This window comes from Apus apus, chromosome 4 (assembly GCF_020740795.1).
Source record: "Apus apus isolate bApuApu2 chromosome 4, bApuApu2.pri.cur, whole genome shotgun sequence".
Classification (NCBI taxonomy): domain Eukaryota; kingdom Metazoa; phylum Chordata; class Aves; order Apodiformes; family Apodidae; genus Apus; species Apus apus.
This window is the reverse complement of record NC_067285.1, coordinates 84200672-84261038: the sequence shown is the minus strand read 5'-3', so window position 1 is coordinate 84261038 and position 60367 is coordinate 84200672. Positions and strand designations below refer to the sequence as shown.

The 60367-nt window shown below is 37.5% G+C and overlaps 2 protein-coding genes across 23 annotated transcripts; one reads left to right on the top strand and one right to left on the bottom strand.

The window, feature by feature from the left end:
- Window positions 1-4730: 4730 nt before the first annotated feature.
- Window positions 4731-49702, top strand: PCM1 (pericentriolar material 1). 22 transcript variants are annotated; one of them, XM_051619615.1, is made up of 40 exons: window positions 4731-4940; window positions 9041-9159; window positions 9730-9975; window positions 11065-11337; window positions 11889-12059; window positions 12234-12350; window positions 15656-15833; window positions 17941-18050; window positions 18466-18682; window positions 19729-19927; window positions 20215-20391; window positions 21311-21468; window positions 21689-21903; window positions 23155-23309; window positions 23390-23519; window positions 24226-24360; window positions 26009-26199; window positions 26739-26936; window positions 27819-28041; window positions 28157-28302; window positions 31759-31952; window positions 32494-32674; window positions 33296-33651; window positions 34101-34259; window positions 35050-35106; window positions 36283-36455; window positions 36542-36670; window positions 37260-37380; window positions 37703-37840; window positions 38077-38210; window positions 39300-39434; window positions 39983-40180; window positions 42478-42537; window positions 44316-44454; window positions 45192-45340; window positions 46303-46378; window positions 47347-47600; window positions 47812-47904; window positions 48023-48146; window positions 49369-49702. In XM_051619615.1, exons 2-40 carry the CDS (start codon window positions 9064-9066, stop codon window positions 49392-49394), a joined length of 6231 nt encoding a protein of 2076 aa, XP_051475575.1. In that variant the 5' UTR covers window positions 4731-4940; window positions 9041-9063; the 3' UTR covers window positions 49395-49702. The 22 variants fall into 22 exon arrangements, with proteins under 22 accessions (XP_051475575.1, XP_051475573.1, XP_051475574.1 ...); XM_051619613.1 differs by having other exon boundaries at window positions 32473-32674; window positions 33293-33651; XM_051619614.1 differs by having other exon boundaries at window positions 25988-26199.
- A 1731-nt stretch (window positions 49703-51433) lies between these two features.
- On the bottom strand, window positions 51434-55694 carry LOC127384758 (general transcription factor IIE subunit 1-like). Its single transcript, XM_051619634.1, has 4 exons — window positions 55247-55694; window positions 53787-53988; window positions 53048-53274; window positions 51434-52641 (listed from the first exon to the last, which is right to left on the bottom strand). The coding sequence occupies exons 1-4, from the start codon at window positions 55692-55694 to the stop codon at window positions 52259-52261; spliced, it is 1260 nt and encodes a 419-aa protein (XP_051475594.1). The 3' UTR covers window positions 51434-52258.
- Window positions 55695-60367: the final 4673 nt, after the last annotated feature.

Sequence of the window (60367 nt, the reverse complement as noted above, 5' to 3'; positions counted from 1 at the left end):
GCAATCTTTTTAGAAAATATTTATATTGCAAAGTTATTTAAACCACTTCAAATTTACTCAGTATTTCCATATTTGCAAAACCTGCATCAGAAAAGCAAGTATCTATTTCAAAAACATTACTGCCAGAGGATGAAATGCAGTATAGCATAAAATTAGTCAATCCCGTGTAGCTACCGTGTTGTGGTTTCTTTTGTTTTGTTTTTGTTTTTTTTAATTAAAAAAAAAAAACACATTATGAACGTACAGCCATGAAGTTATTAGGAAATTCTTATTTTCCTGCACCAATGTTCACTAACAAACTGCAGAGTGGCTACAACATGACCTACAACGATGGCAATTTTTTTCTATTTAAAAAAATATGAATACAAATTAAAATATAAATTAGGAGGCTTTGAAGAATTCACTGTAGCTTTTATATGCTAACTGTTGTAATGCTGATATGTTTTCAACATAACTGAAGCCACATAGTGTAGAGAAAGCACTTAGTTATGAACATCAGATACATTTTAGTTTCCAATTACAAAACAAAAAAGTAGAAAGTATCTACAATTTTGTTCTCTCAGCATGAACTCTCAAATACTTGTACAGTATCTTTCATTCTGTACACTCAGAACCAAGGAAAAAAATATTTAATTGCAAAATATATTAAAAAAAAAGTCAAAAGCAAAGACACATGAGAAGTCTTGCTTCTGAGTAATACTTTATAATGTGTGGTGGAGTTTCTTATTTTACTTTATTCATATTGTTGGCCTTTGATTCAATTCAGAGGAAGACATTTCTAAACTGTGTAATAATTTTATCTTTATCCTGCTCACTTTTATTTTGTATTTTTTTTTTTAATCAATATAACACATATCTAGGTTGTGACCCCAGAAATCTAAATAACATGCGAGTGGCTAGATAATATCATGATATATATATTATTAATTGAAGATTGTTTCTACTCACTTTTCTGAGCAATCTGAAGATATGCCTGTTTAACTCAAATCTGCCATTTCAGAACAATCTTTTTGGATTGCTTTTGTTAGCCTAGGAATAAACTGGAGATATTATTACTGGGGTGGAAATAGAAAAAAAAAAAAGAATAGATAAGACTACACAACTAAGATTATAGTGTATAAAATATGACCCTGAACTAAACAATAAACAAAGAGGGACATCCATATTAAGCACCATACTTGTAGGTTGGGTGTGAAAATAGTTCTTCATTTCTTAAGAATGAAAGAGTATGACTTTGCTAGCTTCTGTGCTACAGAGACCTATTTTAAAGGGTCTTCTAAATAGGCTTTAATGGAGCCTGACTTCAAAGGGGACTGTGAGAAAAATATGGCGGTAGGACTTCTAGGCAGGGTAACAGTGGTGCTCCTGGTGTGCTTTGGTTGTTTGAAATCAGCATGCTTAATGAAACAAAAATAGTTATGCCTTGTGGCTCCATCCCATCACTTTTTAGCTCTTGGTTTTATACCAGTCATTAATACTTTAACAGAGTGTAACACAACAAGTGTGCATAACAGCAAGTATTACAGACTTATGAGATAACAGCAGTTTCAAGAGGATTACTTTCCTCACACCTACACTTGTGGGGAAGGTTTACAACAGGGATCCTGTTCGTTCTTCTGCTGACATTCAGGCACTTTTCCAGGGTCTGACAAGGTCAGCTAGTACCTGTTTCACAATTACTATTCCTTCCTTTATTGCTTCTGATGGCTATTATGCTCAAGTGGATCATCAAAAATTGCTTTCTTCTTCACTGGCAGTGAATTGCCTAGGCCTTGACCAGCCTAATGCTTTGGGGTCTTAAATGCTGGTGCCTCTGCCCTACACCTGCTTAATTTATCATCAGACCCCCTAGGGATAAGTGGACACTTCATTTCCCTCTATAAATCAACACAAACTCTTTGTTATTGCCTTAAAAGATCTTTCCAATCCAATGTTAAGCAAAAAAAGAAAATCTACCTCCAGCATTGTAGCTTGATAGTCACTTTATAGCCATATTACAGTGACTAATAATTTTTGCCAGTTTCATTTTTGCTGAAAAAAAACAACACAACTTTGTCACAAAAAATCTGCAAAAAGGTGGAAAACTACTATTTGAACCAAATGTCCTATTAATTACTGCCTTTGTTTCAGGGCCTTAGAAAAATCTCTCTCCCCAACTAGTCCTCACATCTTCTTTGTCTCAGTAAAACTTGAAACCTTCACTTCTTCTTGTCTCTAGTCCTTACATGCCTGTAGTGTGTTCGCTTTCTTTCCTTTCACTGAGGAATAATTAAGCAAAAGTAATAATATACATTCAGCAGATGTGCAAGGAAAAAATCATCACATGTCTCTGACATAGCTTTCAATCCTAATTAAATTTGGCTATCTCAAAGATAATCCATTCAGTTTCTGTGAGGGTGCATTCATTAGCATGTCTGCTGATGGAAGCACTTACAACAGAGATCTTTGTAGGAGGAATTAGTTACTGTCGATCTACAGACTCATTAGCATTGATATAGGATTTTCTCCAAAACACATATCTCTACTTTTTTAATTAACAAAATATTATTTAAGCTACATTAGTTTTGGCTTACAGTTGTTCCCAAATCCTGAAATGTTATTTTTATAACAGAAGCAGAGAACCACCTACTGGAAATAACACTTCTTGCAGTGCATTCCATGATTCCTTAGTGCTTATTGTATCTTTTTTCAGTCCCCATCCTCAGTGAAAAATGGTTCTGAGAAGCTGGAACTATTTTTTATTTATTTATTTATTTTATTTTTAAAGAACAAGTTTGCAGCCAAGTCCTGAAGAGGGACAGAAAATAAAAAGAAAAGAAAAACCAACCTGCAAATCTCAAGCAGGAATCAGAGTAACTATGTTGTGAATTCCTATGAGAGACATAGTACTAACATGTGATATCCTGTGGTAAGGAAGATACACCATTATGACATACAGAGTAGTAGAGTAAAGACATTTTTACTAAAACATACTAAAATCTGTTTAATTTTTTGTTTTTCCTTAACATTGTATTCTATTTTTATATAAGACTTTTTTTCCTTGTAGTAAACGATAGGAATGAAGTAGCTTCATTTTAAGAATAAAACACAGCAACAAAAATAACTCTAGTCATTATAATAAGGCACAATTTTATCTTAAATTCTGCCTCCACCTGCTGGGCAGTGGGAGGTATGTCACTGGACAACATAAAGCGCCTTGCCAACACCACCACTCCTGAGACTGTGCTGAACATCCAGCCATGGTACTTGAGGCCAAGATAAAAGGACACTAGATAAAAGTATAATTAAAAACAAAGAGCTGATAAATTAACTTCTTTATTAGCTGCAGAATTGCAATACAGATGAATAATATATATTCATCCCATAGAGACCTTCCAGCAAGTTGTTGCAGATGCTTTATAAAGTTATTTCAGTTATGACTATGAAGTCATGTAGCCTATGGTACAAATGGGAGAAAAATACTGCAATAACAGGCAGTCTTACACTAACCTCTGTCACTCACTCCGCATTGTCCATAGCTATTCCTTTTATGCTGGGGCATCTGCTGGAGAAAACATTGGTATTTTACTGAAACATTTTTCTTTCACAGGTTTTCCAGTAATTTAGTTCATTTTCTAAATTATAGATAGATTAAGGTGTCATTGAAAAGGACTTGTAATTTATTTTTTGGTGGAGCAAAATACATTAGTGTAAGTACCAGTGTAGAGGAGATGGGGGTTAACTACATGGCTATGTAGTACCTGTAAATGTTTCTTGCTCAGAAAATGCTTCTGCTTCAGAAACTCAGTGTGACGGAAATGCTGAAAATCATAACTTGTTTTTCCCATTCTGACAACAAAGGACAACGCCCTCTAATGAAAGAAATACCAGCTTTACTGAAGCAGAAATAAAGAATCCTCAGCATATTATACAAGCCCAGTCCGCTGAAGGCAGAAACTTCTGCTGAATACAAGTTTATCTGCCTGGACTAGGGTGATTGGAGCATAAACCTGAAGCACAGCACGACTATTAACGCACAACAATCTATTTTTTTTTTTAAATGAAAAGTAGGATCCTTCTACTTTTTTCCTGTAATTTTCTTTTTTCAAAGGGAAGTTGGAAGAACCCAGATCTGTAAACAACTCCAAGCCTCAAAGCAAACAGCACAACACAGACCCTGGCACTGCATGCAACGAAGGAGGAAGGACAGACTACGACGACTTCCACTTTTCCAGCACCACCGCATTTTCAGCGGCGAGTTCTTGCAGGAGTCCAAACGCAGCCGGGAACAGCCTCTGCCAGCTGACACTGCGCCAGGTGAGGGCAGGGCCTGATGCTCCCGCACGCTCTGGGGTTTGACCTCTTTTTTTTTTTTTCTTTTTTTTTTTTTTTTTTGACGTGATAGTCTTCCAGTCAGGTCAATTTCCTTCAGAATTCACAACAGTTTTCGGGTTTTCTGTCAGGAGCAAAACGAGCCCGGCGCCCCGCCTCCCGCCGCAGGGCAGCGCCAATCCAGCGGCGGGGCAGGGCGCTCTCCTGACGGGAAAACTACCGTTCCCAGGAGGCTCTGCGGCCCGGCGGGGCAGGCGCCAGCCCGCTCCCCGCGCGGGGCACGCTGGGACTTGGAGTTTCGGGCGCCCTCCCCCCCTCCCAGCGATCACGTGTCCCTCCGCGCGGAAGGGCATGGTGGGGCGGCGTTACCAGGTAACGCTGTGTATCCGTCCGCCGGGGCCGCCCCCCTGCAGCGCTCGCGGAGCGGCGGGCAAGATGGCGGCGGCAGCCGTTGCGGCGGCGCTTTGAGTCCCGCTCCCCGCGCTGTTCCGCGGCGTTCGGCGCCGCGAGGCCGCTGCTCTTCTCCGCTGCCGGGAGGCGGAACGCTCGGCCGGGCAACTCGGGCCCTCCGGGTAGTGAACGACGGCGGAGCAGAAACCAGGCCTGGGTGACCTCCCCTCCGCCGCGGGGTGAGCCGCCCTCTCCTCCCCTTCGCGCGGCGGCCTGCCCGCTCTTCCCCCGCTGGCGGCGGGGAGGGGAGGCGGGGGCCGCCGCTGGTGGGGCAGGGCGCCCGGCTCGGCCTTGGCGCCCCTGCGGGCCCGCGTGGGTGGGCAGCCGGCCGGCGAGGAGACGGGGTTACGCCCGCTGCCCGGCGCTGCGGGGGACTCGGGTCCGGCAGGCCCAGCGAAGCCTTACGGAGCCGGCAGGTCGGGCTCGTCGCGCCCCTCCGCCTCGGGGAAGGGTGCGTTACCCGCTCTCCAGGGAGACGCCGGCTGGGCAGTGGCAACGGCCGCGCTTTTTCCCGAGTCGCTTTGAGTAGAGCCCGCCCAACGCGCCCGCCATCCCCTCCTGCCATCCCCGCCTCTCCTCGCCTCCCCCCTGCCCGCCCGCGGCTCCGGGTTTTGGCGCCGCGGAGGAACGGACTTCCCGTCCTCCTGGTCGCCCCCCCTGACCCGCGCAGCGCTTCGCCTGTCCCACGCAGCAGCTCGGCGGGCAGAACCGCCGGGGTTCACCGGACCCGCCGGCCTCGTTGGCCGCAACGAGACCCTCTGGGCCTGGGCTGGTTGCCCTGCCGTGTAAGTGGAGCAGGTCGGGACGGCAGCCGGCGGGGCGCCGGGAAGGGCTGGGCTGCGGGGCTCGGCCCCACTCTGCAGTCTGGTAGTGCTGGGCATCCCCTGCCTTGGTTCCGGTGTTTCGAGTTTGCGGTTCTTAGAGCGCTTTGCTGCTCTGAGGGCTGTCCGGTGCAACAGGAGAGGACTTGCTCCGTTCTCTGCTCCTGTTTGATGATGCTGTGCGGTTGGCAGTGCTCTGTAGGCAAAGCTTAGTGAGGAGCGCTTTTCTTAAGCAGCTAAACTTAAAGTTTGATCCCGTTTCCAGTGTTTATGGCTGTATGTTGGCTTTTCACAACTTTTTGTTTTCCATTTAATATTTAGTTTTCAAAAGTTTTTATTTGCAGAATTAAGTGGTCTTCAGAGTTCTTGCAGTTCACTTGAATGCTATAGGAAAAAAAAAGTAAAAAAAACAAGTCCCCTGATTAAAATACTTACCTGATTTGTTGGTATGTTTTGGAGTGATACTTTTATGTAATATTCATATTTCTGTTACATGTACAAAATATGACTACAATCTCACATGTTTTGACTGCGATCTTACATGTTATTTTTTTTGGTAGAAAATATAGTTCAAAGTTATTTTGTTTCCAACTCCCTAGTAAATGGTGTAAAGCAGCACGCACATGTTGAAATAGAGCTTTTATACAGATTCTCTAATGTGCAAGAAGCTGAGATTGCTAATGGGTTGCTGGATGCAAAAATAGCATAATAGGAGGATATCAAAGCTTTTATAAGAGGATTTCTACTGGAAATAGCTGGTAAAATCAAACGTAAGGAAAAAACCCTAAATTATTCAAGTGTGCGTGGGGAGGTGAAAAACACAGCTTCATAGGGAGTGTTTAGTCTCTAAGAAAAAAGCTGGCTGAACCTCTTTTTAGTAGAGCTGAAGGGATAAAATAGGTCAGCATAGGTCTGTGATCTTAAACTCACTTGAATATAACTAACTTGGAAATATCAGACTATATGAATGTTTAGAAACTTGCTGTCTGGGAAGGACACAGTTCTGTTAGAACACATTAAAATCCACTTGCTGGAAGTCATCAGGATATTGTTATTTTCGACCTGTATTAGGGTGCATTGGTGTTTGCCTGGTGTCCTTGTTTGAGAATATTGTTTGGAGTATTCCATCAGTGGAAATGAATTTACTTCAGAGGGAATCAGAGACTCCTACATCAAAGATAGTTGAAGGTAGCTTTTATGGAAGCTTTAAATGAAATAAATGCAAATAGTATTACATAAAAAAGCCCAAAACTGCTGCTTCTTGTTTTTTAAGTGGAAGGTAGGAAAAAAATCTTTTGCTACAGTTTCAGTAGAATTATATAACGTGATGATGAGAAAACAGCTTACTGAATTGGACCGTAAACCCAGATGGCCTCTAATCTTGTCAAGATTATGCTTAGTGACACAGGTCAGGATAGAGTCCTATCTGAAGTGGTGGGTCTTGCTCATCTACAAAGCTGAACAGTTTATTTGTGACTGAAGAAAGTTCATACAAAGTGTAACTGTGGTCTGAAATAAGCTAAACTGATAATTGCATTTGTTATGAAAGCTTGTCAAATTTACCTTGAGTTGGCAGGAGAACTTCTGGTAGAATAGTTGTGATTCTACATAAAGAAAATATGAAAGGGCATTGTGTTCTAACTTTCTAAATAAACCTGACAGTTCACCTGGGTAAAAGTTGCACAAAAGGTGTGGTTTTACAGTTGACCGGGCTGGGTTTCACTCTTCCTGATGACGTGACTTTTATTTGCCTTTGTTGAACCTATAGATAGTTCTTCAATAGTCATAAGGTTAGTCAGATCAGGGAACTTCTCCAGTTGAGAAGTCAAGATTTTTTGTAGTTCTGCCTTTGTTTGTTGGGTAGCTAGTGTACAGATGCTGTGCTTCAGTTGTGTGGCCTAGTGCACATTTCTGTTGGGATGAAGAAGGGGTATGAAGGAATATGCGAGACAGTAGGACACAGATCTGCGAGACAGTAGGACACAGATCTGCCAGTTGCCAAAGCAGCAGGTGCTTAACTTTACCTGTGTTACAACTCTGATTGTGAGTTACCCAGGATGAGTTGCTCCTGACTGTGTCTGTGACTTGGCTCACTGCTGAGTGGAGATGTGGCTATGGTGTAATGAGTGTACCTGGCAGATCCCTGTTTCCTTAATGGGACAGTAATAGGCTAAAATAGGTGTTTCCATAAAAATACTGCTTTGTGCACCTACTGAGAGGGCTTGTACTGTGTGATTTTGATTGAATAATATACTTATGGAATATAGGTGTACTAGTACAGCTTTTAAACTTAGTTCAGGATTCATGTATTTTTTTTTTCTGGAACGGATTATAAAAAAAACACCGAACCACCTTTGATGCTTCCTAATCTCAAGCTTGAGGTGATTTCTTCACTCACACTGTGTGAAATCTTGGTGTGAAAATCAATAGTAGATAGGTTGCAATAAAGTGTTTAGAAAGAAATTGTCCTTTTAATTTATTTTTTTTTTCCTGTTAAAAATAAAGCCAGGATCATGTCTTTACATAGCAGTTAAACTTGCTGGTAAAAGTGATTCTCTGCAAGGCCCTGCAAGTGGAACTGCGCCAGCAGCACTTAAACTACACACATTTTATTGCAGCCTCCAAGTATATACGGTTATGTGTCATTCACTTTTATGAACAGGCTAATCTAATTTTATTGCTATAAAGGAATACTTTGTTTCTGATCTTTCAGCTTTAACAGCTTTTTTACTACTAATGTCAAAACTAGAAAAGAAAGTGAAAACTTTTAACACATGCCACACTGTTAGCAGCAAAGCTCTAGGAAGCCCAAATTATTTTGTTTGATTTTGCTAGAAACTGTAATACTGTAAGTAGCACAACATTCAATGCTGAGAAAACATAGCATGTGGTAAAGAAAGTAGAAATAGTTTTATCAATATCTATTTTCTGTGTATTGTATGGAGTATCCCCTTCAGTGCTCTGTTTCTCTGTTGTCAGCATCTTAGTATTGAAGTAAAGGTGAAAGTTTGACATACTAGGTCTTCAAACTCACTTACTGGATATAGTCACGTATAGTCAGTCACCTACTGAATAAGCATTACCCTGGACTGGGAAGTGCAGGCTTTGTGACCACAGAAGTGTCTTTCCAAGTAGTGTGTTTTAAATTAAGGAATATCAATAGTCTCAAAATAAAAACAGTATACTTTCTAAGAGCAGGGATTTAAAAAAAGTTTAAAAGTTAAAAATAACCAACAGCCTACAACTACTCCCTGTTTAATTTTTAGTGACAGTGTCTGTGGTGTTATCACTGTTACATTTTTAATTATAGTTTAGTAAACAGGAGTTGTTTTCCTAAAACAGCCTTGTGTTTTCATTTGGTGATGGATGTGTAGTTGTCATCTCAGATTATGAATTTTTAAAATATTCTGCATAAACTGGTTTTAATACAGCTTGTTCCTTTCAACTATTTATTTTAGATTATTTTTATTGGTTGCTTGTCATGGCAACAGGAGGTGGTCCCTTTGAAGAAGGCATGAATGATCAGGACTTGCCTAGCTGGAGCAATGAGAGCCTTGATGACCGGTTGAACAACACGGTACAGTTAATCTTACCTTTCAGTTACCATTTTTTGCTGTACATGAAAATTACCTGGTATATTCTGTTAGTGACAGGTAGCAATACAAAATCCTAAGCCTTGTCAGTACAGATTTACAGTTAAGTGTGTGCAACACCAATAAAAGTAATTGAGGTAAATGTAAGCAAGAAATGAGTGTAAATTTGAGATAGTGAAGTCTGTAGATGTATTTATGGGAAGTTTTTTAGTAAATAAAGTAGCTAGACCCAAAAGCATGTGGGTGTTACGGAAGTGAAACCTAATTTTCAAAATTCTAAGCTGCTGAAGAGTCTTCGGCAAAGAAGAATAGAATTTGAACTTCATCTGGAACTATTTTAATGCATTGTAGGATTAAATGGGTTTAAAATTTCGTGACAAGCTATTTTTAATTTCTGCAGTGGAGAAAATTTGGTCTAGACAATTCAGTACTTCTTTTGATTGCTTTTTATTTTTACTTCTGAAATGCAAGTAAAGTCTCAATAAAAGCATTTACTTTTTATCTATGTGGATAACAAATACAACATTTTTTTCCTCCCTCTCCTTCCTCTTAAGGACTGGGGAAGTCAACAGAAGAAAGCAAACAGATCTTCAGAAAAAAACAAGAAAAAGCTTGGTGGGGAAGCTGAAACGAGGCTTACTAATGATATATCTCCAGAATCCTCACCTGGAATGGGACGACGGAAGACCAGAACTCCTCATAGTTTTCCTCATGCCCGATACATGACCCAGATGTCTGTTCCAGAGCAGGCTGAGCTAGAAAGGCTTAAACAAATAATAAACTTCAGTGATCTTGATCAGGTGTGTATGAATACTGGTTACCACTATAAATGTGACTGCAAAAATTTATTTGGCTATTCCTTAATAATTTGCCAGGTTAATAAGATTTCAGAAGTGGTTAAGATTAAAAAAAAAACAACTTATAGGCACCATGGGAGCCAAATAAAAATTCTGGTTTTTTAACTTGAGAAAATTTTGGAAAGTTCAGGACCATGGCTTTGAGAGTATGTTAGTTGTTATGCTTGAGAGTATGTTAGTTGTCTTCACTTCCTCTCATTGGCAAATTTCTCTGTCCTTAAATCAGTATTTCTTACTTATGCTTGTCTGCTACTCAAAAATACCTGTTGCTGTAGTTTGAAAGTCTGTTCTTGAAGTGCCTGTGTGTGATTCTGAACATTATCTTTGTGGATTAAGCAGAAGAGTAGCATTAAAAACTGCTCTTCAGTAGAGTGTAGAGAAATGTGTGGCATGAACCCTTGAACCGTAACTGCTTCTTTGGGAATATGGCACATTCATCCTTCCCTTGTCCAAAACAAATAAAAGTATGAGGGATTATTTTTTTGGCAATAAAGCATAAATTTGCGCTAGCAGTTTCAGAAGAGAGGTTTGTTAAACTTTGGCAAAGTTTGTTGTTAACTTGTCTAGCCTGTGAAATTTTTCTTCAAACATGACTGGGTGTAACTTCCTGGTGAAAAGTATGTTACAGCAACAAGTTGCTATTTTGATGCATTTAAAGAAAAACTGAAGTATGAATTATCATATTCTGCAAATGATTATGTTGCTTTTTCATGTTGTTGCTGTCAAGTGTACGCAGAGAGATAGGATGCCTTGCACTATAGTAAAGGTGGAGGCCACAGCAAGTAAGAGGAACTAAGCTGTGAGGAACTGTAGAAGCCATTTTCTTTTCAGCTATTCTGGTGGGGTGGTCTTGCTTTCTGAAAAGTATATGGCAAAAATCACTAGCACTGTCTTTAGCTAGCTTTTGGCTAGTCAGTGACTAATAAGATTACTTTAAAATGCAGCTAAAACTAAGCAGTGTTGAGAATATATTGGAGGAAAAACATAAAGCAATTTTTCTTTCTTTCTTTTTTTTTTTATTTTTTTTTTTAGAGAAGCATTGGAAGTGATTCTCAAGGCAGGGCAACGGCTGCTAACAACAAACGTCAACTTAATGAAAACAAAAAACCATTCAACTTCCTGTCACTGCAGATAAACACTAATAAAAGCAAAGATGCTGCCTCAGGTTCCCAAAAAAAGGAAAGTGGCGTATCACTGCAAAGCAAAGACTTATTTGGAGCTGCTCGAAGCAAGGATTCCTTGCAAAATTGTCAAGTCTCAGCTCAAGAAGGTGGAAGGGGAGAATCAGCTATGGATAGTAGCCAGGTATTTACATAGCCTTTAAAGTCTAGAGAATATTGACTGTTAGAAAGTTCTAATTACCTTGATACTTTTCAGTGCATCTTTCTAAATTTCTGAAAAGTGCAACTGTTAAATCTTTACTGGAAGTACTTTCTTTCCACTGTTGTAAAAGGCAGCTTGAGGAAAATGTGATACTGAAACTAATCATGTTGTTCTTTAGAAATTTGTTTATTGGTAACAGAAACATAGTTAATTTTCGTCTGAGAGGTTATTTCTCTTATACAGATCCAGAAAATACTCTCACAGTTTAATATTTCATGTTAATGAGCTCAATTTTGTTTTAGCTTGTGTCAACAAGAAACCCTGTGTTTCAGCCTTGCAACCTCATGCATACATAAATCTATCCTTATAAAAGCTGTTGACTTTTAACCACTTGCAGAAGTGTGCTTATAGGATTGAAGTCCTAGCATGTCATCCCTTTAAATACTACTTCACTGTTGCTATCACCATGTCTTGTGCATTAATTACGTTAAAGCTGTAGTTGAATGCATTCAGTAACTTGAGTATCTTTACAGATTGTGAGCAGACTAGTTCAAATTCGCGACTATATTGCTAAGGCCAGCTCCATGCGGGATGATCTTGTAGAGAAAAATGAAAGATCGGCCAATGTTGAGCGTTTATCACACCTTATAGATCACCTTAAAGAGCAGGAGAAATCCTATCTGAGATTTTTGCAAAAGATGCTTGTAAGTTTGAGAACATAATGTATTTGTTTCTGCACTGTAAGCTTTTTCAGGAGTTGACCTTTGATGTTTTGATGGTGCTACTGGGGGTGTTGGTTTTGATATGTAGTACCTTCCATAATTCATTTTTACTGCCCCCTTATATAGCTTTTGATTTATACCAATGAAATATTTCAGGCTAGAGAAAATGAGGAGGATGATGTTCGGACTATAGATTCAGCTGTGGGATCTGGTTCTGTAGGTGAGAGCACATCGCTAAATCTTGATGTGCAGTCTGAGGCTTCAGATACCACGGTAAGCTGCCTTTTAGTAAATAAGGTCCTAGACATGAAGGCTTTGTTTTGGTTTTGTCATGATTGTTATGGTAGTGTCATAATCTGCAGTTCAATTAAAAAATAGTAAATCCCCAGACACTCTTTTCAGGAGGTGTTTATGCATGTGTGGATATGTTTTTATTTTTGTGTGTGTGTGAAGAAAAAATTCATGATTCTTTCATAACAACAGTGTATCTTGATTAGTTTTTTAAAAAAATCTTATCTTCAAAGTAGAATGAAAGGTTAAATGTGTCTTTTGGCAGAGCATGCAGTGGATTGATGTAGGAAGGAATAGTTGTCTATACAGTAGTTCATCTGTAAGTGTTTCTTTGTTAAGGGGGAAAACTTGCTGGTGTCGGGTGAGGAAAGGGTCATTTGTGGGCCACTGCCAAAGTATCTTCCAGTGATATCATAAGTGTTGACCTAGCACAGAAGTTTCTCCTTTTTTGAACACATGAGCACCTTTCAGAAAATGTGTTCTGAATTTGGTTCCAAGAAAGGCAGACAATCTTCTTTTCTATTTATAAAAGCTTTTACAATAATGACGTAAACAATTCTTGTAGTAGATACAAAAGCATTTTAATAACAACTTATGTTTTACATCTTCCAATAGTACTATACTGAGGAAAAGTACTAGAGAGCTGGTATTGTTCTGGCCAGTTAATACACTGAATGTTCTACAGATTAGGAGAATTTATGTACTTGAAAGTACAACAGCAGTTAAATCATTAACAACTTTTTGTAATTATTTTAAGCCTTGTAAGAGCTCTTTCTATCCTTGTATAGACATGGAAAATGTATTTTTAACTTTAAAAAAAAGAAAATAAAAAATAGACTAGTACAATTTTAAGAAGCATGCATGTAAAGTTGTGTTTTTCTTCACCTTTGCAAAATGGGTTATAGTTTTATGTTTTGCTCTTCATTTTGAATTAATTTCTCTTTACATGCAGTTTGTATTATATGCAGAATGAATAGTTCTACAAAGTTGATTGCTGTATGGAGCCTTATTGTTATCAAGTCTTAAGAATGACTAAAATGTTTTTCCACTTTAGTAGATTGATACTACTTTTTATTATTTGACTAGATACAAGTGGGTAGATTTGTAACTTCAAAATGCATGCTAAGTTGGAGCACATATTAAAAATCTAACATACTAAACTATTTAATAAAGGAGGTATCTTTTAGTTTGAGCATTCGGCCCCGCATTGAAGACAAACTAGGGAATTCAGCATCACAACAGGTCACAGACACTGATGTTACAGCAAGCCCTAATGAGAAAAGTGACAGAGCTGCCCTAAATGACAGGGTAATCTGGCCTTGTAGGATTAATAGCCAAGAACATGGATTGCCTACAAAGGTACAATTCAGAAATACTACTTAAGCCTCAAATAGGGTTTATACGTGCTGGGTTTTTAATATTTTTTTTCTTATTAACTGCTTCAAATGTGTTAGTTACTTACAGTGAATGTTCCTATTTGGTCTGCTCATCTGTATACAGCTGTCTCTTCATTGAATGAATCTTCTTTGCCTAGAGTTTTTCTTTGTAGATGCTTGACAACTTTCTTTTCTGAAATGTCAACATGGACAGAGAAAGTACTGCATGTAATTCTGTACAGCAGGTGTTCTGATTTTATGTAGATAATCCAATTTTGCTGTTCTCTTTCTGGGAAAACATAATGTAAACAGGACTTCAAACACTTGTCATGTTTACACCAATAGTTTGCCAATGCAAATTTAAGCTAATGCCATATAGAGAAAATAAACTGGAGAAAAGCCTTAACTTGTTCCACCTTTTTTAATATAGCTGTGTACTTAAATATTTGATTGGAAGGGGAAAGACTAAGGTACTTGGAGTTAAAAACTTCTTTTGTTATCCATTACCAGCTTTTCTATTGTGTCTTATTCCAAGCGCAAAAACCAAACATCAAAAAAACAGGAAAAACTCTTAAGTTAGGATTTTTTTTCAATAAAAGTCTTGCATGTTTTGTCAAACTTATTAGTCCAAATGTAGAAGCAAATGTGAAAAATTGTTATGCGATTTTCATTAACTCAAGCAGCTTTGCTACATTCAGATAAAGCTTGGATTATTTAGTATTTAGTAGGTGAGCAAGACTGAGACACACCCCCCTTTTCCCTCTTCTTCTCTTCATTCTTTCCTGTGTTGATTTTGTTGTGTACTCTTTTCCTCTGCTCTGCTTTTTATGTATAAGATTAAAATTTAACAGAAATGTTCAGTGCCATTTGTAGTGACACTTTTGAGATTTTTAGATTTCTGGATATGTTCTCCTTTCTCTCCTGAAAATTTGAGCATTTCCTGGTACCCAGAACTAGTTAATAGGATGCCTGTTTCTATTCTGATATTTAGTGCTGAAATTTTGGACAGAGATAATTTTGTACTTCAGGAACTCAGCACTATTGGGAGAGAAGATTATTTAATTTAGTATTCTTTTAAAATACTTGTCAACTCCTAACAAGAAGGTGGCAGATTTTTCTGCATGGGTTGATAACACGACTTCAAACAGCATCAGGAGCTCAACCATGGATGTCTCATTAAAACACGTTACCTGCTGACAATCATTGAATAAAAGTTTTGAGGCAAATCTCCAGATCTTAATTAGGGTAGGATGAGGAAAAGAACTTAGTTTTAATATATTTTAACTGCTCAGCATGCTTTCATTCCTTTAGATCTATTTACGTGTATTTGAAAATATGGTATACAGGGAGTTCTGTGTATGTTTCAGTATTGAAATTGTTTTATGTAAATTTGGTCTATTTTAGTGTCTATGACATAAAAATGGCAAAAACTAAACACGTTGTAGCTTAGAGAGGAATAATTGCCCAAAAAGTTCTGCTGAAAATGTAGAGGTTTTAGGCCAGTAAATCAGTCTAGGTCTTGTATTATATATATGTCTATGATACTACACTTTATCTTACTTAGCTTTACCAGTCATACAGCTCTTTTATGATTCAAAAGACAGAGTGATGCTTGGGTTAGTCTTTTGGACATGTTAGGGTGGGTAACTGGATTTCTAAAGAAAACTCCCAGGAGTGATAAGCCTGTCTTGGTGGTATGGGCTTCTCCCTATTGGATGTTTAAAATTTTCAGATTGAAAAGTACTGCCAGAAAGGTGAAGCCATTTCATTTCACCTTTTTATATTAATGTGGCTGTTTGATTCTGTTCAAGTCCTGCTTGTTTTGACACTTCTGTCACTAGTACTCAAAAAAATAAATTCACATTACTATAGAGTAATGTGAGTTATATAGAGTACTTTCATATCTTGCAGGCCAGAGATCCCCAACAGGAAGCTAAAGAGGAGTTGGAGAACTTGCAGAAGCAGCATGATTTATTGAAAAGGATGCTACAACAGCAGGAGCAATTGAAGGCTCTTCAAGGAAGACAGGCAGCTCTTATTGCTTTGCAGCATAAAGCAGAGCAAGCAATTGCAGTCATGGATGATTCTGGTATGTGGAATGACGGTGTCTTTGATAGCATGTTAGCATACTGATTGAATTAAAAAGTCTTTTTTATATATATAATACACTTTTAAAAAATCTAGTGTAAGACTTTTATTTCTGAAAATAGTTGACAGTGTAACATTGTAAAATAGCATGTCAGTTAAAAACCACGTAGCTAATTTCTGTGGTTTACTTCTAAAATCCTAAAAGCCAGGGTTTTTCTTCTGAGAATTGGTCTGCCGTGTCAGATTAAGAGTCTGCCTCTCATCTCCATCACTGTACAAGGCCTTTGAGGAAAAAATTGGAATGGGATGTTCAGATTGTTCGCTCCCTTTTTGCATCCTTCTCGCTGTAGGGATTGGGATTTGGTAATGTCAGTTTTTGCTTGCTTTTCATGGTGTTATGGGTTTTTCTTTTTTTTTTTTTTGGTGGCTGGTTGCTTGGCAGTTTAATAGCCATTGGCAGACCTAATGATCTATCCAATTAAAGAAAGGAGGAAGTTCCCAAAGCAGTTATATAAGGAAATACGAAACTAGAACTTAGAAATTCTGTGACATGTACATAGAGGACATGGTCCTGATGGTAGAACAGCACCGTTATGTTATAACCTTCAACTTAAAATCATTCTTCAAATTCACTTTCATGTATTCTCAACTTTTCAAAAGTTACCTTTGGGACAGAAGCTACTTTTGTCAGTAGAGTTGTTTTCTCAACAATTCAGTCTAAAAGGGAGACACTTGTTCTTGATTTGCATGCTGTTGACTTCTGAATTATCTTTTGCTTGTTGGAGACTCATGCTACTCCCCACCCTTCCCTAAATTCTGTTCAATTTTCTTTGGAAACAGAGTACAGTTATGTGTAGGGAATGAAATTTTTGCACCGAGCAAGTTCTCATGCAGTCTATTACTCTTCCGTGACTCTTCCCCAACAGAATTGTCATTAGGCTTGATTGAAGGATATATGGGTAGCAGTTCTTTATTACAATTTTGTATTTAAGATAGCTTCATTTGTAAAAAGGTAAGCATTGCCTTCTACATTTTACCAAAAGTCTCTCTTTAAGAGTCCTTGTGCTGACAAGCTTCTCTTTCTACTTTTTCTCCTGTCTTTTGTTTGATATACTGTAGGAAAGAAGGTCGAACTACTTAAGAAAGCTCTAGATTTTAGTATAGGACGAGAAGCAGAGAAGATGGTAGGTAGAGAGCTTTTAGAGCTACGACAGGAGGAAGAGAAGCGAGCGCCTTCAAAAGGTGTTTACTTGTTTGTTAAGTGGCTTTCAGTAATTGCTTTTTCCTCTCTGCTCTGCAGCAGTAGATCTGTGATGGAATCTATTTTCTTTCTTCAAATCTATAAAACTCCGTCTTGATGAGGAGTGGGTAGAAAATAATGAATACCTATGGTAATTTTTTTTATTTGGTGGTGTTTTTATTTTTTTCACATTTCCACTTCTGTCACTGTTAGTTGCAGTTTCTTAATGCTCTTTGTGTTGACTTACTTAAAGATGTGGTATGCGCCAGAATTGTAGGGTAGGAAACATAAAGATTCAAATTCAACATAAGACAAAATAAATGTTTTTAAATTTGAAAATAGTAAAACTTTCTTGTGCAAGTAACAAAGTCATGATCTACAGGAAACAACAGAATATTTGTCTTTGATTTTTCTGTGTTGAAGTGTTGGTTCATATTTGGGGGAGAAGAAACTTATTTGGATCTCTCAACTGCCAGTTCTATGTCTCGTTACAGTTTAAACCTGAGGGGCAAAATAGCAATCTTTTTAGTGTATTCTTCCCATAAAGCCTTTTGAAGGACAAACCCCCAAGACTGTTTGCAGCTGTAAAGATTACAACTTATACCAAAAGGAAGGCTTGGTGTATGTTAATTTATTATTTTAAGAAAGTAAGATTGCTTGCACTGTTTTAATTTGTCTATACTAAGTAAAAGTAATTTTGCTTTTAACAATCTTTCAAGTGTGAAGTTGGTGGAAGGGCACAACAAAAGTAATTTCTGTATTTAAGAGTTGAAGCATATTGATGTTCTTGTTAAATATTTTCATTAAAAAGCCTTTATTTCATTGCTATGGAAAATTATTTACATTTTTTCCTCCTCTGCGTGCCCAGTTGTAACAGAGACTACAGGTAGTGTTTCAGGAGTAAGCCTTACATCAGAACTAAATGAAGAATTGAATGACTTAATTCAGCGCTTTCACAACCAACTTCATGATTCTCAGGTCAGTCCCTGGATGGCACCGTGTAAGTTTTGCCATTATCTGTTTTCTCTTCTTCTTTTGAACAGTGCAGTTAAATTTTTGTCTTCCTTATTGGTGTGTATTTGCTAGTGGAGTAATTATGCTTCCCCCAGACTTGAAAGCTCAGCACCTTTATATTCTTAAAGGTTATTAGCTGAATAAGTTATGCTTTCTGTCTCAAAATTTTCCATGAAAATCTAGAGAATAGTTTGGTATATTGCAGTATAATTACATATTAACACAATATATAATTGGGATATGATGAAAGTGTTTTCCTTTTATAATGTTCTTTGTTATGGTGGTGTGCCTAGCAAGCCTGTTAGAGGGCTTTTTGTATCTTAGAATTGTTTTGGCTTTTTTCATAGTACTCTGAATAAAATGCAATTAATCTTTTTAGACACAATCTGTGCCAGACAATAGAAGGCAAGCAGAAAGTCTTTCACTTACCAGAGAGATTTCACAAAGCAGAAACTCTCCGATGTCTGAACACATGTCAGATGAGAAGGCACAGCTTTTTAACAAGATGCGAATGTTGCAGGGTAAAAAGCAAAAAATGGACAAACTGTTAGGGGAACTTCATACACTTCGTGACCAGCATCTAAATAACTCCTCTTGTAAGTAAATACAGGCAGAATTATATCTTCTCAAGAATGCATCTTTTTTAATGTGTGTGCTTGTAACATGGTCTTTCAACTTGCAACTGGTTAATGAAATGCGGGTGTATAAAGCTGTGCTGGGGAAATAACTATGTAAAAATTTTTAATACTACCATTTGAGCTTTATTTCTGTAGCAGTACATCTGTATTTATGTACTTGGCACTTAAGATGCTCTTTGGTGTTATGTGGGTTGCTTGTCCACTGTCAAAAGACTTTCTCATGCACTAGTCACAGAGACTTTAATCACAGGCCATGCCAGAGGAACTTAACTGTCTGAATGGACTAGAGTTTTGAGACAACTTTTTCTTCTCCTTGAAGTTTTGGTGTGGGCCTACTTGCTGCTCTCACTTTTTATTTCTAGTAATATATTTTTACAGGTAAAGGTTGTCCTGTATCTAGAAACATCTGTGGGTTGATCAGTGTATTCTGGTTAACACTGAGAAATGAGACACTTGAAGCATGCTCCTGGACTAGGGCAGATCAATTTAATATTTACATTACTATGCCTCTGTCTTTCATCAAGGCATACAATATAAACATACTTGGATATGATTTCATCATTTCAGCTGGAAAAAGTATACATCAAATCTCAAATCTATGACATATGGACAGCATATGAACACAAGAGCTCAGCAGAGTCAAAAAATAGATAGGATTTTTCTTTTTACCATGTTGAAATGTTACATTTCAAAAAAACAATTCAGCCATAAATAAACACTTAAAATAATGCTTTGAGCAGGTTCAGAGCATGAAAGTTTCTGCTTCTGAAGTTCAGTAAAGCTAAAAAGAACTGACTGAAGTCTTGTTTACAAAAGCTACTTATTACTCTCTTGCTATTGGCATTGCATTGTATGAAACTTAAGACAAAAGCTTTTGTTCTCCTAAGAGAAGTTACTAATTGCCGAGTTGGGCTATATTTTCTGTAGTTAACATTTTAATATAATTCAGCTAATGTGATTCCCTTTTGCAACTTGTTCTTATGAGCTGTGTTTCTTTTCTGTAGTTTTTCCTGCTTCAGATTCTCCTCGAAGAAGTATTGATCAAAGAAGTACAACTTCAGCTGCTTCCGGTCCTGCAGGCATAGTAACTGTTGTCAATGGCGAGTCAAATACCCTGGCATCTGCTCCCTATCCTCCTGATTCCCTTGTTTCTCAGAATGAGAGTGAAGAAGATGACAATCTAAATCCATCGGAAAAGCTTCAGTAAAAGTTCTTTAATTTTTTCATAATGTTCTGTAGTAGTTTTGAGTGTTAGTTTTTTAATAAGTTCCATGTTAAGAAATAATTTCATATTAAAATCTACTTAATTTATTATTATAGGCCATTTAGCAAATGGTCCAGGACAGTTAAATGAGTTCAGAACTTCAAGCGGAAGATTTTTACAGCTAGGAGAGTGGCAGTAAACTTTTAAGAACGCTTTTTCAGCTCTACATAGTTTCAATTCATATGACAAAACATGTCACGTGTTCTTTTTTTTTTTTTCTCTTCAGGAAGCTCAATGAAGTTCGTAAAAGGCTGAATGAGTTACGTGAGTTAGTTCACTACTATGAGCAAACATCTGATATGATGATTGATGCTGTGAACGAAAACACTAAGGAAGAGGAGGAAACAGAAGAATCAGAAAGTGATTCTGAACATGAGCATCCACAGCCTGTTAAAAATATTAGGTTGTCATATTTTTTGTCATCCTAAATCTTTGTAGCTAAGTTGTTACAGGTTTCCTGAAGCAATACATTATTTTAGTCAACCAGAAGTAAGTTGATTCTGTGATTATTGCCCAGAGAGGTTGTGGAGTCTCCTTCACTGGAGACATTCAAAACCTCCCTGGACGTGTTCCTGTGTGATGTACTCTAGGTGATCCTGCTCTGGCAGGGGGGTTGGACTGGACGATTTTTGAGGTCCCTTCCAGCCCCTAAGATTCTGTGATTCTGAGATTACATTAACTTTCAAAAATTTTCATTAGAAATAGCTTTCTTACACAGGTGATAAAAATTTAATTTTCCTTGGTAACTTATTTATATAGCAAATGTAAATTAGATGGGATGCTTAGAAGATCACTGTGAGTGACTTCAAAATCTGTCATTCCTTTTGGTTTAAGCATTGAATTATGTGTATGGAATCCCACTGGAAGTTTAACAGGCCTAGATCAGAGAACTGTAATAAAAACAAACTGGAGAGAATCATGTAGAGCTATCATCTGACAGGGCAGCTGTGTGTCAAGGATCTTCACTGTGTAGATATATATACTAATTTAGCTATGAATCATAAAGCATTTATAATAGACATGCACCTTGAGTGCCTCTTGTATTGTTGTCAGTCTAGCAGAGGAAAACTCATAGCTGCTTCTGATTGCTTAAACCCAACTGTTGGAGAGACATTGAGATGGAGGGATATTGGAGACACATTGTTGGAGAGATACTGAGGAATTCCAGATCTCTGGACTGACTTTTATGGGGTTGATTTTTTGTATTTTTTAAAAAGGTTGAGGATACATTCCTGTAAAAGCCCGTTATTAAAATGGCTGAAGCAAAATTCCATTGATTCCATTTCTTAAAAAGCTAATGTGAGTAATGTATTTTAACCTAGAAACCCTCAAGGAATCAGTAGTTGGAGTGAAATAAATAGCAACTCAAATGTACAGTGTGGAACTAATAACAGAGATGGGAGACATCTTAATACAGACTGTGAGATAAATAACCGATCTGCTGCTAATATAAGGACTCTAAAAATGTCGTCTTCTCTAGGTATGTTCTAAAATCGTGTAGTAATTTTAAGTTTTAGTACAACTATTTTTGATAGCTGCACAGAACTTGTGCAGAGAGAGAACCTTGTGTGATAAGCAAAATGTTCTGCAGTCTAATCACTAAGCTGATGTATTTCTAACATCCAGGAATTACAGTGGACTTCAGAAGTTCAATAATATATCATGGGTACTGTTCTGTTTCCCCCTCTCCCTGCCTCCAGACTGTCATAACAGGGAGGATGACAAAGATACCGACTTACCCCAAGGCGAAGATGATGAAGTGGAAGAAGATAGAGTTAGTGAAGATTCTGTATCTAGTCACAGAAGCAGTTTGGGTGGTGCTGCTGGAGACGCTGAGTTTGAGCAGAAGATCAATAGGCTTATAGCTGCAAAAGAGAAACTTAGACAGTTACAAAACCTTGCTGTTATGGTGCAGGTATTTTATTAATATAAATTCATTATTTCATGTGATGTATAACTTTTAATAGAGAAAAATACTCTGCTTAGTTTTAACGCTTAAAATGCTTATTTTTAGGCTGGGGAAAAGAGATAGTGTTTCATTTTTCTGAAGTCAAGGGGTGATACTTCTGAAGTTCGAAACACAGGAATTTTCTCAAGGGAAGGTCACCTAACAGAAGAATGGCCTTAATACTTAACCTTAGCACTAGATTACAAAATATAAGTCAAGAAGTCTAATGTTTTTGTAAATAATAATCATATGCATTTTTAACCTCATAGTGAATATTCATCAGTGTTAGTTTTTGAATCCTGGGTTTTGCAATATCATTCCATCAGTTGGGGTGTTTGGGTTTGGGGGTTGGTGTTTTTGGTTTCTTGATTTTATTTTTTTTTTTCATTTATTAATTTTTTCTTTAGAATCCTGAGGGCCAGCTATGAATTGAGAGTGTTTTTAGTTTAGAATATCAAGCTAATTTGTCATGTATCTGATGTCCCTACAGAATGCCCACATTTGAGCACCATCTAATGCAATGTATACATACTGAATACACATAGGTGTATCAGAAATGTAAAGGCTTTATGTGAAAACTCCAAAATCAATCTCTCCTGTTCAGCAGATTCTGTACTAAGAATAATAATGTTGGAAAGCCAAATAACCAGTGGCTACAGGTTTTATATTTTCAATTTAGATTGAGAACTGAATATACAAAAATTATGAAAACAAGAAAAGTGGAATAGGGAGCCATGTAGAAGACTGTTTCTAAAATATTTTAGGTTTAACTTTCAAGGGTAGTTTTGTTTCTGTTTGTTTTTTTATTTTCAGCTGTTAATAGTAATATTTATCTTTATAACTACATTAGGAAGTCTTGTTCACCTGAGTCTCCTTCTGTTCTTCTTTTCCCTTCTCCCCTTTGATTCTTGTTATGCCTGTGTGTTTCTATCCACTCAGTCATAGGCATAAAATACAATTCAAGTATTTTGAGACAAGTCATCTTCCATTTATAGTGGAAGTTTTATTTTAGTGTGAGCTTTCTAAATTTACATTTACTCATTAACTTAATTTATCTGAAAGTTATAATGCCATGATGACTTCTTTGTTTATGATTTGAACTAAAGATAAAGCTATTCAGACTATTTAGTTTTGAAAAATTAATTTGACAAATTAAACTTGTTACATTTTGCATATCAACTTGAAAATAGTCTACCTGCCTTTTTGATACTCTTTCAGGTTGATGATCCAGACCCTCAAGCATCAATCACAAATATGTCTAATGTTGGTGACTTGTTTTTGAGTGAGATGGAAGAGACAAAGCAACAACCTAACAATGCCCGAGCTAGTACCAACAAGTTGCAAAAAGATGTAGGACTAAATGAAAAAGCAAGGTATGCCTTTTTCAACAGACAGTAGAATCATGCTTTAGGCAACTCTTGTCAAGTAACATGTTACTAACTTCTTTACACAGAGAGAAGTTTTATGAAGCTAAACTTCAGCAGCAGCAACAGGAGCTTAAGCAGTTAAAAGAAGAAAGGAGAAAACTGATTGAAATTCAGGAGAAGATTCAAGTGTTACAGAAAGCTTGTCCTGACCTTCAAGTAGGTAGAATGTATTTCTTTGCCACAAAACATGAACTAATCTTTTACACCATTTTTTTCAATATAAGAATTGGGGAAAAAAAAAATAAATTGGTAATACTTGTATACTGTAAGCAGCTGAACTTCTGAGACTAGAGAGGAGCTCTGGTTATCTCAGTCAATGTAGGTTTCTTCTCCAGTGATTGCTGTACCAGGCTCTAACTTCACTGTAGCTTCTCCTCAAAAGTCTTGATTTAAGGTCTTTGAAGTCAGAGAGCCTTCTGTCTTATTTTTAGCCTGAAATTTGTCTGTCCATACCTGCTAGTCAGAACACCTTCACTCCTCTTAGTAGTAATTTGCATGGCCTGGTATTTTGGAACAAAAGATTGTGTCTTGTGAGCATGATCAATACTTTGTTGTATTCAAACTTACCTGCATAGTGCTGTGCTGTTTCTCATACTATCTGAAGGTGAACTTCTTTACTATGATGTGAGCAGTAAATTATCCATACTGTGCATCTACAGCATTATATAATTATTGTATTCCATAAAAATAAGTTTTGTTCATGCGTTGGTGTATTCTGTAATAAGGTTTTATCCTTGATTCAAAAATATGTTTTCATTAAATACTAATTCTTCTATCTCATAAAGCCTGAACTGTGTTGGGTTTTAACAGCAGGTAAGTTTTACAAAGCTACTCAATTTAGCCGTGTTGCTTTCCCTTTCAGGTGTCAGCTGGCCTGGGTAGCTGCCCAGCAAATAGGCAGACTTCACCAGCAACTTCAACCCCAGCCATAAACGAGTGTAACACAGCTGGCAAGCCTTTACTTGACTTTGATGAATCTGTACCAGTAGGCAATGAGGTATTTCATACTTGATATTCTGTGACTTAAAAAAGGTTTAAAAAGAAAAAAACATTTTTTTTAAGTACTTAGCATGAGCATTGTAGTAGTAGTAATTTAAATAAAGTGTGTATAACTTCTTTGTTTCATTTTTGGAAAGAAGTAAATGGTGATGTGAACTGGCAAGAGATCTTTCCCCAAGTATAGCAGTTGTTGCCAGATACTAATAGGAAAGCTGAATTAATTTTTTATTTTGGGTTGTGAACATTTCATATTCTATACCACAGACAAGTCATCCATTAAGAGAATGATGGCAGTATCTGAAACACAGTTTATCTTCTAGGCATCTTCCTCCCCTTTCCGCCCAAAAATCATGTCTTAATGATCTGGATATTACTTACTTTTTCTGAAAATTATGCTAGTGTGTATAGGGGTGGAGGGATATGTGAAGAGAAGTGCTTCCTTTGCTAGACTAGACATCGGAACAAATACCCAAAAAATACCTTCTTCAATAGACTTCCTCTTTCATCAGCATTTTTGTAAATTTTCCTTGAACAGTTTAGGTGAGGCTAATTGGACAAGGCCTGTACTGTTGTCATTAAAAGCCAAATTTTTGTTCTCCGAGAAGAGAATTTCAGACCTTTGGCATCTTCCAAATAAGCATTATAGGACACGTTGTATCTTTTCACTAAATAAAAGGTCTGAATTCTTCCTGTGGCAAAGGAACTGTCTCTAAAATGAATGTGCTGATGCAATTGCTAACACACTATAAGATGGGCTGGGTTATTAATTATCAAGATATGTATGTTTTTTTTGTTGGAAAAGTATTTAGCTCCAGCACCACCAACTAGTTCAGTTGCTTTCAGGCTGAAGTACATTTTCACTTGCCTCTCTTAAGTCTGGGTTTTCCAGTCTAGTCCACTTACACAGTTGGTTTTGTATAGTATTCTAGTACGTTATGCTGTTTATGTGTTTGTAAAAGTATCTTGCCGTTTATGCTTTCACTGTATCTAACTTAAGGTAGATAAAGGCCTCTCTATATCTGCACCTTTCTCTTTATGTTCTCTTCTTTGTAAATTGTATCTTCCCTTGGTTTTGTTTGAACATACGCTGCAATCTGAAGCTTCTGCAGGTTGCAGAAATTACTTTTGTTGTATTCTCTACTTACTTACCAAAAAATACTTGGAACAATTTTCAGATTTCTCCAGAGGGTAATATTCATGGAATCATAGAACCATTAAGGTTGGAAGGGACCATAAAGGTCATCAGGCTCCAACCCCCCTGCCATGGGCAGGGAACCCTACCACTAGACCAGGTTGCACAAAACCTCATCCAACCTGGCCTTAAAAACCTCCAGGGTTCTGACATGCTACTTAGAGCTAACTAATAATGCATAAATTCTGTGATAAAAACAGTGTTGAGTGAAAATGCACTGTTTTTCTTAAAAAATGATTTCCTATAGTTTTTAATTACTTTAGATTTTGAAGTATTTGGCATAAATTGTAAATACAGGATGTATTTTATAGCTTTTAACTTCAGTTACAGTATAATACCAATCCCTGAAAAAAAGGTGTAAGTGTAGTATCAAATACTGGCATTTTAACTTGCTTTAGTTTAGATTATGTATATTTTGTTTATATTCTAATAGCTTCCATTTTGCTGCAAGCAGTTATGGTCTGAGATGAGAAGACATGAGATTTTAAGAGAAGAATTGCGGCAGAGAAGAAAGCAACTTGAAGCTTTAATGGCTGAACATCAGCGGAGGAGAGAGCTTGCGGAAACAATATCTACTGTTGCTGCATCTGTTAAAAGTGAAGGATCAGAAGCTCAGCATACTCCACAGCAAAGCAGGACTGAGAAGTAAGAACACAAGTCATTGTGTTAGTCAGTGGGCTCATCTGTTTAGTGAGATGGGACAGCTTCCTGTTTTTATCTGAGCACTAAATGTGATGATGTAACAGAGCAGTAAATTAATTTATTAACTTCTAAAGTGACAGCAAGCTGGCAGCTTGCCAGTTGAGTCTCCACTGCATATTTAATGTACCTTGCTTAGTAAATGGTGAAAAATCACCTCAGGAGATGACAATGTATGGAAAATCTAAATGCTCAGAGTTATTTTTCTTCATGTCTGCACCATTTATAACAAAAGTAAAGTAGTAATTTTCCAAAACAATAAGTAGTTTTATTTAATTGTCCCATTATCAGAAAGATACTGGCTTCAGTTTGCATTGGTGAGCTAATGTTAAATTAATTTTGGCGCAGCCTGATGAATTGAAGATAGACTTGTAATTGTCAACATATTGTTTTAATAATGTCATCAAAGAAAAAAGACTCTTCCCCTCCAAAACACCTATTTTAATTTATTTATTTTAATTTTTTTTTTCTTCCATGTTCACTAGGACAATGGCTACCTGGGGAGGTTCTACCCAGTGTGCACTAGATGAAGAGGATGGAGATGAAGATGGTTATCTCTCCGATGGAGTTGGTCAGGCAGAAGAAGAGGAAGAAGATGCGTCAAGTTTAAATGATAGTTTATCTGTTTATCCCAGTAACAACGTAACAGAAAATGTGTATTTTGTTAAAGAAAACAAAGAAAGGTTAGTGTCGTTGCTTATTGATCTGATGCTTGTCAGAGTATATTTGGAAAGGGTGAAATTTCTTTCTGCTTACTAGGGAGCTGTGTGCAGTGGTGATTTCTTGTCTGAGTCTGTAGCTGCAATGCGTATAACTAATTTGATTATTTTCTCTGTTTTCAGCCATATTAAATGTCTGCCATTGATATCTCCAGTCGTGTTGCAATAGCTCCTTATGTTCCCATGTTTTTATCAGCTTAAAAGACAACCTATGTGAAATTTTTGCAGTGATACTGATCAGTCTCTTCAAAAAATAATTTGGAGAATTAAATGAACTCTGATGGTTTTGCTTTTAAATTGTTGGCTTTTTGCCAGTCTTGTCAGATATTTTAATTAACATGAATATTTTTAACTCCTGCTTATCTGGTGGATTTCCTCTATAAGCTTTTTGTGACTAAGTGAAAATACCATGTTAAAAATAATGTGTATCTCTTCATTTGATTTATTCTGGTTTTGATACCAAAATAATTTTAGGAGATACAGGCCTTCTTGTCAGGAGCTGGGCCTCTTAATACTTACTGTGTTATGTTGGTGGCTTCTGTTTTCAACTGAGCACATATTATATATCAGTAATGGACAATGCTAAAGACAGGAATAAGAAATATCTGTAGCAATTCTTTTTGGACAGCAGGTGTCAGTTGGGTGGCTGTTGTTTTCCATTTATTTAGAATAGTGTTTGATTGACAAAATTGTCTGGGTCATTAGGTGGCATGCTGAAATGACCTGTGCCAAGTGAGTTGTTAAATGTTTCTGAAACATAACTTGAATAATGGAAATATCATTAGAAGAAGTTGTTCGAAATATCAGCTTTTGTCCTCATTCTTCCTTTTTTTTTGCCCCACCCAGGTGGAAAAATTGCCGTCCTTTTTCAGCAGATGGAAATTGTCGTCCGTTGTCTAAGGCCAAGCAACAGCAAAATTTAAGTATGCGACGTCAGGAAAACCTTCAATGGATGTCTGAACTTTCGTATGTAGAAGAAAAGGAACAATGGCAAGAGCAGATCAATCAGTTGAAGAAACAGCATGAATTTAGTGTCAGCATTTGTCAGACTTTGATGCAGGATCAGCAGGTAGATATGAAAAGCAGTTATTTTGCTTTTCTTTTTTTTTTTCCCCTTTAAATCTTTCTAGCAATAGCTTCTGGTTTTGGTAATTTTGTCATTGTTACGCATTTTCTTTCCACAGACTCTCTCTTGTCTTATACAGACTTTGCTTACAGGCCCTTACAGCATGATGCCAAATAATGTTGCATCTTCACAAGTACATCTTATCATGCATCAATTAAACCAGTGTTACACTCAACTCACTTGGCAGCAGAATAATGTCCAAAGGTTTGTTGGCTGTATTACTGTTTGACTGTGGAATTTAAAATGCTTCAATAACAGAGAACATGGTTATGTGAATAAAATGTTACAGATCACAGAATCATAGAATGTATGGGATTGGAAGGAACCTATAAAGATCATTTAGTCTAGCCCCCCAGCAGTGCCTGGGGACCTTTTTGACTAGATCAGGTTGCTCAGAGCCTGGTCGAGCCCAGCCTTGAATGTTTTCAGGGACAGGGCCTCCACCACATCTCTGGGAAACCTGTTCCAGTGCTTCACCACCTTTATTGTAAATAGCTTCTTCCTAATGCCTAATTTAAATCTACCCTGCTCTAGTTTAAGACCATTGCCTCATCCTATCACTGTACACCCTTGTAAAGAAGTCTCTCCCTAGCTTTCCTGTAGGCCCTTTCATATACTGGAAGGCTGTTCTAAGGTCCCCCCAGAATTTCTCTTCTCCAGGCTGAACAATTGCAGCTCTCTCAGGCTATCTTTGTAGGAGAGGTGCTCCAGCCTTCTGATCACTTCTGTGGCCTGTCTCTGGACTTGTTCCAACAGGTCCACGTACCTCATGTGTTGAGGACTCCAGAGCTGAACACAATACTCCAGGTGGGATATTACAAGAATGGAGTAGAGGGGTAGAATCGCCTCCCTTGACCTGCTGGCCACACTTCTTTTGATGCAGCCCAGGATGCAATTGATCCTTTGGGCTGCAAGTGCACATTGTTTGTTCATGTCCAATTTTTTGTCCCTCGGTACCCCTAAGTCCCTTTCTGCAGGGCTGCTCTGTATCATCCTTCAGCCTGTACTGATAGCGAGGATTGGTCCTACCCAGGTGCAGGACCTTGCACTTGGCCTTGTTGAACCTCATGATGTTCACACAGGCCCCCTTCTCCAGCTTGTCCAGGTCCTTCTGGATAGCCTCCCATCCCTCTGGCATATTGACTGCACCACCCAGCTTGGTGTCATCAGCAAACTTGCTGAGGGTGCCCTTGATCCCACTGTCTATATCATTAATGTAGATATTAAACAGCACTGGTCCCAGTGCCAGACTCTGGAGGAACACCGCTTGTCACAGTTTTCTATCTGGACATCGAGCCATTGACCACTACCCTCTGGATGTGACCATCCAACCAATACCTTATCCACTGAACAGTCCATCCATCAAATCACAGAATCACAGAATCTTAGGGGTTGGAAGGGACCTCGAAAGATCATCTAGTCCAACCCCCCTGCCAGAGCAGGGTCACCTAGAGCACATCACACAGGAATGTGTCCAGGCAGGTTTTGAATGTCTCCAGTAAAGGAGACTCCACAACCTCTCTGGGCAGCCTGTTCCAGGGCTCTGTCACTCTCACAGGAAAGAAATTTTTTCTGACGTTTATGTGGAACCTCCTATGTTCCAGTTTGCACCCATTGCCCTTTGTCCTATCACTGGACATCACTGAAAAAAGCCTGGCTCCATCCTCCTGACACTCACCCTTAACGTATTTGGAAACATTGATGAGGTCGCCCCTCAGTCTCCTCCAAGCTCAAGAGACCCAGCTCCCTCTGCCTTTCCTCATAAGGGAGATGTTCTACTCCCTTCATCATCTTTGTGGCTCTGTGCTGGACTCTTTCAAGCAGTTCCCTGTCCTTCTTGAACTGAGGGGCTCAGAACTGGACACAATATTCCAGATGTGGCCTCACCAATGCAGAATAGAGGGGGACGAGAACCTCTCTTGACCTACTAACCACACCCTTTCTAATACACCCCAGGATGCCACTGGCCTTCTTGGCCACAATGGCACATTGCTGGCTCATGGTCATCCTCCTGTCCACCAGGACCCCCAGGTCCCTTTCTCCTACTCTGCTCTCCAGCAGGTCAGCCCCCAACCTGTACTGGTACACGGGGTTGTTATTCCCCAGAGGCAAGACTCTACGCTTGCCTTCTTCTTAGCAGGGGCAGTCCTAACGCATGGGGCAGACTGCCTCGGCAACTCCCTGGATGGACCTTTGTCAGTAACCTCAGTTACCTGATTTTCCTGATCCAGGGCCCGATGCCTGTTCTGTAAGTGAACACGTGAAGGTGAGGGAAGTTTCAGTTACAAAATACCTCCGGTTATAAAATAAAATCTCATTAAGGAAATAATTTTAGTAGCTTTTCATGGGTAAAAATCTTTGTCTAACCACTGTGCATTTTTAGTCTTGGAATCACTTTAGTCTGTGAAAATGTCACATTTCCAAAATAAAGCATTTGAAATTTCTACAGTCAATTCAAGATTGACTTTCTGTAATTCAAAATTTACTTTGCTCTCTTAGTAGAGAATTTAGAATATTTTTGTTTTCTAATATGTGTATTATAACCCTCTATGGAGGTATTAATAGTTTTGTGTTCTTAGCTCCAAGCTAAAACAGGCCATGTAACTTTATTATACATGAGGACTGGCTTTCATGAAGACCTACCTGCTTTACAAGTTTTACTGGGACAGACTTTAAAAAAAAAATCTTAAAATTAAATTGTCACACCTGCTTCTTTCTGTGACACTTACTATGAGCAGTATTGCAAAAAGTGCATGCTTTGATTCTGAAGAGAACTTGCCTGGCCCAAATCCATATCTCTTCAACTTAGAAGGATGTTGTGGGGAGCTGTGTCAAATGCCTTGCAGAAGTCCAGATAGATGACATCCACTGCTTTTCCCTTGTCCACTAATGTAGTCACTCCATTGTAGAAAGTCACTAGGTTGGTTAGGCAGGCATTTGCCATAGTAAAGCCATACTGTCTGTCCTGAATCACCTCCCTGTCCTCCATGTGCCTTGTCAGAGCTTCTAGGAGGGTCTGTTCCATAATTTTCCCAAGCACAGGGGTGACACTGACAGGTCAGTAGTTGCCAGGATGTTCCTTTCTACCCTTCTTGAAAATAGGTGCAATGTTTCCCTTTTTCCAGTCGCCAGGAACTTCTGATGAACATGACTTTTCAAATATTAAGAGTGGCTTGCTCATCGAGGAGGACACCTTCTTTAACCTTCCTTTGCTGATTAATATACCTGTAGAAGCCCTTTTTGTTATTCTTTGCATCCCTTGCCAAATTCAGCTGCAGCTGGTCCTTGGCCTTCCTTGACCCCATACCTGCATGACCGGGCAGTGTCCCTGTACTCTTCCTAGTCCCTGCTTGAACTGCTTGTGCAGTTGGTCTTGCCTGTTAGTTTGTCCAGCAGGTCTCTCCTCAGCCATGGTCTCTCCCCTTCCTTACTTGATTAAATACAAGTTGTTCTTTTTCTTGAGGGTTTGTTGGGTTTTTCTGAGTTGTTGGTTGGTTGGTTGTGTGTTTGCTGGGGTTTTTTATGAGCTAAGTGGAGCAATTCTCTACATAAGTTACCTGGGGCAGATTAAATAATAGGAATCTTAAATTATTTGTGTATAAATTTAAATCTTTCCCTTAGCATTTTTTTCCCCCAAATCTTATTTTTCTTTTTTTCAAGGTTGAAACAAATTTTAAATGATCTTATGCACCAGCAAGAACAGCAGCAGTGTCAAGAGAAGCCATCAAGAAAGGAGAGAGGCAGTAGTGCACCACCACCTCCATCTCCTGTTTTCTGTCCATTCAGCTTTCCTCCACAACCTGTGAACCTGTTTAATGTACCAGGATTTACTAATTTTCCTTCCTTTGCTCCAGGTGAATATTATTACAGGTGTAAAAAGTAAAATGAATTTCAAAAATTTCTATTTCCTCATTATTTAAAATCTTAATGGCACCTGCTGAAACGGTGACTTTTTCTTTATGTTGAAATGGTCTTAAACAGTAGTTGGATGAGTCCATATTAGCCTAGCAGAAGTTTATTTCTGAAAAATTGTATATTTTTACTTCAGTGTGAAAAGCAAGACTTTCTCAATAAGAAGTTGGTTATAGTCAAAAATAGCCACTCCATATAGTTAACATTTTAAATGTTCTTCATCCAATATGTGAAAAGCAATGTTTGAAGCTTTTACATACCTTCAGCAAATGGGATTGTAGTGGCATGTGTTGTATCAGTAATGTTCAAAACATGCATTTAATTAATTCTGTTTGTTGCAATGCTTTCAGGACAAAACCAGTTTTTTGCTTGCTTCCCCACTGTATTTTTGCTTTATAATTTTATGTAGCCATGCAATATGTCTCAAAATTTGGTATTACCACAGAGATAAATGAGGTGTAGTATCTTGTGTTTATTTGGCAGGTATTAACTGTAATCCAGTGTTCCCTTCTGGCTTTGGAGATTTTGCACAGAGTATTTCCCCACACAGCAGTGAGCAGCAGCAACAACATCCTCTAGATCACAGTGCTTCTGGGAAAACTGAGTATATGGCATTCCCCAAACCTTTTGAAAGCAGTTCTTCTAATGGAGCAGAGAAACAAAGGTATTTAATGCCACAGTGCAATTCTCCCCTAGTCAGGTTTCATCCCTTTTTGGGGGCTTGTGGTAATTCATAATTCTTTTAAGGAATTTATTGTCATAGAATTAAAATATTATCTTTATTTTTGCAGCTTTCAGTTTAATTTTTTTACGTTTTTTTTTTCCAGTCAAGTGTTCTGCTTTTCTGTATATTAAGTAATGTGTTATTAATATTTTAAGATTAATTATAGTGTTAGAGTGGTTTTGTGATACATTCTGTAAGTGGAGGAGGATTTAATCATTTCCATGTTTTTTGAAACTGTTTGAATAAATAGAGGATATACAATGTCAGTGAATCTTTATTTTTCTGTGCTACAGTAGATTGTAATTAATGTTGTTTTCAAAAATGTTTTCTTCTGTATTACTATTTAAGCACAGCAATAGCTGCATAAATATATTCAATTTGAAATTAGTGTTAAATGTGAATTTCTTCAGATGTTTTCCATTTGAAAGGTTTCTCTTTTTTTTTCATGTTCAGCTGATGACTAAGTAACGAGGGCAAATAAGTTGCATTATTGATAAAGCTATTTCTGTCTGAGAGACTAGGTTATCATATATTGTGATCTGTCTTTTTTTCTGACAGAAGGAGTCACAGACAATCTGAAGAGGACATGGAAAAAAGATCAACTTGGCTTAATGATAGCCAGGAAGTGAAAAAAGATGATCAGTCTCAGCTGAAAGCAGGTTTTGCAGTTTCAGTACAAAACAGTGCTTCTAGTCATAAAAATCAGTCTGATACGAGCAGGAGAAGAGAATTTGATGAAGAGTCTTTGGAGAGTTTTAGTAGCATGCCTGATCCAGTAGACCCAACTACTGTGACAAAGACATTTAAACCTAGAAAAGCATCAGCACAAGCAAGCTTGGCATCAAAAGATAAAACACCCAAACCAAAGAATAAGAGGAAGAGTTCTTCTCAGCTAAAGGGCAGAATTAAAAATACTGGTAGGTTGTAAAGTGATATGAAGTACGATTGCAAACTCGAATTATAATCATTACATTCCATAGAATTTACTCACCAGAAATGGTGTGTATAATAGTGAAAATAAATTATTGAAATATTAATTCATTTTACATAACCTAACTACATAAGGTTTTTTAGTATTTCAGTAAATAACTGGTTAGGACATAATTTTTTTGATGGATAAAGGATGCAGATACACTGAGATTTGGAACAAGCCACCAGAAGAATATTCCATGTGTTCATGTTCAAGTGCTGTTGCAGTCACTGAGGATTTAGTGCTACTGTATGGCTTCAGTGTACGGGGGAAAATTTTTGGCTAGGAAACACTTTTGGTGTTTTGCATCTTTGAGATTACCCTTGAACAAATTCTTAGAGTAAAGCTTTCTATAAGCTGTTTTTTTATTTCTTCCTTTCAATTCCTTCCCTTAAGGTTATGAAAGTGCAAGCGCTTCTAGTGTGTGTGAACCCTGCAAGAGCAATAAAAACAGACACTCTGAAGAGGTTGTTCATGCAAAGGTGTTCAGCAAAAGGAATAGAGAACAATTGGAAAAAATAATAAAATACAGTAGATCTACAGAGATGTCTTCAGGTATTCTTTTCTGAATGTCACTGATTATTTAATGAGCCTCTGAGTAAAGGACTTAAATGCTTAGTCGCTAGCTTATTTAAAAGCAGTGTATTATGACAAGATGACAACAATGTATTTTAGTGTATGGATTTTACTTTGTAATTTCTAAAGATGCCGAAAACAAAATTGTGTAAAAAGTTGGGTATTTGATTGCTTTTGGGTGTTTTCTTTAGGTACTTGGTTAAAATAATTCAGAAACAAACCTGTTACTGTAAAACAACTAAAAACCTAGCCAAAAACAAACCTCACCCATTTGTTGGTGCTTTTATGGAAAGTAACTGCACAACAGATAAAACTTTGTTTAGTATTTAAACTACACCCTGTGTGGCATACATGTTTTCTTTGTATTCATGCTTAAGGAGGTCGATCAAGTATCATTCAAATTCAGTCTTATAACGTCATGTAAACCCTTACATTTTCACCATCTGCACTGCTTTTCTTGCATCTAGATCATAAAATACTCTCTTCTGTGTCTTTTTAGTTTCTGCTAGTACCTCTGTTTTGTTTAAAAGATGCAGATATTTTAGTCATTGTAGCATGGTGTACAGCTTTGTCAATGTAGCTGTGTCCACACTAGGAGCTGTTTATTGGTACATATAATAAACTTTGATTAGTCAAATTCTCACAATAAGCAGCTTTGATGTGGTTTGGATGACTAAGCAGTCTTCCTGCTGCTGTTTTGTGTAGACCCTGTCTTTATTTCTGGTGCACATATTTGTGTTTATCACTGTCTATCCCCACTTTCCTACAGCGCATGCTAGGAGAATTCTGCAGCAGTCTAACAGAAATGCATGCATTGAAGTGCCAGGTAATGCATTCACTGCTTAGCTTCAACAATGTCCTATTACTTTTTTAAAAATCTTAATTTGGTCCTATAACTCAGGGTGTTTAGCAGATGTTCAAAATCAGTACTATTGTGGCACCTTCTCTATAAACAAAGCAAGAGAAGTTACTTGTAAATTGCATGAAATGCAGTGATACAAACTACCATGAATTATATTTGTGGAAGATGTGTTTATTGTTTTGTTGGTTAGTCACAATTACAAATAGAAAATACACAGGCAGATATTACAACAAAAACCTAATCTCAGTACACACTTTCAGTATGCTTGAAAGCTACTGTTACATTTTATTAGCGGGGGAGGGAAGCAATTTCTGGTGGCTTACTAAAGGTTTAAACAGCTTGCTGCTATGCTTTAAAATACTGGTAAACTATTTGCAGATAATCAAATTGCGCAGTAACAGTTGCTGTGTTGCTAATAACTTAATTAATTTGAATACTAACAAATACGCATCTGTTAAACTAAGCTGAGTTTTCCAAATTTAACTTCTTTTTCCATTCAACACTTGCCAAAATATGTATGCAAGAATTAACTATTGTGATGCAAGGAAAATCCTCTTATTTTCAAAGGAATTGAAGACTAATTAGGGAACACATTGTCTCCTAATACATTTTTAGCAGAGCTTAAGTCTAAGGGCTTTTATTTGAGCCTCAGAAGTGATATTAGACATGTATGAGGACATGTGGGAAAGAGTGGCTTTCCTGAATTCACTCTAGAGCTTTCTTAATGTTTTGCTTGTGTTGCAAGTGTGGACTGCTTGTATTAGATAAACTTGAGACCATTGGCTATCTTGTTTGAGATGCATTAAAACTCCATTTTCAGTGTTGAGTACAGATTCCGAAAACAACTTTGTGTGTAATATTCTCTTTAATAAATAATACTTTCTAAAGATATTGTCCAGAATTATAAAGAAAATTGTTCCTGTGAATGCTTTGTATTTTATTTTGTATATAAAGAATTGCATAAAGTATTATTTAGGAATGATTAAATCTTTGTTACCCCTCAGGAAATAAGGAAGCTTTAGAAAACAACCATATAATGCAGTCTTTAATGATTGAGAGATAATTTGTGTACCGAATAAGCAATTTTCTTTCAACTGAATGCATATCAAGGACTTAATGAGTTCCTTTTTTTTTCTACAGAAACTGGTAGTGATCTTTCTATGTTTGAAACTTTGCGAGACACAATTTATTCTGAAGTGGCAACACTTATTTCTCAAAATGAGTCTCGTCCCCACTTTCTTATTGAACTTTTCCATGAGCTTCAACTGCTAAATACAGATTACTTGAGACAAAGGGCTCTGTATGCTTTGCAGGTATGCACAAAATGTTTGATCTTGTGTGTGAATCAAACAAATCTTACTTTTTTTTTTTTACAGTATAGATTTCTTATCTTTTTCAGGATATAGTGACCAGACATTTATCTGAGAACAATGAAAAAGGGAAGTGCACAAAATCGCTGAATTCTGCAACGTGGATGGCATCAAATTCTGAACTCACTCCCAGTGAAAGCCTTGCTTCTACAGATGATGTAAGTTTTCAGGTTCAGCAGCTAGTGTACTTTTCCTATCTTTGATTTACATGCATGCTTGTGTACTGAAATATTCATACTAGTGACTGATTTTTTCTAAAATTCATACCAACTTTCATAGACTTTCCTAAATAAAGAAATGCAGGAGAATCTTAATGCAGAAGTGATGAAATATGGTAGGATTTTTGATGCTGGAAATGAGCAATGTGTCAGAGAGGAAAGGAATATGGAGGGGAACACAAATCGGAGACTGATACTCAAAAAGAGCCAGAAACCCCTTGTGAGTAAGCTCAGTGCAAGTCCTGATCACAAGATTCCCAAGGAATGTTTTCTTTTTTTGTATTCAAGAAATCATTGATGCCACTGTACAGTTTCTTACGTATTTTATAGTTGAAGTATTTGAAACAAACATGGTAGAATCACCTGATGGATTTATATCCTGAAGGTAAGGTTGTTGCCCAGTCAAGCAGACTGGTGACAGATCTTAATACCACAGCATGTGGCTGAAAGGAATTGCTGCCTTGTTGACACATCTCTGAGATGACAGTGGAGCATTCCTGCTTTGTTTTCAGTCTTCGATGTTTTTTAGGAAACTTTTGGCAAGAACTTTTCTAAAGAAGTATGTCAAGACTGTGAACAAATTGATGCAGACAATGGGAGTACTATGTCCACATCTTCAAATTTTGAACCCTTTGCCACTGACGACCTTGGTAAGAATGATTTGATTTACCGTGTTGTGTTATTCCCTCCCTCCTAAAGTGCCTGCAGTTGTCTACTCCTAAGTAGTGTTTAGGAGTACTATTACTTGATTTTTAGTGTGTAACCACGTTTTGTAAAACCACACGTGGAGAAATCAGCTGCTTGTGAAACACTTTGAGATGATCCAAATGTGTCATAAAATATGGATACTGATAACTACAGTTACACAGAGGTTTCAAAAGTTGTGCCTTTGAATACATTTTTCACTTTTTACTTGTCTACCAATTGAAAACTTTTCATCTAGATTAAAAGGTGTTTTTATTCTCAATTTAGGCAACACAGTGATTCACTTAGATCAAGCTTTGGCTAGGATGAGGGAATATGAGCGTATGAAAATTGAAGCTGAAAGTACCCTTGACTCTGAGGGCTGCTGGAGTAATTTTCAGGGTGCTTCTGCTGCCAGATTAGAAGGTATGCACATATATACATATTTTGCTTAGTTTTAGAAAACAATTATTCTAAGTATCGATTAATTTAATTGGCTGACTTGCTTTCCCCTTAATTTATATTGAAAACTTAGTAGCAAAGTTTCAAAGGATCTCTACTTAAGTAAATACTGTTTATTTTTTAACAAGGAAAATACATGGTTTTGAAAGTGTTATTTCTTTAGTAGTAATGTTTACTTAAACATGCATTTTTTTATTGAGGTCCAAGTACCAGTGAATGTCTTCCTGTGCCACAATCAAATGAAGTTTCTGCTGTTCCTTGTCCTCGTATAGATACTCAGCAGCTTGACCGGCAGATTAAAGCGATTATGAAAGAGGTCATTCCTTTTCTGAAGGTAAGCACTCTTTTCAATAACGCATGAATTAGGAGAACAGGAAAAGGACCTGCATCATTGCATAGAAAAACATTTCAAATTATTAACTTGCATAAAGAAACGTTTAACATTGATAACTTCCCTAGAAACAGCTGCCAGTAAATATGTGTTAAGTTGCAGACTTCGCTGAGAGTGAAGTAAGGATTCAGTACTCCCAAGAGAAAGATTCTGTTTTCCTTTTCATAGGAGAAAGAAATTGTAAGGTTCCTAGATTGCATAGGGCTGCTGGACTTGGCATCAAAAGGAATAGAGATTCCTTTGTTTGAAACTGACCAAATCAAATAGAAATGTTTGAGAATGTACTTCTGAAATATTTGTTGCTTTTTAGCTACGTGAAGCAAGGTAATTTTAATTAAAACTGCTACATACAATGTAACTTGAGATTTTTTTTTAATAGCTTCTGTGAGTTATTGTTTTTTAGCATTATTTTATCTTGTTTATAAATATCTTTAAAGTTGTTGAAAGCTTGTAAACTTCGGAATACAGAGGAGAAATGTACTGTTGTTTAAGAAGGAGAATTAGTCACAGTTCATTCTTTGCAAGGTTAAAGAGCAGAGAAGATGGGTTTGTAAGATGCTTAAGTCATCTCCCTATTTCCTTTTTTAGTATGCACAGTATATAGACCTAGGTTTGTTTAATAAGGTACTTGGTTGATACTAGTGTATTCTTGACATGCCAGTCTCGGTGCCTGAACACTTCTGTTTTATTTGCAGTTTAAGGAAGCTTGCAGCAGAAATCTTAAGATACACCTTAATACACTTGAGTACACATCCACAATATATTCTTAGTTTGCCCAAACATTAAAAAATTGCATATATTGGAAAAGTGAGGTAAAGTGTGTTGTAACCAATCTGTCATTAATGTAGTATGGTATCTGCTATGACTGTGTTCCAGTTAGTTTGTTTTGTGATATGGGTTATGACCTGTTTGTGGAGTTCTCTTTCTTCAGAGGACAGGTGATTTCTTTATAAATGACTTTTAGTATTTGAGTTGATGGCTAATTTATTTTTTTTAAGTGGTAACTAAGATCATTCTGTGATACTTGTTTAGGAACACATGGATGAGGTATGCTCTTCTCAGTTACTAACATCAGTAAGACGTATGGTCTTGACTCTTACACAGCAAAACGATGAAAGTAAAGAATTTGTGAAGTTCTTTCATAAGCAGCTTGGCAGTATACTTCAGGTTAGTAGATTTTTGGTGGTGTTTTGCAACTACTGCAACTTGGATAACAGGCAACAGATAAACCAACTTTCCTGAAGCTATTTTTTATGACTTCAACAGTATAGCTTTGTTCTATCTCAGCTTTGATTCAGCAATTAAATATTACTGTATTTCCTAAAATTAAAGCTTTTACCATACACAGGCTTTTTTTTCCCATCACAGCCAGATGGTGAGAGGTGTATCTCCTGCCTATGGCTGTCTTCAAGGAGAGCTCTAGTAATGCTCTTCATGGACAATTTGTATAAACTCCTGAAAACCAATCAGCTGCCTTTTTTTTTTTTTTTTTTTCCCCTCTCCTTTCTTTCTACAAGCATGGAGTTTAAATCAGTAACTTGGTAAATTCTATGTTATGTGATGAAAGGTTCTATTTGAAATAGCTTAAGATGCTACACTATATTTTTTAAAAAGTACAGGCTATTTTACACCTAACTTTGAGTTATTAGGAATATGACAAATACTTAAAGTTGGAAAGCCTGCTTCAAAAACTGAAGAACTATTTCTTTTCACAGGATTCACTGGCGAAATTTGCTGGTAGAAAATTAAAAGATTGTGGGGAAGACCTTCTTGTGGAGATCTCTGAAGTGTTATTTAATGAATTAGCCTTTTTTAAACTCATGCAAGACTTTGACAACAACAGTGTTTCTGTAAAGCAGAGATGTAAAAGAAAAACGGAAACTACTGAGGAGATACAGTCTTCTGCTAAAGAGGTTTGTTTTATTATGTTTTTGAAAAATGTAGCTTTTCTGAGTGTCCTAAATATCGGCATTTCCGAAACAGCCTTAGTTCATATGTTGTATATATGTTTCTTTACAAAGTAGGGCTGTGTAGTCACAGTATTGCTTGTGTAGAAGCATGAACTAGTTTTACCCTTGAGGAGAGGTGTGTTATAGATGAGTCTGTTACAGGTACCTAATTGTGTAGACTGTTGTTGGTAATTCAGAGGAATGTGTTTTAAATGTTATGTGTTATATATAAGAAGGAATAGTGAAGTGTTGAAGTACTAATAATATCTGAGGTCAATGAGTAGTTGCTGTGGTTTAACCCCACTAGGCAGGTAAGCAACACTCAGCCACTCACTCCTCCCAGTGGGATGGAGGAGAGAATTGAAAGCATAAAAGTGAGAAAACTTGTGGGTTGAGATAAAGACAGTTTAACAATTAAAGCAAAAGCTGTGCGCAAGCAAGCAAAACAAAATAAGGACTTCACTTATTATTTCCTATTGGCATGGAGATGTTTAGCTATCCTCAGAAAGCAGGGCTTCATCATATTTAGTGGTTACTTGAGAAGAGAATGTCATGTGAATGTTCCCCCCATCCTTCTTCCTCGCACAGCTTTTATTGCTGAGCATGACATCATATATATATATATATATATATATATATATATGGCATGGAATGTTCCTTTGGTCACTTGGGGTCAGCTGTCTCAGCTATGTCACCTCCCAACTTCTTGTGCACCCTCAGCCAACCCTCACTGTTGAGGCAGTGCGAGGAGCACTTGACTCTGAGTAAGCACTGCTCAGCAATACCTAAAACATCCCAAGGCTGTTTCCAGCACAGGTCCAAAACATAGCCCTATACTGGCCAGTAAGAAGAAATTTAGCTCTATCTGAGGTAAATGTTTTGATGTATTGGGGTTCCAGTTCATCATCTTTCCAGTTACGCCTACAGCTTTCTTTTTTAGTAGCTTAGTCAGGCGCCATTTTTACCTGACTTGAATAAGTCCTATGAAGTTGTCATGCTTGTTGGCCTATGTAGAAAGTCTTGCTTTCTAGACTTGGAGTGTAAAATATAATCAAACTTTTCAGACATATTTGAGACTGTAGTACATATTTTGCTCTAAAAAAGCAAGTTTGAGTTGGCTTTCACACCATTTACGTTATTAATGATGTTGCATTGCCATTTCTAAATTTAGTGTTATGTTTGAGGAACATAGCTTTCTTAAATTATCTGGATAATTATGTGAACTTTTTACAAAACAAACACTAAAATAGATCATGTTTATTTAAATTGGTCAGGTGTCTGCCTCAACGTTGCTTCTTGTATAGTTATGACTTCAGTGTCCTTTCAGCTCTCTTTCAGAAACACAAATACAAAAGCAAACCCTTAACTCTTCCTTATTTTAAAATATCAATTGAAGATATTTTCTGAATGTGTCAAAGTCCTACCAGTAGTTTTAAGCACATAATCAGATACATTTCAAGGTAGTTCAACTTAGATACGTCAGTAATGTGGCTAGCATGAGAGATACTGCAGAGTGCCTTGTAGAAAGGCCAGAGAAGCACTTTGAATTGAGAGGAATTTGGACATGACTTCTTATTTTATCTAAAGATACTAACTGGGTCTTTGTTACACAAAGGATTGGCTTAGGCACTGATAGGAGAATGCATAGAGCCAACTTAAATCTGGCATTTCTCTTCCTCTCCTGGAAGAGAATTAGGGTTAAGGTCAATGTTTGACTTGCTGCTGTGGCAGCAGTTCAGACAGGTGCAACAGGGCCAAGAGATGAGCTAGAATTGGTATGTCCTGGTTACTTTGTACAGATCTGCACAATTGTCTCCATGTGGTCTTCTCCCAGCTTCTGGGTCAGGGATCCGAACACAGGCACATCTAGTCTTGCTTGATTTTGTGGCTGTTTTAAGTCCAGTAAGATGATTGGTTTTAGATTCCATACTGGAAAACACAACTCTGTCTTGACTGGAGCTGGTATATCTAATCCAACGTGTTGATTTAATCACAGACTGGAGAATTAGCCCATGTAAACATAATTGTTTAAATAAAAAGGTCTAGCACAGTTTATTGAAATACTGTGCAGCTCTAAAATTTTTAAGACGTCTGTGTAAATGTCTCTTGTAGCATAGAAGTCCCTGTGACTTACTGCCATTTTGAGACAGCAGTTCTTGCTAAGATTGGCATTTCAGCCAGGTTTTCATGAAGCCTTAGTTTGGTTCAGTATTTCAAAGTTATTTCAGTTTAGAATTGAAGACAGTTTATGTTTCTTCTAGGCAAAAAAAGGTCTCCAGGTGGATGTTTGTTCATCTGCTGAAGATGTCGATGAGGACAAAGTATGTTTATGCTTCTCACCTGTCTTTACTCCTCAGATGATTTCACAGATCACTTAGTCTTACTGTTTTCTGTCATATAAATCCAGTGTCTGTAAGCAGCCCATTTCCTAGTGTTTATAAACTTATTAAACATCACGGGTTTTATCTCTTTTCTGTTGTTTTCAGTGATTTACTTTAATCAAAGTAACAAAGCAAAATATAATTCCTTTTTTTAATTTGAGCTGATGGTCTGGAAAATGTCTACCAAAAAATCCACCTTCATCAATACGTCTTTGTTATGACATGCATTCAGTAAACATGACTTGGATATCAGATCCTTGGTTGCTCTTCTTTTTATTCTCACTTTACTGCAGAGCCATCACCAGTATAAAGACTGATGCATTTCTTATAAAGCATTATCTTGTTACCTTTCAAGAAGTGCATTCAGATCAACAAAGATAGTATTAAAGAAACTTTATTGTTGGTGACCTTTATTAGAATGAGCCTTTCTTTAGGACTGACAATTTAAAAAGAGCAAAGTTAATGTTGAAAGCTGCACAACTAAAATGGAATACTTTGTGATACTTGCTGAAGCACCTTTAGGGTAGGATCTTGTTTTTCCTTTTAGCATTAATTTTATGTACTTTAAAGAAAAAAGACCTGTTACAAAGATGTTTACTGTGAGATTTGGTCTGGGATTGTGTTCTCAGCTCAGAGCATTCAGAATGTAGTTATACTTTGAAGAATTAAATAACCAGGACAGTAAATAGAGATGGTGTTTAATTGTTTTTATCAATTAACATTTTCTTTTTTAAGGATATGAAATAAGTTGGTTTACTTTTTATCTTAAGGAGAAGCCATATGTTCTGATTTGGGACATATGGTACTTGAGGTTCACAGAGTCAATTGAAGTCTATGTGTGCTCTAACTATTAAATGTTAGGGCCCAAAGTTTCTCCCTTTTCTCTTCAAGTGTTTGTGGTTTTTTTTTTTAAATAACACTAAAATAATTGCATTTGTGGAAGGGGTTGTATATGAAGTTTTGTATTTTCTCCTGGAACACTGAGGTTTTTTCAGCCACGGGAAAGATACAGGTAATGTACTAAGTACAATGTTGAATGCTTTCCTAAATGTAAATAGGCATATGTATGGGCATAAAGTCAGTACTTTCTTCTAGGCCTTAGAGCTTTTCACATTTCTTCGTAAGTGGGGATCTTATGGTTGCTGTAGCACAGAAGAAGCTGTAGCTCCTTTCAAAATTTGGAGCCCAACTCAGGGCTTAAATTGGGGTTTGTCTAGACTGAGCAGAATTCTCTTTCAGTGTTTTTAGCAAATCATTCAGTAGAGAAACTGATGAGCAGCTATTGCCAAAGAAACGAGAAGCAGCAGTTACAAATATTCCTTTTTACTCCTCTTTTACTAGAGGCCATTTAGGAGAGGCAGGGAAGTCACTAGAAGGTAGTAATGCAAGTGTGTCCGTCATCCTTGAAATAATGAGAAGTACAATTTAAATATATTTTTAAGCTAACATGCTGATTAGTGTGAACCTTTTCAGATAATGGCTTCAGATAATGAAATATGTAGTTACAATATCCTTGATAACTATGTCTGAACAGCGCATGATCTTACTCTGATGCTCTGTTTCAGGAGTAGCTTTGCAGTATGTATTTCAAGGCGTTAAGGACTTCTTAAACATTAGTTTTTAGTCTGTAGTTTTTTCATTTTGAGGAAAAAAGATGACTCTTTGATGCAGAAACTTAAGATAAACAGGACATTTCACAGTATGCCTTGTTTACGTAGGACAAGGATGAGACTGAAACTATTAAACCAGCGCAGGACTCAGAAATGTATGATGGTAATGGCGTTCCTGAAAATACTAGGTCTGACATGTCTGATCAGGAGGAAGATGAAGAAAGTGAAAGTGGTCCAGTGGCAATAAGTAAGTGATTTTTGTAGCTCATTAAATCAATGCTGTCACTGTAGTTTTGACCAACTAATTTTACAACAGTATTTGCATGAAGTTCTGCTGTGTAACACCTTCCCTCCTAGATTTTCTTGTTTGGTCTTTTCCAGTGAAAATTTTTCAGTACTTTATTTACTAGTATCTTGTGTCAAGGATTAAGCATTCCAATTAGAGGAGCTTTTGTTCTTTGTAATCATTAGATATGCAGAAACACATATTGGAATCAGAGTAATTGTTTAAATTTACATATTCTGTTTCAGGTAAACTTAGTTTCTCAATCTTTAGCCTGAAGGATGTGAAAGCTGCTGAAATTTTTTGCAGTTTGGCATTTAAATTATTCTTGAATATGCATCTCTTTTAAGCTTGCATATTTTCAGTTTGGTTTTTTTTGGCCCTGTTTGTTGTCTTACACCAGCTACTCATAGCTTGGTTTCTCTTTACTTTCTTCACATCAAGTTTCTTCTATGTTTAATAAATTAAGTATTTCACACCAAAACAGTGGTCTTTGTTGGTAATATAGCTTATGTGGAGCATATGAATCTTTGAAACGGAGTCATCACTGTATGTTAATTTCAAAGAATGTTTTGAAGTATGAGTTACAACTGATCATTGTGGTAAGTTCCCAAAAGGGATCTAGATTTTGCAGGCATTTACTCTGTCAGGCTCTGTCAATATGTAAAACCCATATGGTTTTACATTGGATTTGTTTTCAGGTTTGTCAAAAGCAGAAACCCAAGCTCTGACTAACTACGGAAGTGGAGAAGATGAGAATGAAGATGAAGAAATAGAATTTGAGGAAGGACCTGTTGATGTGCAGACATCACTACAAGCCAGCAGTGAAGCAACAACTGAAAATGAACAGGTATTGCTAAAGTTGTAAATGCAGAACAAACCTAAGCCAGGGCATAGCTTTTCAGACAAATACCTGTATGAAACATTCCATTTTTTTCTTGTTGCACTGTTTTCATACTAATGAAAGTAGAAGAATGATAGAATAAATTAGATGAAGGCAATAGCTGCTACATACAAAACATCTACTGCTCTTTCCCCACCTGCATGTATTACTGGTGTATCTGATGCCAAAATGGACAGATGGACACACACAAAACTAATGCTTAAATCTGCTGTCAGAGAGAGAAAATGTTAAGCTGCAGTAGAAAGGGTAAACTTTGAAAAAAGCATCAAGTTTTAAACCATTAATTTGTTCGTTGTGTTTACTGGCATCAAGTTCTAATTGGGCTTTCCTGTGCAGAAGCTGTTAACTGGTATTCTAGCATATCATAGATGTCTTTCCTCTTCATCATGTAATAAATTTTTCTTGAACAATTAAGTTAGAAAATGGTATTGGCTTCTATTGTAATTTTCACTGTTAGTTTCCTTAAAAAACATGGGTGACCTGATTCTGGCGACTTTTCTGATCTTGACATCTCAGTAAGATTGACTTCTGAGTCTTTTCAAACTTCAGTTTACTCAACAGCTACTAATGTTTAGGCAAGGCTATAACTGGAACATTTTACCTTAAAGTCTAAAACAATACATCTTTTAAATGGAACTAAAGAGTTTACCTGGGAACTATGGTAATGAAAAGAAGATCAAATGCTTAGATAAAACACACATATCAGTGGTAATAGTTTCTCAAAGTGTGGTTGTCCAGCTGACGAATAGAGAGTAGAACTTGCTATATTTACTTCAGACTTACTACAAATGAAAAATGTGGAGCAAGTGTACAGTGTGTTTTTAGTTAGTAAGGAAGAGTAAGTTAGCCAGTAAGCTATGAAGCTGATTAGTAGAATTTGTTGTAAGTTGTTTTCACTTCCCCAACAGACTTCAAACCAAGAATTGAACAAGATAAAAAGCAGTGGAATTTTGTCATCAGAGCAAGAATCTGCTAATGCTAAAGGTAAGCCCAGTATGCAGTAATTAAGAGATTAACAGTTGTGTATGAATTTGCCTTTGTGAAAATTCTCTTGGACAGTGCGTGTGATACATGTAATTAAGAGGAAGAACATCAATTTTGCAAGAGTTCAGTGTGCTGTTTTTTTTCATGAAACCATACTTGTGGACTAAATATATCTGTGTTGATACAGACACAGCAAACTTTGTAAAGAGGAAACCTGGAATAATCTCAAGTAGGTAGACATGGCTTTGATGCTTGACAACAGTGTGAATTTCAGTTGATTGTTGCAGCCTTTGGCACACAGTGGTAACAGGTACTTCTCTGTTACAGTATTTTGATATTGAGATTTGTCTAGCACCTGCTTTTTCCACTATTTATTAGCAATTGCAGTCACTTTCTATTTTAAGGATTTCTTTCTGTGAGTAACTCTGTAACTGATTGAGAACAGATAAATAATTTTCTGTCAAAAGACAGAAACACTACTGGGTTGTGTGAACTTTACTCATAAGTGAACAGCTGTTACCTCCTTTTGTTTCTGTGTTGCAAATACTCAAGTTTGTTCTTGGTGTTAAATCCTAGACTAAAAGCAGTATTTGAGTAGAGCCTGTGTTGCCAGAAGAATATGGCAAAATGTTAAGGAATTTACTGTTCTGTATGATAACTCCCTATCCCTAGACGGAATATTTTATGGTAGGTCATACAGTTCAGGAAGGTGGGTTTCGGTTGGTTTGTTAGATGGTTTGTTTGTTTTAAAGCTGTGTCAAATCAAATTTTTAAGTCGGACACTGTCTTTTGATAATTATTAATACCTCGGTGTACAAGAGTACAAGGAAATTATTATTTCCATCAGACTAATTAATTTAATTTTGTATTTTGGATAAGTTTGTAAAAAAAAAAATAACCTGGGTTTTTTGTATGCTCAGAATCTTTTATGGTCTCTACCTAGTTAAAATGTAATTTTGTGGTTTTAGGTGAACAAGATGTGGCTACAGTTTTGCCTCATTACCTCAATGTCATGGAGAGTATGCCACCTTTAACAGTCAATACCCCAGAATCCTTTATAACAGCCAGTGCGAAAACAGAAGAATCAAGCTCATCTTTACCTGTGAGTGAAACTCAAACACTAGATACAACATGTGTAGGAAACAAATCACCTGCTGCAAGTTCTGAAAGCTCAATGGCTGGCAGCCCAGATACGGAGTCACCTGTGCTGGTGAATGAATATGTACGTATATTTCAGTTAAGATACATCCAAGATAAAAGAACTTTTTTTCTATTTCAGTGTTATTTCTAGTTTCTAGTCTTGTTCATGTTTCATCTGCAAATTTGATACAAGCATTTTTTTTTATGTACTTCATTAGTCACAATTCTAGTTTTGGAGTGAAAGTAAATCCAAGTAGCACGGTTCTCTTAAATGTCACTATTTTTACTAACAGGAAGCTGGTTCTGGAAATGTAAGTCAAAAATCTGATGAAGATGACTTTGTGAAAGTGGAAGACTTGCCCCTTAAACTTGCTGTGTATTCAGAGGTATTTTGCTATTGTTGGTGGGGTGGTTGTTTCAAAGTGCATGCTCAAAATATCTTCATTATTGAGACAGCAATAAGAGTTATCCAGAATTCTGAGTTTTGCTTTATCTGTTACAAAGGCAGATTTAATGAAGAAAATAGCAACAGAGGCCCAGACCAACAATTTGTCTGATGAGTTACTGGATGGTGTTGGAGCTCAAGATCAAGAATTAGTAGGAGATGCCCAAACTCTGAAAGAGCCTGGTAAAGATTATTTTCTACACCTATTGGGAAATTACTCTGATTTGGTCTAGGATTTAAGTATCTTGGTTATTACTGATTGAAGCAGGCAGTTACCATGATGCTGGAAGAATATCCTGTTTTGTTATCATGCATTTGAAAATGTTGTATTGATATGAAGGGATTTTGCCTTCCACGTACCTTCTATGTACTTCTGTTAGATTCTGTGGCTAATAAAGTTGTAAACATTAATCTATTTTAAGTGCATGTTGTAACTTTATGGTTTTTAAACTTTTATTAAAATGGAATAGTATTTTTGTTAGTTACACAAGTTTGGGTTTAATGATACTGTTAATTCTGATTGCACTTATCAAATGTAATAATGCTCAATAGAATTTGCTGGCAGAATGCTCAATATTCTTGTAATAGAAAAATTCAAGAGACTTTTCAGAATAGTAAAAAGAATCCTCAGGAAAAAGAAAAATATTTTTTCTATGAGGCATACCATGATCTAGAAACCATTTTCAGTGTGAATGACTGCAATAAAGATTTGTCACTTTCTTGAAACAGTATTTATGTAGCTACACCAACTTAAAGGTAATGCAGGTCAAAGACACCTTTATTTTTTTAATATAATGTTGATATTGTGACACAACTTACCGTATTAGAGGCTTCTGTTCTGTTGGTAGGAAGATACAGTGGAAGATACAGTAATGGCATATATCTATGCATGAACTGGATGTTCTAATGGTAGTAGTTTTCTGCTAGTGTAGCTAGTTCCAATCCCTCAGACAGTATAAGCTGATGAAAATGCTTTTTAAAATGTAGCTGTAGTGACAGCATAGCATTTTCTAATACAGAGCGTGAAAGAAGATGCATATTTCTTTCCATTTTATTCACTGCCTATCACCATTCTGCTTGTCATGGCTATGCTAGCAGAAGTCTGTTGTGTCAGTTTGGTGAATACTCATGCACATTTATATGCCTAGTGTGGAAACAGTTTGGCTAAGAATGCCATGCCCCAATAAATCAGTTGGCAGCAACTAAGCCATTCTTAATCTGTCTATGGGGAATGGCTGCAGCTGTTCAAGTAAGCCATGGCTCAGAGTGCTTGTGGGGAAAAAGGTGCTGATGAAATATTTCATCGAGGTTCTTTAATGGATACTTAGGAGCTGAAATGTACTCAAGAGTTGTGTTTGATGCCTTGTAGCTGTTAGGCAATAATGAGTATACTTTTATTTTACAGGAACTTTTGGAGCTCAAAGTGCATAAGAATAACCTGAAGATATCTGCATTCATAAACTCCATGTATACAAATGCATATGAAAGATGAGCACCGCTTTCCCAGAATTCTAGAAGTGTATAAAAACTGTAAAATTTTTGACACATTGCCTCTTAGGATAGGTCTGCTAACTTCTGCCTGTGGCAGTTTGAACAGCTGGAACTGAATCCTCTATTCAGTTTTTCTGCACTGTTCTTTTTCTGTCTTAATCTTTTTTTATTTTTTATTGTGACTTGTTTAGTAATTTTAAAATTGTTCAAAATGGTAGTTTTAAATAAAGTTTAGACTTGTCTGTGAATTTGTCTTTTAAAAATTTTCCTCTGATTTACAAAATTGTATGCAGTTTCTTGTTGGAACATAGTTAACTTTAAGTGTTGGCATGCTTGTAGGCATTTGTTATTCCTCTTTAGACAAACTTTGCTAATTTTCCTGAGACAAGAGACCCTTATCTCACCAAGTTTCTTCCATTTATAAAAATGAGGTGTAGACACAGTATGTACCTACCTGTCTTTATAGCCTAAGTATAGCTGGTTTGTGTTTAAAAAAAAAAAAAATCTGTTCATGCCTTGTGGAATGTGTCCTATCAGCACATTTAGCTGAGGTGAAACAAGCACCTTGGTTTCATCGTTAACTGCAGAAACCATCTGTATTTTCTCTGCATTTTCTGGTTTGCATTTTTAACATGCAAAGGGATAAACCTGTCTGGAAAAAACTTCTTCAGTATTCTTTCTATGTAACACACAATTGCTGCATTTTAAAGCCTGTAAGGTTTATTCCTCAAGTATTGGACTTTGTAAAGGGTTTTCATGTAGAAAGGAAGAAATTTAGGGAATTACAATTAAAGTTTGTCTTTTTAAAAAGTTTTAAAGTCAGCACCTAATGAAGTTTCATGGCAAAGGCAGAATTAGGATTGTAGACTAGTAGATAAGAAAACTTGAAGCAGAAGAAAATGTCCTCCTTTTTCAGATCAGTTGCTAATACCAGTAAGTCATAACATTGAGCTAGAAACAGTTTTCAGTGTATCTGCTGCATTATAAAGCTTCTGCTTACCCTAAACAAACACAAGACTTTTCTCAAAGTAGTTTAAAAGCAATGATCATCTTTAATTCAGGATTGTCTTCCTTCTGAGGTTAGTGTAATAATATGGCTGTGTGCTGTGGGAGACAGAGTCTGGTGATGGTGGAGCCTAAATATGCCTCAAGTTTAAATAAAATGAGTGATTCTTGTGATTTTTATTTTTTTTTAGTTTCTGTTTGGTTGGTTTTGTTTTTTTTCTTTAGGTGTTATGAGTGAGCTTTGAAATGGCAGATTACAATCACATGCCTCTTACCTTCTCCAAAGACAACTCTGTCAAAAGGTTTGAAGACAGCTTTGTTACCATGCAGGCTTTAGACTCACAGTGGTACTGTATACAGAAAAAAAAACTTGAGAATTTTGAGGATAGAGGAGATACATTGTGACAAAGACAATCCTGTGGAAGTGAAACAAAGTTAAGTGTTTAATCACTAACTTGACACAAAATCATTCACTAGACCCAAGAGAGGACATTTTCATGAAGCAGACAAAGGAGGTTGTGTGTATTTGAGACAAGTCTAGTTCATATGGTAAATCATTAAACTTTAGTAGCATGAGCACACACCATTTATGAATTCTTGTCCTGTTGGTGTGTATGAACAATGCACTGAAATTATATTCCTTTGGTCATACTTTGTCCACCCTTTCTTCCCAGGATCACAGAATGGTTGAGGTTGGTAGGGATTTTGGAGGTCATCTTGTTCAACCCCCCTGCTTAGGCAAGTTGCCCAGGACTATGCTGAGGTGGTTTCTGAATATCTCCAAGGTGGAAGACCCTACAACCTCTCTGGGCAACCTGTGCCAATGCTTAGTCATGCTCAAAGTAAAAAAAAAAAAAAAAAAAACAAAGTGTTTCCTAACATTCTGAGGGAATGTTTCAGTGTAAGCAGTACAAAATAAAAGTAGACTACAAGGGCACAAACAGTAGAATTGCTGAGGAAGTTAAGCTCTCTTATATTCTGATGCCAGTCCTACTCATATCTAGTTCAGTTCAAGTAGAATGTGTTCTTCCAGTGGTAGTAAAAATTTTGCTTAAAATGATTATGGGAGACTGAATGAGATATAAGCAGCAGGGTCTTCTGCTTGATGCATTGCTTGCTTGCTTCCTTACCTATCTAGACCAAAATGAATGTTGTATTTTACTGTCCAGTATCCATTGCCTAGTTCATCATTTCAGAGAGAGTTCTGTGGAGCAATGAGTACAAGGAATTGAGATAATTATTTTTACAATGTAAATTAGGAGGCCAGGGCTGGTTTTCTTCTGTAGATAACACAATTTAGTAACAGCTCTTCCCTTCGAAGGAGGTTACTGTATAGCACCTGCCTGGGACTGTTGTATAGTGAGTGACCTAACAGGACACACTGGCAGGGAGCAAAACCAAATCATGTTGCACACTACTGGAAGTATTTGCTACTTGCAAGCAAGGAGGAATAATTAAATCTTACAATAGGTTGCAACATTGCTTTTGCAACTTTATTTTCATCAGATCTTGTCGTACCTGAAATGATTCATGCTCCAAACTAATTACAGCATTCACAAAGTCTAAGCATTAAGACAACAGAAAACACATAGTAACTTCAGGTTTTTTTTTGCTGCAGTGCTACTGCGGGATTTACCTACTGCAGGATTACTACTATCTTGCATAACGGCAATAAGTTCAAACAAAACTTTACCAGTAAATGCTTAACTTGGAAGAACATAAGTTAAACTATTAAACTATCTTACTTCAAAGGAAACTTTCACCCATTTATACAAGTTCATATATTAATACAGTAATAATTATTCAAAGACAGACTGGAACATTTCTTGCCCTACTTTTATATAAGCTTCTCTCTCTTCATTTGTCATGACAGACACAAGCTCTGGATTTTCACTGATCTCACCATATGAACAAGGCTGACCAGCTACCATTAAAATAGGACCTTGTGTGTCCTGTTCCTCCTCTTGTTCAAAGTTGCTGCTTGCTACTTTTATTCCCACTCTTGAGTGCTTAGCCTCTTCTTCAGATTCACTGGTATCACTGTTTGATTCAGGGTGTTTTCTTTTGACAGCAGGATCCTGGTCTGTGCTAGATGATGACTTAGATTCATGGATCAGAAGAGTCTTGATTATTTCATTATCAGTGACAGTTTCTTGGACACTTTCTTCAGAAGCATTAACTGCTAATACACAAGATTAAGTGTTCAGAGGTATCAGTATTTTAGCTACTACAGGCATCCTAAATAATTCTTTCTACTCTGGATCTTTTTTACCCACACTTCGGAATTTTCTTTGGAATTATCTCACAGACATTTCCAAGAGCTTCCTACTTTCAAGATTGCTACTAATGTTACTGCATGGTTAGAGCCAAAAATTTCAGGATGTGGTTTGTGACCTCTGGCTTCAGGAATACTACCTAAATCAGTCTTAGAAGACTGGTTTTATAGAAACTAAGATTTGATAGCTGGTAGTGCAGAATTGACACATTACTCTGGATTCTAAAATCAAGATCACTGCTTTTTCAATAGGAAGGTTATATTTAAATACAGTAAGGCTGAATTTAAGTATTTGCTAATGCTTAGAACTTACCAACACTGTTGTTTGTGGTGGTTGTTGCTCCTTCCACAGTGCTCTGTGACATCCAGATAGGCTGCTCTTCAGTTGCTTTTACTCTTGTTTTCTCCTTGAACTCAGAGCCTTGGACATGAATAACTAAGTTTTGGGTATATATATTGCCAAAAGAGGAACTTCTGTTGGCCCATTTTTCAGGTCGGCTGCAGGATTCCAGCACACTTGAACCCACCTTGTGATCAAAGCTGAATGAAATGTCACCCAATTTGGACAGGTTAAGTACAGGCAAGACCCCTTCCACCCCAATTCCCAGACAAAAAATGGTGAAAAAAGAAGCTTGTTTTGTCAGCAGACAAACTAACAACTGCTTTATATTAAAACAATTTGCAGTCTGCATTACCTCATCACAGAGGCAAGTGACTCTGAGGCACTGGTTTTTGCATGGTCTCTTCAGTAGTGCATCCCTGACACAAATATTACTTTCTCACAGGAAAGGCTATGAATATACTAGCAGAAGAAGTAGTCTGTAAAATTATTCCTTAAAACAAAAACGGTAGCAGAAATAAAACTATAAATGCACAACAGTAATTTAGAATATCTTGGACATTCCAGGCTTTTTCATTAAATGGCTGGCAGTACTGAATGAAGCAAAACAGACCAGAAAGCAAGTTGCCAGATCAGTATTTCAAAGATTTTACAACTGAAGGGTTTTTGGGGATTTTTTAGTTGATCAGAATTTCTAGAGTTATGTTTATACCTTTCTGATAATTCTGGTATTTCTGTTGGCTGAGGCTCTAGCAAGTCATACGGCAGAATGATCTCTTCAGTCTCACGCAGTAGCACAAAGATCGGTTCCATCTGCTCATTGAATTTTGCTAGCAACGTTCGAGCGTCGCGCTTAAGAAGTGCTGAGGCATCTTCCTCCACTTCAGTGTTGCAGTAAGTGCAGCGAAAAGTCTCTGCAACAGTATCCAAAATGGAAATTCTCATGTTCACAGGATGCAAAGGATAAGCAGTACCTTGTTAAGAAATCCACATCCTGGACAATTACCAAAATGTAATGACTGCACTAGACTTTATCCATTTGTTCACATTAACTAGAGGAACTCAAATGATAAAGGCAAGTACTGTTTGTTGTTGGTTTTTTTTTGAGAAGGACTGATATTTACACACTTGCTATGCAAGACAAATGTCTGTATTGGGGGAAAAAATTAAGTTGGGTTGGACATGGAATATCATCAGATAGTACAGCTTATGTTTTTTTCTCTGATCTCATCTTTTTCTCCATTCATAGTGTAAGAAAAAAAGACATTTGCAAACATAAATAGCATCTGATTTTATTTGTTCGGAGTTCTAAAGTTCAAAGAGACTCATTTAGAGTCAGCATATTCTAATAAAATATATCACTAGCCTCAACACTGGCTTTTCAGTAACTTGACAAAGTCCCATTTAGAACAAAGAGGGTGGTTTGGCTAACTGACAGCACACTAACTTCACCTTTGAAGTTTCAAAGAAGTCACTAAGTTCATTCTCTCTGGCTCTGGAATCCTTTCCAGGTGCCATGACCCAGATGTTAATGCAGTAGCTGCACTTAATGTATTGTAATATGAAGCAGTTAAACTCATTTTGGAAGAGTCCTCTATTTAGATATTTTGATTTTAGAGAAGAGAAACCTGCAAGTTCTGATGCCACTTCCACTGTGGATGATTTGTGTTGCCCTGGGTGGTTCCGGAACTTGACAGGAGTGACAACGAGTTTCTGCTGGCGAGCTGCAATACACTTAATACAGTTAAGTGGCTGCAAACAGCTTTATCCATCTTGTCCAACTCCTCTGTCAGAAGACCTGAGCCCACAAACTGATAACAAAGTCAAGGACAGAGTAGAAGGAGTGCTGTATTCTCATTTGCATATGAGGAAGTGGGACTCAAGACTTGGATGATTAAATCTAGGTTAAGAGTCTTGTTCCTAGCTGAGGCCTGAAATCTGATTCCCAACTCCAGCTCTTGTATTCAAGATTATTTCCTCTTTCTTGGCCTGTTCTATAGAGAGAACTTTTTCTTTTACCCTCACCTCCAAGCTTTTCCTCCCCCAGGCCCTCGTTCACCAGCAAACAAGAAGTATATCCTAACAAACATACTTTTATTGCAAAGTTCACAGAAGAGCTAATTCTGTGCTATTAGATTTATTCTCTAAGCTAAGATCAAATAATCCACATACCTGTAAATACATCAAAGAGCTGATTGGCTTCCAGGTCTGTGTAAATGCTGGAGCATGATGGACATTTAAAAGAGGACCTAGTAGTTGAATCCCGCTCATCTGCTTCTATCTGCCGGCGTACATGATCCAGTTTGTATTTTACCACATCCACCAGCACCTTGTAATTGATGTAATAGTAATTGTGCCTTGTGCTCTTCCCATCAGGCCCCGTTTCAACTCTCATTCGCAGCTTCACTAACTTGTCTGCCTTGAGCGCGTTGAGCACAGTGCGCAGTTGCTTTCGTTCATACTTGAGCAGCTGTAACAAGTCATCCTCTCTCACACAGGGGTAGCGGATCAGCATGTCGAGAGCCAGGGAATACTCGACCCCATAGAAACCGCGTGCTATGTACTTGGCTAGGCGCTTCAGGGCTGCCGGGACCTCTGGGAGAAGGTTTTGCTCTTCCATTGGAGCTGAACTGCACAACAAACAGAAGGGAGGTGAGCTGTAGTGAACCCTTCGTACAGCTCACAGGCAGGGATAATAGCAGGTCACTTGCTATGCTGCACTTCTGCAAGAGTCTTCACTGACTAGATTAATGTAAAACCCTTAACCTGCACCTGGAGATGGTAAATGTATCGATAGGTATCAAAGATTACCTAATCTTCAGGTACGATGATTGCCCTCTTGTGTAAAAACCTACAGACAATATCTAGGAAAACAAGGTACAGAAATTTAATCATCGTATAGAAGACAGCACAGTTGACTTGCATGTCTAGGTCTGCCTGAAGTGTATTTTCCCTCACAGCCAGCCAAGCAGGATCTGAACCAAACACTATGCCTTCAACAGTAAAGCTCAGGATACAAGTTGGGCAAGAAATCTTTAGCTTAACTCATAACGATATATGAAATAGATGAGACTGTATCTCCCTTTGTGGCAAAGCCACAAGAGGTGTTTGAGGACCTTTTAGCTTGTTGTTTGTTTTCTTTTGTCTACTGGCTGCTGTGGTCAAACAAAGGCCTAACAAAGCTGGGGCAGAGGATGCTCCATCTTGTCTGCTACTGTCTTACTCAACACAGGGTGTTTGGAGCTGTGCCTGTTTGTTCCACCACAATAAATCACCAAGGGAACTTCTGCAGCATAACATTTTTCTCCTTGGTACTCTTCTCCCCTGTAGAAACAAGACTTCTGGCAAGAATCAATTCCTAATCCCATTAACTAGAATGTAACTGATTTTAATCAGTCCAACTGTTCTAACTGTTTCTTATTTGTAAGCAGTAGAGGGAGATGAAAAAAATAGAGGTAAGTTTCAGTAAAGCCACATCCCCGTTCCTTTCTCTGAGGCATGTTAAAATCCTAGAGGACTATTTGATACGGCAGCCTTTAGCCAGGTTGCTTTGCAGAGAACCCATGAAACATGCAGCCAAATAGCACTGGTGTAGCCACTGGATCAGAAGGTGGACTGGTAGTGAGATGGCATGTTGTGGCATGGTACCTTGCCAACACTGGCATCCACTGCTGAGGGGCACCTTGCTCAAGCCCATGTGATTGCATAATGCTACACAAAGCTTCCAGGTGACCTTCATCGGAAGTCCTAGTTAAACAAAAACAAAACACCTACTTGCAGTAGCCTGATGTTTAAGCCATAAATAAGTTTGCATATCACAGAGGAAGCACTACCTTTTGGTTAACCTAAACCAAATGCTGGTCTAAGGCTCAAAATCCCAAAGGCAAGAGCACCACACTGACCTAAGTTTCCCACAGCAAGAATGGGGGAACACCGCAATAGGCTGCCCAGGGAGGAGGTCGAGTCTGTTCTTCAGCTGGACAAGAGCCTGAGCAGCTGACCTTGCTTTGAGTGTAGTTGTGCCATGAGCAAGAATTACAAGAGCATTTGTATGCTTTTTCACAAAAGCCTTGAGGAAGAAGGAATTTACTTATTTATTTTAGTTATAATTTGCTCTTTCACTTCTTTGCCTTCATCCTCAAAAAAGGTTTAACTAAACAGTGCTACTGTCATGTGCTAGCAGGCCAGAGTAGCTCATCACATGACTACACAGACAATATTCACTTCCACAGGGAGGAAAGCACAGGGCCTTGAGCTTGGCCAAATCCCCCAGAAGCTATCTATATATATCCTGCTCTTGCTGTCAGCCAGGCCCTAGCAAGGGTGTGACACACCGTCTGTGTGCATATGTGTGATGTGACTGTGGTGGGATAGGGGCATACTCTGGTCAAGAGTCAGGAACTCTAGCTGCTGGAAAGATAATAGAAGTTTAATTAAAAAAAAAATTACCGCAATCCACCTCTTTCTTTGTTGGATGAGCTACCCTGAGTTGCTAGTGCATTTTCTGCCAGATGAAACCATACACAGACCTATCAGATTAAAAGCTGGTGAGCAGAGTGGCTATCCTTCAGCCAGTCAACCATGTTCATGTCCCAGCTGTGCTCAAAGTGCTCTCTGCTCTTAGAGCTGAGTAGGCTTTCCTTTTAAGTCAGTATACAGGTATGCAGAGGAGATGATCTGCACAATGAGAATAGCCAAAAAGCTTCAGACAGCAGAGAAGCTACAGTGCAGGACAGTTTAGATTTACTGCTTTTCACCCAGGGCTGTGGGCTGGATTCCCATGTGTTTTAATCCCAGTGACACTTCACCATAAAACTCAGTATTTCTAGAGCACAGACAAAAATCACTCTTTCCACAGAAAAACATGCTAACTTATGCCAAAGATTTCTCTCCTTTCCTCTTTCTGGCTGCACAATTTTTGAATTTCCTATGCAGTGCATAGGCTCATACTCAGCCAGAAGGAAGGATGGAGAGTGTCCTCAGCCAGCTCCAGCAATCAGAAGCACGGCTTTCAGTCTCAGGCTCTGGAGAGCACTGAGCCTTGTCCTTCTGCACTGTGCGCAAACAGCCTATGGAAGGGAAGCACTGCAGTCCCTGGAACAGGCCCAAAGTAAGGCACCTGTCATGTATTTCTGTAACCCAGTCTAGCCCTGCCAAGGAGTGGATATGGTACCAGTCACATGCATTAGTTTGGATGAGCATCTCAGAAAGCTCCAGCAGAGATGCCCTCTGTGTGGATAAACTTTATACGAACACCAGTTGGATTGCGACACTATTAAGAAAAGAACAAAACCACTTCTGCATCTAGTCCTTGACTAAGGGGAACTTAACCCTGACACTTAAACAACTTGTATTAGGAGCAGATCTCATTACTTTTTTCTTACTGTAAGTCAAGTACAGATTGAAATAATTTCAAAGGAAGAGTGATAAGTAGATAACATCATTAAAGAAGAAGCAGGACCTGAACTGTAAGCTTGAGGTTTGCTGACCTATCAGTTCTCTAGACGACTCCTTATCCCAGACTTGCATTGCACACTTCCACCTCTAAAGCAAGCAGTACTCCCAGATGTTAGGAAGTCTATACTGTGATGAAGTGCCTCCAAGTGCCCTGATGTTAAAAGCTTGTCATCTCCAGAATCTTAAAACCACATAAACTATTCAGGAAAGGAAAAATAAAACAACCCCACAAATGAAAAAACAAACAAACAAACAAAAAAACACAAAACCACACAACCAAAAACCACCTACAAAAATCCCACCACACCCACACAACAGAACTCCCCGTATAATTCACATAGATTGTAAATACAAGAAATACATCCTGGGAAAAGGGTGAAAAGCTTTTTTTCAACAACAAATCCATAGAACCCACTGTCCATTTGCAGTAGAAATTCAGATATGCAAACATTTGAAATAATGTAAAAGGCACAAAAATGGCTTTTAAAAAAAAATGTCTGAATTTGCTCTGAATAAAGAAAATACATATTCATAGAAAATACAAACCCCTCAAGAAGTGTTCCTTTAGGCTACAGAAGAACCAAACCCTTATGTATTTTGTAGTAAAAACTACACAAAATCAGTCAGTGGGAAGCCCCCTCTACAGTTCTTAGGTATATTTGAGGTTGTCCTTCTCCAGTCCATTTTGAAAAACCTTTCCATCTTATAATCACCAAATCCAAAGTCTTGCAATTCAGGAAAACTGCTGGTTTTAAAATGCCGTTGTGTAGTTTCAAATACACAGGCTTATAGTCAATATGGAACCATTATAATCTTCACCAAGGAGAGAGGAATGCAAGACTTTGTTTTCCCTATAAGCAGGAACTACCTTTAGGATCCTCTTTTTGCTTTGGGAAATGTACAGAGTTGCTTGTGTTGGCAGGCAACTATCAAAAGCAGAATTTCAAGCCAACAGGCATCAAACAGAGCAAGTTCTGCAAGGTTACTCAGAAGCCAGTTGCTTAATTAACACTTTACTTGAGCTGCCTGAGAAGGCACACTACCCATCTCAGGCTTTAAAAGACACTAAACTGGAAAGATTCATTAAAGTAATCTTTTGTCAGACTTCATATAACCATATTGTTTGCAAGCAAGTTAAAAACATCATTACCTCTCTTGCATAGGCAGAAAATTTCAGGCTGATCCTGTAGAAGAGCTACTCCTTTCCCAAGAACTCAAAGTAACTGCAAAACAAGCTTAAGTATTTCCCAGCCTTTTCCTAGACCTACCTGTGATAAGCCCTAGTTATCACCCAGCTGGAGCATGAGAGTCCCCAGACCACATTTCATTAGCACCTGAATTAATTTAGCCTTACATACATTGCATCATGACAAAGTTGTAAATCTTATTGCTCAACAAAATCCACCTACAACAAGGCAATGACTGAAAACGTAAGTTACTGCAATCTTTGATCAGTATTTACATTAGCGTGACTTTAGAAGACTAGAAGTAACATAACAACTCTTTTTTATGTTGTTGCAACCCAAATATTTATTTTAGGTAATCTACATAATTTGTGTTTAGAAGCTTTCATAACCAAACAAACTTGGAAATGCAAAACTTCTGCAAAGAAAAAAAGCTAGAATATGTTTACTAGTTTTTACATTTTTACTTATTAATCTTTTTAGGTGGTTTACGTCTGAAAAAGAAAGGAAAAAGCAATTCTTTCAGCATATTTCTCTAGAAGAAGTTATGGATGCTTTAATTTCCTTTTATCGGTGAGACATCTGTGTTCAAAAACAATGTTGAAATTAGGCTGCTAGAGACTGCACAGTCCAGGATTAAAATGCTGAATTC

What these genes read in the sequence shown, in the direction of transcription:
- PCM1 (XM_051619609.1), top strand. Translation starts at nt 9,064, where the DNA reads ATGGCAACAGGAGGTGGTCCCTTTGAAGAAGGCATGAATGATCAGGAC. An exon ending in CTGTACCAGTAGGCAATGAG is followed by an intron (nt 24,361 to 25,987) that starts GTATTTCATACT and finishes ATATTCTAATAG; the next exon opens with CTTCCATTTTGCTGCAAGCA. An exon ending in CTGTGCTGGTGAATGAATAT is followed by an intron (nt 47,601 to 47,811) that starts GTACGTATATTT and finishes TTTTACTAACAG; the next exon opens with GAAGCTGGTTCTGGAAATGT.
- LOC127384758 (XM_051619634.1), bottom strand. Translation starts at nt 55,694, where the DNA reads ATGGAAGAGCAAAACCTTCTCCCAGAGGTCCCGGCAGCCCTGAAGCGC. An exon ending in GCTCTTTGATGTATTTACAG is followed by an intron (nt 53,989 to 55,246) that starts GTATGTGGATTA and finishes ATACTGTTGCAG; the next exon opens with AGACTTTTCGCTGCACTTAC. An exon ending in CACCACAAACAACAGTGTTG is followed by an intron (nt 52,642 to 53,047) that starts GTAAGTTCTAAG and finishes CTTGTGTATTAG; the next exon opens with CAGTTAATGCTTCTGAAGAA.